General features: G+C 33.0%; 11 protein-coding genes, 2 long non-coding RNA genes and 1 pseudogene across 21 annotated transcripts in view; 6 read left to right on the forward strand and 8 right to left on the reverse strand.

Moving 5' to 3' along the window:
• Positions 1-1,606, reverse strand: part of LOC125593243 (NF-kappa-B-activating protein-like) — a 2,036-nt gene extending 430 nt beyond the window's left edge. Inside the window, exon 1 of one of the 2 annotated variants that reach the window (XM_048769566.1) lies at positions 436-1,606. In XM_048769566.1, the coding sequence (XP_048625523.1) occupies positions 464-1,549 (1,086 nt within the window). In that variant the 5' untranslated portion in view covers positions 1,550-1,606 and the 3' untranslated portion in view covers positions 436-463. Of the gene's footprint in view, positions 1-431 lie in introns of both variants that reach the window. The other variant, XM_048769565.1, reaches the window with a different exon arrangement.
• A 422-nt stretch (positions 1,607-2,028) lies between these two features.
• LOC125593363 (F-box/kelch-repeat protein At2g44700-like) lies at positions 2,029-3,481 on the reverse strand. Its single transcript, XM_048769873.1, has 2 exons — positions 3,449-3,481; positions 2,029-2,433 (listed from the first exon to the last, which is right to left on the reverse strand). Exons 1-2 carry the CDS (start codon positions 3,479-3,481, stop codon positions 2,029-2,031), a joined length of 438 nt encoding a protein of 145 aa, XP_048625830.1.
• Positions 3,482-7,004: 3,523 nt separating this feature from the next.
• Positions 7,005-8,067, reverse strand: LOC125593244. Its single transcript, XR_007329177.1, has 2 exons — positions 7,277-8,067; positions 7,005-7,187 (listed from the first exon to the last, which is right to left on the reverse strand). It is a non-coding gene; the product is annotated as an uncharacterized LOC125593244 (long non-coding RNA).
• Positions 8,068-8,695: 628 nt separating this feature from the next.
• On the reverse strand, positions 8,696-11,849 carry LOC125575254 (dormancy-associated protein homolog 3-like). Of its 5 annotated transcripts, none has more exons than XM_048769570.1 (3): positions 11,608-11,849; positions 11,292-11,432; positions 8,696-9,107 (listed from the first exon to the last, which is right to left on the reverse strand). In XM_048769570.1, the coding sequence occupies exons 1-3, from the start codon at positions 11,720-11,722 to the stop codon at positions 9,007-9,009; spliced, it is 357 nt and encodes a 118-aa protein (XP_048625527.1). In that variant the 5' UTR covers positions 11,723-11,849; the 3' UTR covers positions 8,696-9,006. The 5 variants fall into 5 exon arrangements, with proteins under 5 accessions (XP_048625527.1, XP_048625526.1, XP_048625528.1 ...); XM_048769569.1 differs by having other exon boundaries at positions 8,696-9,116; XM_048769571.1 differs by having other exon boundaries at positions 8,952-9,195.
• A 214-nt stretch (positions 11,850-12,063) lies between these two features.
• On the forward strand, positions 12,064-13,044 carry LOC106426775. The gene is made up of 3 exons (XM_013867506.3): positions 12,064-12,477; positions 12,552-12,693; positions 12,799-13,044. Exons 1-3 carry the CDS (start codon positions 12,218-12,220, stop codon positions 12,880-12,882), a joined length of 486 nt encoding a protein of 161 aa, XP_013722960.2. The 5' UTR covers positions 12,064-12,217; the 3' UTR covers positions 12,883-13,044.
• Positions 13,045-14,561: 1,517 nt separating this feature from the next.
• On the reverse strand, positions 14,562-17,436 carry LOC106426706 (F-box protein SKIP17). Of its 2 annotated transcripts, XM_013867443.3 has the most exons (12): positions 16,943-17,436; positions 16,565-16,740; positions 16,382-16,489; positions 16,083-16,193; positions 15,932-16,020; positions 15,737-15,858; positions 15,591-15,655; positions 15,429-15,501; positions 15,301-15,363; positions 15,160-15,215; positions 15,005-15,070; positions 14,562-14,924 (listed from the first exon to the last, which is right to left on the reverse strand). In XM_013867443.3, exons 1-12 carry the CDS (start codon positions 17,261-17,263, stop codon positions 14,726-14,728), a joined length of 1,449 nt encoding a protein of 482 aa, XP_013722897.2. In that variant the 5' UTR covers positions 17,264-17,436; the 3' UTR covers positions 14,562-14,725. The 2 variants fall into 2 exon arrangements, with proteins under 2 accessions (XP_013722897.2, XP_013722898.2); XM_013867444.3 differs by lacking the exon at positions 15,301-15,363 and having other exon boundaries at positions 16,943-17,434.
• Positions 14,776-15,563, forward strand: LOC111200808. Its single transcript, XR_002654322.2, has 2 exons — positions 14,776-14,908; positions 15,055-15,563. It is a non-coding gene; the product is annotated as an uncharacterized LOC111200808 (long non-coding RNA).
• Positions 17,437-18,119: 683 nt separating the features above from the next.
• LOC125593245 (F-box protein At4g02760-like) lies at positions 18,120-22,162 on the forward strand. 3 transcript variants are annotated; one of them, XM_048769572.1, is made up of 13 exons: positions 18,120-18,346; positions 18,749-19,250; positions 19,346-19,521; positions 19,586-19,678; positions 19,758-19,868; positions 19,966-20,069; positions 20,143-20,255; positions 20,339-20,403; positions 20,480-20,552; positions 20,634-20,696; positions 20,791-20,849; positions 20,909-20,995; positions 21,091-22,162. In XM_048769572.1, the coding sequence occupies exons 2-13, from the start codon at positions 18,900-18,902 to the stop codon at positions 21,179-21,181; spliced, it is 1,386 nt and encodes a 461-aa protein (XP_048625529.1). In that variant the 5' UTR covers positions 18,120-18,346; positions 18,749-18,899; the 3' UTR covers positions 21,182-22,162. The 3 variants fall into 3 exon arrangements, with proteins under 3 accessions (XP_048625529.1, XP_048625531.1, XP_048625530.1); XM_048769573.1 differs by having other exon boundaries at positions 18,133-18,346; positions 18,753-19,250; XM_048769574.1 differs by lacking the exon at positions 21,091-22,162 and having other exon boundaries at positions 20,791-20,933.
• On the reverse strand, positions 22,122-22,951 carry LOC106426757 (photosystem I reaction center subunit II-1, chloroplastic). The gene has a single exon (XM_013867486.2). The coding sequence runs from the start codon at positions 22,838-22,840 to the stop codon at positions 22,211-22,213; it is 630 nt and encodes a 209-aa protein (XP_013722940.2). The 5' UTR covers positions 22,841-22,951; the 3' UTR covers positions 22,122-22,210.
• A 4,249-nt stretch (positions 22,952-27,200) lies between these two features.
• LOC106392263 (ent-copalyl diphosphate synthase, chloroplastic) lies at positions 27,201-35,120 on the reverse strand. The gene is made up of 15 exons (XM_013833072.3): positions 34,786-35,120; positions 33,952-34,023; positions 33,783-33,862; positions 33,197-33,503; positions 32,694-32,877; positions 32,245-32,459; positions 32,005-32,125; positions 31,808-31,920; positions 31,499-31,725; positions 31,209-31,324; positions 30,774-30,872; positions 29,947-30,201; positions 28,500-28,635; positions 27,922-28,098; positions 27,201-27,604 (listed from the first exon to the last, which is right to left on the reverse strand). Exons 1-15 carry the CDS (start codon positions 34,901-34,903, stop codon positions 27,395-27,397), a joined length of 2,430 nt encoding a protein of 809 aa, XP_013688526.1. The 5' UTR covers positions 34,904-35,120; the 3' UTR covers positions 27,201-27,394.
• Positions 35,121-45,529: 10,409 nt separating this feature from the next.
• LOC106395673 (protein FANTASTIC FOUR 1-like) lies at positions 45,530-46,853 on the forward strand. The gene has a single exon (XM_048769575.1). The coding sequence runs from the start codon at positions 45,699-45,701 to the stop codon at positions 46,404-46,406; it is 708 nt and encodes a 235-aa protein (XP_048625532.1). The 5' UTR covers positions 45,530-45,698; the 3' UTR covers positions 46,407-46,853.
• Positions 46,854-48,578: 1,725 nt separating this feature from the next.
• LOC111209892 lies at positions 48,579-50,417 on the forward strand. The gene is made up of 4 exons (XM_022709928.2): positions 48,579-49,084; positions 49,191-49,277; positions 49,672-49,816; positions 50,096-50,417. Exons 1-4 carry the CDS (start codon positions 49,055-49,057, stop codon positions 50,197-50,199), a joined length of 366 nt encoding a protein of 121 aa, XP_022565649.1. The 5' UTR covers positions 48,579-49,054; the 3' UTR covers positions 50,200-50,417.
• Positions 50,418-53,202: 2,785 nt separating this feature from the next.
• On the forward strand, positions 53,203-55,000 carry LOC106392266 (oligoribonuclease). The gene is made up of 8 exons (XM_013833075.3): positions 53,203-53,352; positions 53,430-53,510; positions 53,707-53,783; positions 54,054-54,135; positions 54,222-54,277; positions 54,352-54,438; positions 54,527-54,617; positions 54,711-55,000. The coding sequence occupies exons 1-8, from the start codon at positions 53,265-53,267 to the stop codon at positions 54,830-54,832; spliced, it is 684 nt and encodes a 227-aa protein (XP_013688529.1). The 5' UTR covers positions 53,203-53,264; the 3' UTR covers positions 54,833-55,000.
• On the reverse strand, positions 54,898-56,761 carry LOC106394328 (annotated as a pseudogene).
• Positions 56,762-62,669: the final 5,908 nt, after the last annotated feature.

A 62,669-nucleotide genomic window follows, 5' to 3' on the forward strand; every position in this document is an offset into this window, starting at 1 on the left:
AAGCATATTGCACATGAACAGTTGCAGGTCCCTAAAGTCCGTATCTTTCATCTTTAAACGCACAAGCACAATATTGTGATACCCACGCATAAACAATGAAACCCGTTATCTATAAGCCATATAAAACACGATTCTAATCTATGAAGCTCAATCAAAATGCACAAGAACAGTTGCAGATCCCTAGAGTCCAAATCTTTCATCTTTAACACACAAACATATAAACTATGAAACTCATTATCTATAAGCCATATAAACACACAATCATAATCTATAATCTCTGAAGCTCAAACAAATTGCGTAGGAACAATAGCAGATCCTTAAAGTCAGAATCTTCCATTTTTAAACACACAAAGACGATAATGTGACACGCATAGCATATTAGAACTGTAAAACTCAGTAACGAGCAAGTAGTAAAAGCATAAGATAAGTACCCACACAAGCAGTAGAAGGGAAGCTAAGCAAATCAATCATCAGCACCATCAGTCTTCCCAGCACCAAAAGGGTCATGATTCGGACCCAACTCTTCTCCCATATGGCGTTGCACAAGCCTCGACAAATCAGACATCACCTTAGCCTCGCGCTTAGCCTTCTCCTCATAGTTAAACATCGCCAACGCCCGTTTATCTTCAGCACTGTAAACCTGGTTCTCCTTCCTGATACGAATAGCATTCATCCTCTGATGCCTACTCCCACTCATCACGTACCCAAGATCCTCAAACCTCTGAATCTCATCAGCGTTGAGACCCACTTCTCCTCTACGTGGGATACGTTTCCCTTGCTGAACATACTGAGCTATAGCGTCTCCTTCACCGGGTCGTAAAGCACCACCGTAGCTGATGTGTCCTTCGGCTTTAGGTAACGGCATTGGACCCACCTCACCTTCTTCTTCTTCATCTTCTGGTAAAGCTTTCTTCTTCGATTCAATAATCATCTTCATCTCCTCTTCGTCAAGCTCAGGCTCCTTCCCCGCTTCTTCCAACTTCCCCTTCGAATCAGTGTCCTTCTTGCTCTTTGATTTGCTACGTTCTTCCCCAGAAGACGAAGAAGCGCTAATCTCAGATTCATCATCAGAATCACTATATCTCCTCTTCCTCCTATGTCCTCTCCTCTTCCTACTACTCTTCTGCTTCTTCTTCCTCCTCCTTCTCCTCCTATCTTCCTCATCCGAATCATCATCACTCTCGCTATCACTATATCGTCTACTCCGCTTACTCCTAGAGCTCTTACTCTTCCTCTTAGATCTATCAGACTCAGATTCCGACTTACCAGACTCAGATTTCGGATCTTCCTCGTCCTTCTCCGGAACCTCCTCGTCGGCGGCGTTCTCATCGGACTCCACCTCGTTGGGATCTCTAGGCGGACTCGGCGTGTTCCTCCAAATGCAGTGCTTACCAGATTTCCTCATCTTGAGGCGTTTAAGCCTCCGGTACTCCTCGTGACTCAATCCTTTCAGCTCTTCGTCGGAGTCTGAACCGGATCTCCTCCCTCTACGGTGGTCTCGGTCTAGGTATCCTTGATCTCTCCCGAACCTCCTTGGAAGCGAGTTCATCGTCACTCTCCAACCCTAAAATTTCAATCCGAACGTAACCGTATCTAATTAGGATTTGAGTTCAATATATATGTGTACATTAAGGCCCATCATAAAAGCCCAATTAAAAGAACCTTAGCGGAGTTGTTTCCTTATTGTTGTTGAAATGAAAAAACAAAATTCATTATTATACCCATAAACATTTGTTTTGTTACAAAGCACCCCGTAAGTTTAATTAGAGTCAATACACATAGTAATACTTTTACAAATTTTAAATTTAATTAGTTACACTACGTGAAAAAATTGGAATTTTGTAACTGAACCAATGCTCTTACATGATTATAGTTACTATAGAATACTTTTGTATTAACAAATTTCTGGTCACTTTACTATAGTCTTACCCTTCATACACTAACCATAGAAATATAAGGAAGATTTTGTGAAAATTATAAGTTTTTATAAACTATAGAAATTTTTATCACACACGTACATGTTCTCCACTATTTGTATCTTCTCAACTCAAACCTCTCGCAAGAACCATCTTTAGGATCATAGGAAACGAAGTTGTCATCATGAATCGATAAAGAACAGACCTTTCGGTTCAACGAAGCCGTTGTAGTCGAACACCACATGAACTCCCTCTGCTCCGTCGGAATCGGCGTTGTTTCATAACTTTGGTTCGTTTCTTTCCTTAGGTCCAATGATCTTGCTTGAATCTTGCTATAGCCTTCGATAGCGTATAGCTTAGTCCCCACAAACCCTACGCTCATGTCTGGTTGATACAGCTCCAAACCCGGTCCTCTATGAATATTGTCGGTTTGGAAATCAAAGATCCACACGGCTGAACCGTCTGATCCGGAGATGATGAAAATCTCTGGACCAATAGCGATGACCGCGGAGACGGGCTGGCAATATAATGATTCAAGAGACAGGCATATACTAACTGATTCTCCCTATGGCTATTCTTGCAGAGACTGAACCATTTTCCAAGATGTGTAGGATCGGTTTTGTCAATAAAACAGAGAAAGACTGAATCTTTACTGAGGATACACCGAGTCTTGTGAAGCTATGGTAAACTAACAAGATGCCATAGCTTCTTCGACACACAATAGAGCGCAATCTAGACAAAATGTTCCAGACTGCGTCCTTTGGTAGTGAGAGAAAGAAAGGCGGCATAGATCATATGGAGATCACCTAGAGCAATATCCATTGATCGTTATTTTTTTCAAGTTCAGAAATTGTTCAGTATTTATCTGATAATTCATAAAATTAGTCTATTTCTAATTTTAAACATAAATTTGATATTTTTAAGAATTCGATGACATCTCTAATTTAACAAAATATAGAATATGAAGCGACGACGGAATCCGTATTTTATTGTTGTATTTTAATATTTGAAAATCTAAACTTAATCTAGTGTTATTAGTTCTATGATTTTAAAACTTGTATTTAAATCATGTGTTACTGCCTATTGGTTTCATAATTTATAAATTCTATTCAAATCGAATGTTACCCAATCATACTAATTTACTTATAGAATTGATTTCAAAATAGATTTGTATAGATTATGTGTTAAAAATACAAAAACTCAAATCCCAAAGAAAATTTTCAGATTTGTAAATAGTAATTAATATTTAGATGTTAAATTTTAAATTTTGTATATTTTACTTGGATTTGTAAATATTTTGGGTCAATCATTGTTCATGAGGAAATGTGGCATCTGTTATTTTGGCTAAATGTTGAAGTTTTGGCTCAATCATTGTTCATGAGGTTCATGAGCGAAGGATTTTCTGACCTATTAGTTTATGATTTAAGTCTTATCTATAGATCTTATTGGATGCTGCGTTAAGAGATGTCTTTTGCAATTTGTACAGTCGTCTACAGAAAGCTCAGTTCACCAAGCAGACCATTGGCTTTCACATTCTCATGGAACTTTCCTCTGTAGAACTTCATCTTAGTCTAAGGAGACCGAAAAGATTATATCAGGAGACCAAAAAGATAAGCAATCAATATTACCATAGATTTTAGGAACTGATGTCAAGCATCTGCATCTACATTAATATGTTTATTATCACTAGATCTTTTTTCCGCGCTACGCGCGGATTATGTCTTATTATATTTTATATTTAAAAATGATTTGGATTATTTTTCACTAAAATATTCATAAAATATGCAAAAAAAAGTAATTGACAGTAATTAGCGATGTTTGGTTGTGATTCTTTAGGTTGATGAATTCCACTTTATTTCTAACTATTGTGTATTTTACTGCATAATTATACACCTATGACTTTAGCTTCATTTCAGACAAATATATAAATATTTTTTTATAAATGTATTCTATTTCAAAAATATTTTTACTATATGTTTGATAAATATTTGAATGATAATAGTTTTTGATAACTAATCAAATTCACTCACCTAAATCTTTAAATCTTGAATCAATATCTTTTTTTTTAATGAACTTACTTTTACACTATTATATAAGCAAAAAATAGAGTAAAATTATATCATTTTACTCTTAATTTTATTTTAGAATAAAAATATAAATTGAAGTTGAAAATGCTCTAAAACGAAAAAAAAAACTTACTGCAGGGATATAATGAATACCTATGTTTGAAACTGATCCAATGGTTTTTTTTAGAGCAGTTTGGTGAGTCGTTACAAATATCTGCATTTCTTCTTATGACTCATTGTTATGTTTCTCTACTCTTTTGTATCATATGGTTTTTTAAGTACTATCAAAAACTGGTCTACGCTGCCCATTGTTTAAAAAATATTATTATTATTATTATTATTATTATTCTGGTTAAACAAATGGTTAAACAAAATGAAATTAAATTTTCAATACAAAATTTTAACTGACACAATGTATGTAAAAACAGTTGGTTACATTATTGTAAACCATATTTATAACTGAAGAAATACCTACTTTTCTAAAATACCTTGATGAAGTCTATTAAAATAAGAGAGTTGTTCTTTCTAGGTATTAAAGTGTATGTAACATCCCTTACTTATTCATAAACAACCTTAACAACTTCTGTTTTTTTGCATATGAATTTGGAGATGTGTGTCCTTATACAGTGTATTGCCTTATAACATTTGTTTGTACTGTTTGCTAAGTATATTGTTGTTTTTAGTTGACCTTAGGACATTTTCAACTCTACTACATAATTTATTTCAAAATAAAATTTGGAGTAAGAAATGCTATAACCTTATTCTATTTTTATTTTATAATAGAGGAAACATGGATAACTCGATAAATAGAGTAATTATTTTATTTTTTTTGTCTATTACTTTATTTTCACTCCATTTTTAGAGCATGGTTAGAGAGTAAATTCAATTCCATTATAAAATTACTTTATTTAGGAACAAAAATGAAGTTTTATATTGGAAATGTTCTTAAAGATATATGATGTGGAGTTAGCCTATATTTATTACCACTGATATGTACTACAATATCTGTAAATTCATAAATTCTATTCATTTTCAAAAATTTCTTCTTGTTTATATGCTTTTAAAAATAAGAAATTTAACTTTAACCATTTGTCCATATTATTGTTTGGTTTTATGTTTATTACTATTTTTTGAATGACTAAACTGATAATAGTAATACATTTTTTATCTAAGTAGATTAAGACCATTCCTAATTTATCGATCTATTTGTGTGATTTTATATTGTTCTCAGACGGTTTATGTGGGCAAATAATTTAAATTTTCATAGAGTTACAGAAAATAGAGTGTATATCTTTCTTGTTTATTTTTTTGTACTGCATCCGTTTTTTTATTATTTGGAACTACCCTTTTTTTACCACCATTCTGCATTTTAAATTATATTCTTTTGACTAAATATTTTAAATTATATTACTGGATTGGAAAACGTTTTGGTATTATAGTAAATTGAATTTTTTTTTTCTTCGCCATTTTTTTGAAGAGAAAAATAGTGTTGAATTTTTTTATTTAACAGATCTTAAAACTAAATATTAAAAAAATTTAAAATTATATAATTTTTACTGTATACTTATGTGTTTCACTTAATAATTTAGTTTTTTTAAATAACTTGTAAACTATTTGTGAATGAATTTATTTGGAAAATATTTTGGTATTATAGTAAACTGAATTCTTTTTCTTCACTATTTTGTTTTGAAGAGAAAAATAGTGTTGAATTTTGTGATTTAATAAATCTTAAAATTAAATATTAATTAAATACAAAATTATATAATTGTTAGTGGATACTTTTGAGTTTCACTTAATAATTTGTTTTAAAAAAATAACTTGTAAACTATTTGTGACTGAATTTAATCATCACAAATATACAATCAACTTACTCCGGAATTTATCTTAAAGTTTGTACTTGTATTACATTTTATTTCGTAGTCGCTTGAACATAATTTGCATTATAGTATATAATTTAACTTCGGAAATTTAATAGTACAATAAAACTCTTAATAATATTGGAACTATGATAATTTATTAATTTATAGAGCTATTAATTTAGAGAAATTTTCATTTTTAGACTTATATTTTAAAAATATATTATATTTAAAAGAAGGAATGAATGCTTTCATAATAATATATATTAGGTAAAACTTTATAGATTTGAAGTTCATCAATATTTATGATATTATTTGATACTAAAGTAGACCCTCTATAAATTAATAAAAAATTCCGGTCCCAAGTTCGGCCGGTTCAAAATATGACACAAATCAATAAAATAAGAAGATAATATGTTCTTAGAAAATCCTATGTAAATATATGGTCTCATTAAAATCATAAATTAATAATATATCTATATATACATTTCATATAAGTACAAACCAAATATTATATTATTGATTTTATATTCACAATAAAAATACTTCTATTTTTTCATAACATTTCAATATATTTTGATAATATTTAGTAAAATTATATCGAAAAACCACATATAAGTTATATAAAACATAAAAATATAAACCAAGTAATATAATAAAACAATTTGAAAGTCAATTTTCTAAATTTTTTATTTATGTATATATGGTATAAATAAAAATAGAAAAAAGTCGAAAAGAATCGAAAAAGAAACTTTTTGTAAATTAATATCTCTATAAATTAACATAATTTCAAAGTCCCAACATTATTAATTTATAGAAAATAATGTTCAATTTATAGATGTTCTATTGTACATTGTATGTATGTTGAATACATATGGAAGTATACAAATGAGTTTTTATATGTAATTTGATAAAGCTACACCAAAATATTGAAATGAAAAATAATAATTAGAGAAACAATTCATTTTGAAGATTAATAAATTACATACCACTCTTAGATCAAATTGAATCTACTTTACATGTTTTCCTAAAAAGATCAATCCTTTTTTATAAAAGGGTCCATTAAGCTATAAAAATACCAGTAATCTAGGTATAATTCTGAAACGAAGAAATAAGTCACAACTTGCAAAACACTTGGAAGAGGAATTGGCAAAGAACGCAGGAAAAACTTAAATAGGTCTTTACCAATTTTGAAAATCACTAAGGAAAAGGTTAAAAAGCAAGTACAATCTTACCGACTAACGGCAACTTACGCCAATGAACATAATTCCAAAAACATAGTATAATTACAAAACACAACTTTGGTTTCCTTAGTTCCTAAGCTGAAGCTTACTTCTGTAGCCGGACCCCTACAAACAATAATTGTCAAAACTAAATAAAGATAGAAGAAATAAATATGGATCATGGATAAAAATATTGGAGAAAGATAGTTGCGCACCTTGTCATCAAATATGAAAACGCCTTGGGACTTATTTTGTCCATTCATCATTTAACAAACAATTTAGATAACACTGTTTGATTGCAGAGATAAGTGTTCATATATAACCACTATCTATCAGAAAAGATTATCATTTCAATATAATATTAAATATTTAAATAAATTAATAGTAAAGTATATAATCTAGCTTAATAAGCAATAATGGTAAGCAAATCTGCGCACACAACTATAGAAGTTGCTGGAATAAGGAGAGACACTTACAGCCACAAGTTTAAGAGTCTGATCTTTTTCCAGTTTCATCCTTACCACCTGAGATCTCCGGTTCGGGTCTTCAGCGTCCATCCACGAAACTCAAATTCGAGAACCGGAATGCATTCAGCGAGTAACCCAGCACGTCCATCCAATGCGCCCAAAACAGTTTATCCCCTTCCCCACTCGGAATCATCTCCTCTATCGCCTTACCTAACCCCACATCCTTCGCCACGTGTTCGTCGCAACATCCATCCGCAACCGTCGTCTCTCTCATAAACTCTCTCTGAAGCGTAACCGCCGAAATCCGATCGCACGCCCCGGTGTTCAGCCGAAACGTCAGCAATCTCTTCTCGCCGTCGCGCAGATCGTAGAGACTAACGAAGAAGACGCCGCACTCGCCGTTACTCCAAATGCATTTCTGAAACACCCATTTCGATTCCGATTGACTGGTTCAAAAGCAATGTGTGGATTCCCTAAAGAACTGTAGGAGGAGACACGCTTCAGAAAATCTTCATAGCGGCTTCAGAACAATGGAGCCATGTGGATGTGTGATATATGTTAGGTTACATAAACTGGCACTATCAAATTGAGGGGTTTGAGAAGATTAGGTCATACCTATTCTTCGATCAGAAGCAGGTGAAGGCCGATTAGCATCCCGACTTTAGCGGGATATGGGCTTCTCAAAAGTGAATCAACTTGACAGGCGGCGACTTTGTCGAAGTAAACAGTCAGAGATCGACGATTTGGAGCGTTTTAGGGCCACCATAGCGATGGTTCAAGGATTTGGAGTCTATATATATATATGTATCAAAGAGAAGTTGGAAAATGGATTGACATGTAGAAGTTTGAGCATACTCTAAACGGCAGAAGATGAAGAAGAGGTAACAGATGGCTAGGTAAACTTTATGTCAATTAAATCAGAATCTTTACAGTAGAGAAATCTGAAAAGGTTGTAAACGGTGGCTGTGATTAATTAATTTTGCCCGTATTTTGAATAATAATGATATGTATTTTGGGCTATAATGATGAGCCACGACAACACAGAAAATCAGAAGCCCATAACTAAGTTGGCCTGCGAAAATTTTGTGTTGACTAACAGCAGACTGACGTGGCAAAATGAAACTTCATTATTGGTTGATTTTTAAAGTGACGTGGACACCTTTCCTGTGGATTATATATCCCTTTTATTATAGGATAGATTGCAGCAAATATGTACAGACACGTTGAAGTATTGCGAATAGATGACATATAAAAACAAACAAAAAGAGAGAAAAAAACAGAGAGGCAATCACAAACACGGGAACAACCTCACACACGCATAAACAAAAGAGAACCTCTCTAGCCTACAAAAGTAAGAAAGACGAACTCTGCATGCAACGACCACTTGATGTGTCAAAACGAAAGCGCTTCAGGGGCTACTCTGTTTCTTCTTCTTCTTCTTCTTCTCTAGTTTGAGATTTGGGGTTAGAGATTATAGATCACACGCCGTAAGTAGGAGGAGAGTTCCTTGGTCCATTCTCTGATCCTGGTCCCTTCTCGAAGGTCGAGCGTCTCCTGAACCGAAAGGGTTCCTTTCCTCCTGCGTTTGCTCCGTTAACATCCCAAATAGGTTCCTTTTCGTTAGTAAAATTCACTTGAACCATAACATGAAACATATATCTTTAAATCTATATAATAGAAAAAAAAAACAAATAAAAAAACGTAATGGTGTTATGAAAAAAACACAAATATCATACGTTAGGTATGTATGACAACATTTGACAAGACGGCTCACTTATTCCAACCATATATATCCCCCAATCAAGGACAGTAAAAAAATTAATAATAAAACTAGATTCTGACCCGTCCTGAAAGGACGGGTATATTTTTTGTTTTACATACTTCTTTTAGAAATCTATTTTTTATATTTGTGTTTTTTTTTTGTAATCATATTTATGTTTATTAAAAAATGAAAAAACCCCATTTTAGTTGTTGAAAACCAGTTGCGTTTATTAAAAAAATCGTGACTCATGGCCTAATTGTTCAACGTAACCTACAAAACCTATATTTTATATGAATTTCTATGTAAAATATTGTATAGGTCTACACATGTTTATCTGAAACCAAAGAATCAAAACTAAATCAGCACCAAATTCATAAATAATCAAGAAAATCATATATATCTCTCGACATAACCAATCTTCAAACCCAAATTTTAAAAATAAAAAATTATATACCTACAAATATTTATTATATTTATTTCTAATTAATCAAATATACTAAAAATACTATTTATTAACCGAATTACTCTAATACTTTTTATCCAATATCTTAAAAGTTATGTGAATTACCCGATATTTTTAGTCAAACAACCCGATATTTATACTAAAAATATGGATTATCCGATGTTTTTACATACATTATGCAAAATTATCCAGAAAACTGAATTGAACCAATGTTTTGAAAGCCATACCAGACATCGACTCGTTATGTTTACTTGGTGACTGGTCGAACCAGTTCAATCGGGTTTTCAAAAATTTATATATTTTTGTTATATTATTTATATATATATTATCTGTATGTGTATTTGAAGATATGATCATTTTTTTAAAAAAATACTTAGTTTTTAGTATTATGTAACCCTAAAGAAAAATATATTTTAAATGTAAATAAAAAATAGGAAAACTATTGAGTATATGTTAGAAGTTGTAATGATTCATAAATTTTAATTGGACATAACTTTTTATCAATGTGTTACACTGTTGTTTTAATAGAATAGATTTTTATAAATACATATATAATGGTTTGTAAAACCATACAGCCATAAGATTTTGTGTTGTCTAATGTCAAATAACTTTATATACATGATCTTGATGTTAAAGAAAAAGAAAAACTTATATGCATGATCTCATGATGCTAAAACATATACAAAATTGTTTCTGCCGTATATCTACTTTATTGAAAATTAAAAATGAAAGCTCCTAGCAGTAGAATCATTTAGACATTTTAACGAATCCCGTATATCATTAAATACACTTTGAAAGATAAAAGCTCAAACCTAATTTATCATCCAATGACAAAAATAAAACCTATTTTTTTGCAAAAAAAAGACACAAGCGGTGCCCTTCTTCTCACGAACCGTGGCAGCACCACCACCGGACTTCAGCAAAGCAATCCTGCAATATTCTTCCACAGAGGCACCAACAAATTCTTCTAGATACATGCAAGCACATGTGAAGAAAGCACAACATCTCTTGATTCAATCTTCATAAGAAAAGCTCTATCTCAATTACAAAAAAAAAAAAAAAGCTCTATCTAATACCCGTGAAAGGCTCTCCCGATAGATTGAGGATGATGAGGATATTATTTCCAGATGAAGAGAAAAGCAAGTTGGGAAAAACAAAAGAGCAAGTTCGGTGAAATACATGAACATCATCAAAAAAATTGCTGGGATTTGAACAATAAAAACAGTGGTGGTTACATAAAAAAAAAGATATTTGGATGCAGTTACAAAAAGTGGTTACCGATTAGTAGGTAATTTAAGTGGTGGTTACATAAAAAATATATATATATTACGATGCTTTTATATTAAAATGGTATGTATTGTTGAAATTATAAGTTGGACATAACTTTTATCAATGGGTCACACTGCTGTTTTAATAGAATAGATCATAGGTGAGATTAAATGGACGAAACTACCCCTAGCCGAATTAAGTGGCGTACCACTGTGTCACCTACCAAATAAATAACGGAGACAAAGCGGTAATAATAAAAAAACACTCACCAGAGAAAGGAGAAACCGGTGGGGTTGAACCGGCCGGCGAAACCGGAGCTGAACCGCCTTGGTACCCTGGTGGTTTTATTATCATGATGCTGCGTGTCACTTTCAGAGCCTCTTCCGGTGAATCTCCACCGTCCGATTGATCTAAGACACGACCAATTAATCAAAAACATCAGATCGACGATCAGTCATGTTACTCATGTAATAATATCCGTTAAAGCATCTTTATGTTTTTTTTTTATGTTTCATATCAAAGAATTAAGTGTATTTTTCAAATAATGATCAACGACCGGCTCAAGATAGCAAAAACACGGCGTACCATTGCCGGAGCTAGGCCGGAAACTGAAGGTATGGTGTTTCCGAAGCTTGCCAAGGCCGTTCTCCGGCCGAGGACCAGCGACGGTATCATCCCAGAGATGATCAAGTATGCCCATGGCTCGAGTCAAGTTATGTTTTTGTGGAGAGAGAGATTCGTTTGATAGACGAAGGTGACGATGATTTTAAAGGCGATCGGGGAGATCTGGTCCGTTGATTTTATTCTGACGTGGCGCTCGGATCGTAGCTCACGCAAGGTGGATAAGGAGATTGGAGAGTGGGACCCGAATCGATAAACTCGAGATAGTTCGATCGGAGGGTCAGAAATCAATCTCACATGCCCGCATCTCACGCTTTCATGTTATTTACGATCGTACCCTTACCTTTATCTTGTCTGTGATCAAATACCTTCTCGATTGCCATTTATTTACACTACTACCCCCTTCCTAGGATCTTAGCCGCCAGCTCTATTCAATGATCAAACGATTGGAATAATAAAGTCCTTGGCCCATCAACTAAAAGCCCATTAAGGAATTATTGGATATTATACAAAGCAGCCCCAAATGTTTGATTAGAGTCAATCGAGTCCTCTATCCTTTTATCTTCTTCTTGAGATGAGAAGTCTCTCCATCTCCACCGTTCCTCTGTCGCCGTTTCGGCTTCAGACAAAGACCCGAATCTCAACACTCAGCACCCGAACGAATCTCCACTCATTCAACCTCAACCCGACAAGAACTGTCTCGAAAGTTAGAGGTCTGAGAGAAGAGAATGATTCGAGATTCGTTGATGAAAATGACGCAGTTGATGACATGGAAGGTTACTTAGGCAATCTCTCTCTCGAATACGACTCCGTATGGGACACAAAGCCCTCCTGGTACGTCTGTGATCTGGTTTGTATTTTTGCAATCAAGAAGTGTTCCTGTTCTCGTCTGACATGTGTTCTTCCAGGTGTCAGCCCTGGACGATAATGGTAACGGGTCTATCAATAGTGGCATGTAGCTGGGTGATACTACACTCTGTTTTGGTTTCATCGCTTGCCGTTGGTTTAGTTGGCGCTTGGTGGTACATTTTCCTTTATAGCTACCCAAAGGTATGATTTTTTATTCACCACCCAAAGTCGTTGACTTTCGGACAAGTCTTGGTCTTGTTTTTTTAGAGAGATCTGATGGTTTTGTGTTCTTGTTTGTTTTTTCAGTCGTATTCAGAAATGATTGCTGAAAGAAGAAAAAGAGTAGCTAATGGTTTTGAAGATATATACGGCAAAAACAAGACATCGTAGAACATCCCAACTTGTAACACTCGTTTGTGTTCTTTCTGTTTGTACATCCATAATGTGTCTGTTTATCTTAGTTTCATTCACAGTTGGGTTAACAAAGCTCTTGAATTTCAAAGATTATATAGCTGAACCAAACCATAATGAAAGTTGAACATTTCAAAGCTGCTTTGAGAGGGATAGCGAACATCCATGATTCTTCCAACTATATATAAAAGTCTCATAAGGCTTAATTTGTGGAAAGTTAAAAATAATAATATTGTTGTACATTTCCACTCTATTTTCTGCATTTCCAATCAATATAATAGCGAGAAAAAATCCGTCAAAGCTCATTTACAAAAAAAAAAATTACAGCATGTGTCTACTTTAAATTAAATCTATAATCATTCAAGAAACACAATGAAAATCTTATATATTAAAACAGAAGTCATGACTTCTTTTCATGTGTGATTTTTTTTAATTTGGACAATTCCTAAAAAATATCATATTTTACATAAGTTCATTATTATATTTTTTAACATCATTATCTTTTTATTTGAAATACAAATGAATATATTTAAAATGTTCTAACAAAATCTTTTAAAAATCTTCTTAGAATCTTTTTAAATTTACTTTCAAAAATTAGTTAGTTTTAATTTAAATTATCATAAAATATAATTAGAAATTAAAATTGAATATATTTTTGATTTATAAACGAAAATTTAAATAAAATAAAATTAATTAATTTCACAAATACATTTACTAATAATTTTTAAAGATTTTGTTAGAAATAAATATTTATTTTAATTTTAATTTTTTCAAATTTGTTTTCTAATAAAATAAAAATCATGATTTTTAGATGAGTGATATTTTTATTTGGACCATCATTTAAATTTTATATTAAATGTATATCACTAATTCTAATATACATAATATTTTTAACTACTTTAATCATAATATCTTTTATATTTTTTAATTTTTTTTAAAAAAAAATTAAAATTCTAACAAATCTCTTGAAAAAGATTATAATAAGATCTTAATTTTCATAAATTGAATATAAACATTCAACTAATTTTGTAATTAGTAATGAAATGTTACTAAAAGAATAAAATTATATCCTATTTTATCAATTTTATAATAATATCTATCATTTTATAATAAAAATATTATATTGAACAAAGTATGATAAAATTATTTTAAATTGATAAGTTAACATATTTTATTTTCATAAATATAAAATATTTATGCTAAAAATATAATATGTTGGTAGAACGGGTTAATATTAGTAAACTATATAATACATTTATAAAAATTTAACTTATCTTAAACTTTTTAATATACAGTAATTTATTATATAAAATTAATAAACATTAAAAAATTACTAAAAAAATTTAGCGATTTGAATTACGGATCATGATTATAATAAATTAAATACAAAATTGTCTTCATATATGTTGTTTCATGCATTAAAAAATTTAGTTTAGTAATCAAACGCAAATTCAATAAGACAAATATATAATAAGCAACATATATATGTGATGATTTTAATTTACAGCATGAAAACTATAAAATTATTATTTTTGGCATAATTATACAAAAATTTAAATATGTGAGTAATATTAAAAATATATAATGATTATGTAAAACAATTATCTATATATATAAATGTGAAAATATATACCCGCACGGTTGTGCGGGTGGAAATCTAGTACTAATTAATATCAAATTTAATTAAAGGTTTAGAAACAAAGTTTGAACACTTCATATTATTTTACATAAAATCCCCATGTCTACTTAACAAGATCAGTGCTAAAGCACACTTGGCATCGTTAACATAATGATATGATTGATTAACTAACAGTTCTAATCATCAAAACTCCATATCCTCCTCTTCCGAGTCATCATCTTCACCCGTTCCATCGCTTGTATCGTCCTCATCATCATCATCATCAGACTCTTCATCGTCCGAGTCATCTTCATTCCCTCCATCGTTCTTGGCTTCTATCATTTCTATCTCCCTCAGCTCTTCTTCATCCCCTTCATCGCAGACACGGTAACACTTTCCTGACCTGAATATTTCACAAAAACACATCCTTATTCTCTGATTCATCCACTCAACTTTTTTAAGATTGATCGATGAACAAAGGACCTTAAAGGAAAATCCGCCACAAATGTGACATCTGATCTTTCTTCTTTCAGCTTCTTCAAAGGCAACCTTACAACACACACACAACAACAACAACTTATGAAAATATAAATCAGTGAGCAATTAGTACGGACATGAATGAAGGATCAAGCCGTTACTCTGGTTTGTAAAATCTCACGCCATTAGTAAGTAATTCATTGTTACTTGAAACATCCTATTAAAGTAAACGATTAAGACGAGTAAGCCAATCTACACCACTCATCCAAATAGATTGGCATAAACTGTAAAAAAAAACTTATAATGTGCCGAATGGATTTGAACTTTCCCTTGAGTAACGAGTTACAAAGTTCCATGACTTCTTTCTGAATATACCCAAGTGAGTGTGAGATCAAGGAAGACTAATGAAACAAGCTTTAAAACCATTTACCTCCTGTAGATTGTAGCAGTTCCGCATTATTAGAGTCTTGAGTGAACTCTCTTTGCAGCTATGACCCAAATCCCTACCAACATTATTTTCTTGATATGTAAAAATTTTTTCAATAAGAATTTTTTTTGTTTTTAAGGTAAATTGCGCAGTTTGCATTTACACCTCAAAAAACGACCATTGAGTGTTGGCGATCTGGACAAGTTCAGGTACTTCAGTTTACTAGAACTCTGCAAATAATACATCATTGAGGTTCTTAAGAGCATAGATGGTATCTAGAAGAAACAGCAAAAAAAGAAGGCATTATATACCTCAGCAAGATTCAAGGCCAATCCATCGGTTAGTCGAAAACTTATGAGGGTTAGAGAAGTTAAGTTGTAGGAGTTGGTCACAAACTCTATCAAGGGTGAACCTGTTTTTGCATCTACAGTGCCTGTTACACATTACGTGTAAGCTTGAGTAAAGAAAGAAGCTTTCACTGTGGATTAGTGGAGAAGCTTTTTTACCTGAGGCTTGATAGGCCTCTAAGCACAGGTTCTCTATGAGACGACATTTTTCTCTCAGTGTCTTAAACAGAAGCATAACTGGACAGTTTCTGTCATATGAACCAAAATAATTAGCAGAATTTAAAATAGCAAAGGAATATGGAGAACTTACAATCCAGTAATCCTCAGGTCAGTGAGATTCGAACAAAGTGACAACACCTCGGTAAAGGAAGTGTAGTTAATCGGTCTGATATTGTAAAGCCGTAGGCTTCTCAAGCGACTCCTAGTTGAATGGAAAAGGATGATACCGAATTAGAATACTGATGATAGGAACAACAAAATCATTAGATGTTAATAAGAGGACTCATTCTTGGTTTTGAGTTTATCTCTTTTGTCCTGCTCTAGTTCTTTCCTATCTAACAAAACAAAACCCACCATGGTTAAGACAATAAATTTTCAAAGGGGTAATACCCAAGAAAACCATGATTATAGGAAAGTGGGGAAAGAAAAGATCCGTTAAGCAAAGATGGAGTAGGATCAGATCCATCTGAACGAGCAACACGACCAAGCTTGAGGGATCTGCATACATAAAATGAACCATGAGAAAAGTAGTACATAGACCAAGTTCAGCTTAAAAAAAAAAAAAGATCTCACCTGAGTTCTTTGCCAGCCCGATGGATCATAATGCAGACAACTCCACTATCAGCTTTTCTAGCAGCGGTTGTCAAGTCGATGTGGGTGTAGCATAAACGGTCCATTGCACACTTGTTGAACAGCGTGCAGCATACAGAAGCTTGCATTAGAGACTTTGTATCAAGCATCGAAAACACCTGAAGAATCCAGAAATCAATGGAAAGGTCGTTAGCTCAACTGGAAAAGACTCTGACAATTGTGTCAGAGGTCCCGGGTTCAAATCACCGCTAAGACGAAATTAAATATTAGTGGTATAGTGCCTGGGGTCTCCATTTACAACTTCAACACATTGCCTCCAAGTTCAATAACATAGGAAGAATCAGGATTTGATTTGATTACCTTGATGGTGAGGTCGGGAGGGAGGAACCAGGAACTGGAGTTGTGAGCAGAAGCTCGCTTCCGGAAGCATCGTTTAGTGGAGTCTAGAAGAAGCGACGCGAGCTGGAGAGTGCGGTCGAGGAGAGAGTCCTGAGCAGAGACGTCGCCGGACGCTGAAGCGAGGGCTTTGTCGAGCTCTCGATCGAAGGAGGAGGCAATGGAGAACGGAGAGGAGTTCGGAAACGAAAGGAGCGATGAGAAAATGACGTGGCTGTGGTTGAAGCCGGGAACAGTAGTGGAGACGGAACTAGGCTTTTGGGTGGTGGTCGTCGGAGAATCCATGAAACCCAAGGTTGAAGGAGTACTTCTCCCTCCACAGTTTAGCGATTCTGAGTTTATAATAGATTAACGATTTTGAGGGATTTATTTATGAGAAATGACCTCTAATAGTTAAAAAAAAAAGAAGTTGAAATAAGTTTTATTAAAAAAAATTAGGTTTAGGACCTGAATTTATAACTTACAATAATAATTTAGAAATTTTAATTTTTATTAATGTATTATTTGTTAATGTTACTTTAATTTTAAACTTATTTTGGTCATCAAATATATTTGTATTTTTAGAATATTTTCTCTTAGTTTATTATAAATTTTAATTTAAAAATATTTTAGTTTTTAATTTTGTTTATAGTCACATATTGTTTTTTGGTTTTTGATAATGTTGTTTGGGATAAAATAGTTGTCTTTGAAAAACGTACAGATTAATATTGTATTTATAGTACATATAAAATTATAAATGAAATATTTTATAATTTTAGTTGGTTTTCGTAATTAAATTTATATAATATATTAAATAGTTTTTAGATAATTTGTAATAATGTTAAATAATTTCATTCTAACAACTATGTGATATATGATTTTAGAAAAATTTTAGTTATAAAATTGATTTATTAATGTAATTAATTTAGTCTAGCATTCTATTTTACTATAAAATACTTTTTTTTCTTTCTATAAAATACTTTATTTTATATCAGACTCATTTAATTTAAATGAAGGCAATTTCATATTTACAGAAATACTAATTTACTAATTTCATATCATACTTTTTTTTCTTTGAAAGTTTTAATTGGGCTTCGATGGACGGACAGAGTGCGTTGAAAATCATTATTGAGGTCCAAGTAATTAATTAATCCACAAGATATCAAACAATCGGGTTAAGGAAGGATTCGGATTATCCAATTCGTGGATCAGAATCACACTTGACCGTTACCCGCCTCGAACGACGGCGACGAAAGAGGACAGAGACTCCTCGTCTCTTCGACGGAGATAATTTAACTCAGGATCGATCGCCTCGTTCGTTCCGTTGATCGTATTCTCAAAGTCGACTCGCGTCTACTCTAATTCGCCAACGGTGCCTCTCGGCTGAATGTAAGCGATAGTCCTCAAAAATTGTTCATTGATCTATGCTTGAATCGAACAACAAACTCCATTGCTCGTGGCATTGGGCACCATTTCACTACATTTGCTATGTTTAAGAGCGTTGTTCCTTCTTTTTGGAGGATAAATTTTTGAAGTAGTGTGTCACAGACTGTTGATGATGAGCTGAGCTTGTGTGGTTATTGACACTGCCCATAATATCTTGATGAAGTTGTTATTTGCTGTTATCTTATGGGATATTGAAATGCATTGCTGGCTTCTTGGTTTGTTTTCTTTGTTGTATGGAGTCAGTCGCCTATTTTTGTTGTCTATCAAACTTAGAAAATACTTTTTACCATTTTTTTTGTGTCATCTTTTAATCTTCTGATCTTTATTTTCCTTTGCTTCATTCAGCTAGGAATCAAGTGACAAGTCAACAACTTTCCTGAATAACTACCGTAATGGTCAGCTTAAGTACTCTTAATATGTCACAGAGTTATATTACAAACCTTGGTCAGGTCTAGACTTTGCAAAGCTTTGGATTCTCTGATTCCGTGTCCGTGTTATGGACGCTCCTCCCAATCCCAAGCGACCTTGCCATGACCCTTCTTCGGTCAAAGATCCCAGCTCCCTCCATCTCGCTCCAGGTTTCAACCAAAGCAACGTGGATACGACCATCTCCTCTTTCCTTTCCTTGTCGGACTTGCCTCTGTTCTCCTCCTCGCCACTCTCCATCGCCTGCTCTTTCGATCGAGTGCTTGATAAAGTCATTGATGCCTCCGATCATGATCGTTTCCTCGATCGTACTCTCCAACTCGCGTCGCTTCTTCACAACTCCACCAAGCGTTGCATAAGGAAACGCGCCACCCTCCACAACTCTATATCCTGGCCTCTCCTCCCTGAGCTAACCACCAAGGTTGTTACAACATATCCAGATTCTCTCATCTTATCTTTAATTTTATTATTGTCGAATTTTCATGAGTGATGACGTGTCACATTATATGTTTCCAGGTGTTTTCAATGCTTGATACCAAGTCTCTAATGCAAGCTTCTGTGTGCTGCACAATGTTCAACAAGTGTGCCATGGACCGTGTGTGTTACTCCCACATCGACCTCACAATGGCTGCCAAAAATGTTGATAATGGTGTTGTGTGTATTATGATCCATCGGGCTGGAAAAGAACTCAGGTTGTTATTAATCTTATTTTATGTGTATTATCAATATCTCAGGTCTCTCGTTTATGCTTTGCAGATCCCTCAAGCTTGGTTCTATCTCTTCCAGATCAACGTTTTTGCTTACGAGATCTTGTCTTGCTCCACTGTCTTTTAATCACGGTTTTGCTGGGTATGTATGTGCTTGATTACCCTTTTCTGCTTGAGAATTGCTGCTCAGTTAACTATCTATCTATCTCCATTAAAACTAGGGGTCTCTTGAGAAGCCTACACCTTTACAATCTGACACTCACGCCTGGAAAGTCCTTATGTGCTGTGTTGTCACTCTGTCCAAATCTCACTGATTTGAAGGTTATTGGATTGTAAGTTTCTCTTGGATTACATTCCCTTGCCATCTTTTGATTCATTTTTCTACTTTAATGTCTGTTCATTTTAAATTCACTTTATTGCATTATCTAGTATATCAGGTACTGACAAGGTAAATTCAGTAGAGCATCTAGCGCCAATCACTACGAATTGTCGCTTGATAGAGCATTTGTTCTTAGAGAACTGTGGTGCAGCAGGTAATATGTTTCAGCTTTCCTTTTTCTTTTAAGGTTTTCTCAATGGTGTCCTACTTTGTGATTGGTGGTCTAGGACCCCCATCAAGTTCATCCGTGGTTGAGTTTGTGGATAATTGCCCCAACTTGAGCTCGCTAACACTCTTTCAATTTGGGGTAAACGACGCAATGACCCGAACTATTATTATGGTATTGCTCCTGTAATTTTTTTTTTCAATCATTTGGGTACTACCCATGTATATGCTTCTCTAAAGCCGAACAAACTTTTGCAGGGTTTTCGTCAACTGAAGTACATAAACCTGTCTGGAACTTATGGAATTAGTGGTTCCTTTTTGAGGTTCATGTCGTTTTGGTAATAATATCTTTTAAGTGTGTGTTTTCAAATGTCTTATCGTGTAAGAGTTTGATGGTAGGGATTTGGGACTTAGCTGCAAAGACAGTCCACTCGAGACTCTATCGTTGCGCGACTGCTATTATCTAAAAGAGGTAATATGATAAAAAATACAAGACTTTTTCTTAAATGTCACAGTCCTGACTGACTACTGAACGTTACCTCGGCATTCACAGAGAGAAGTGTTGCTGTTTTTGAATTCAATACTTGCGGGAGACTTCAAATCAATTCGGTACATTGTAAGTTGTCAAAGGAAGTGTTGTGCTTAGTTTGTTCTGTGAATTTGCGTGTGACACAGAGTAACTTTTGGTTTCTCATACTCGTCTCTAATAGGACATATCAAGCAAACACGGTTTAGTGTCTGATGCTGGGATTGCAACTTTTGAACCAAAGTAAGATTTGTTCATATTCTTTTTTATTCCCACATATATGACATTGTTTTGTGTTGTAGATTTCCTATTGAGGAGCTGAAGAAACAAAAACCAGGTGTCACATTTGTCGCAATTTTTCCAGCACCATCATCATCCTCGTCGTCAAGGTTCATGAATTAATTACAACTAGTTATGTGTATTATGCTTTTATCTTTTTCTTTTATCAGAGTACATTAAATGGTTTTGTTATTTAATATCTCAGCTCGGAATTATATTCAGACAGTACATCTTCTTCCGGGAGTTCTTATTACAGCTACGGGGAGGATGAGGAGGAGTACGATGACTCGGGGTAATGTTAACTTTTTTCTTAACTTTTTGTACATAAAAGGCTGTTATTTGACATGATGTTTCACTCATATTGGAGTTTCTTTGCATTTTACTTTTTTTTTTGTAATCATGTCGTTACTAAACCAATCGTATTTTCTGAAGCATTTGGTTGTAATGTTTTTAAACCACATCCAAAGTGAATGTAGTTCAATTTCCTATGGAACATTCAAGTTGGAGTTTCAATGCCTTCATGTGATACGATTTTTGAGATACTTTTTTCTTCACTCTACATCAGTTTTTATATCCAAAAGTGTATTTTCCATTTCTTCCAAGCTTTATGCACCTCACCACCTCCTTTGATCCAAACTAGTACCAAACACCTAGTTGAATATATATGCATCAAACCTTACCAGGACACCAGTATCGAAGTAAAACACTAAATGAGATTCAACTATTCAAAGTAAAGCTACTAAACTTCGTATCAGTCTCCAAATATGATGTAGCTTGAATATCTGAATTATCCAATTTTAAATCTTCTTTTGCTTCAATCCATTCCAAAACTGCTTGAATTCCTTAGTTTGCATCTTCTTGAGGGTGATCACTTTTATTGATTAAAAATCCGTTTCTTGACTTCCTCACAAAATCAAGAAAGGAAGTTAAGTACCTGTTTTGAAAGAGATCGCATGCTCTTGATCAGTATCATGGTACCAATGTTGCCTTCTAGCTCTGCTGTTGGACTGTCAAAAATTGATGGGAATGGGCACATCTCCATATAGCTCTAGCATATGGTCACTTTTTACATGGTTGTTCTTTCTTTAGAGAAACAACAACACATTTTGCCTACAACATAAGTTTTGATACATCTCTAATCTCGTTGTTGATGAAAGAGCTGCATATAAACTTACTAACAATTACCACACCAAAATTCACATAACAACAATAACAACAAAATATAACACGAGAAAATTATTAAGATGAACCCCATTAAAAATTAAAACCAAACATAGTCACATCCACATGAGTTTTGTTTTTTTCACATTTTAAGTTTCCACAACTTACAAATCATAACTTTGTTTCCCAGTGAACTTAACTTCAATGGGACTAACATTTTTCCCAATAGATCTCATGTTCTGACCAACACCTTCCCTTCCCGCATTCGCCTTCTCCGGATAAACCCCATCTTTAGGATGAAGATACTGAACCTCACCGTTAGGGAACACCCTGTAGAACTGGTAGTTAATCTTGTACTTGGACCTAAGCCTCGTCCCCAAGGCCAAGCACTGCTCTTTCCTCGCCAGCTTCAGCAAGTTCGGACCTTCCCTCATGATCGCCGCGCCTCCCGTCGGCATCTCGAAGATCTGCTCCTTCGGCGAGTTCCACGTGATGACGTAGAACTCCTCCACCTGGGCCTTGCGGAGAAGACCACCCGTGCTTCCCGCGAAGATCGGAGACGGCGTGTTCGGGTCCAGCTGCGGCGGCGTGAATCCCACCGGAGCTTCTTCTTTCACGGCGGCGGCCGGGGCGGCGGCGGCGGCGGAGTCTGTTTTCTCGGCGCGGATTGCGGTTTTGGGGAAGGAGAGGGATCTTGGACGGTGGGTTGTTGTGAAAAGGTGGAGTTTTTTTACGCCGGAGGTAGCGGCGGTTGTTACGGCGGAGCTAAAGAGACCCGAGGCTTGAGCTGCCATGTTTTTTTTTTTGTGTTTGTTTGTTTTTTCTCTGTAACGAGCTAATTGCTCTTACAAATGTATTTAATGAGAAACAGGATAATGTTCTGTAATGAGAGGCTAGAGTTGGTTCGATTGAGTGGATAAGGTAACCAATAGGATTCAAGTATTGGATTTTTCTCTTACCCATCTTCTTCTGATCCTATCTGACGTCGTTTTGAGTTCTTTCATTTTTTAACGGATATCAAGCAAATGTTTTGGGCTTCTTAGGCTCATTTAATTGAACACTTTGGGCTTTAGTAAGAAAATTGGTTGGTTTAACCAGAATTTTAATTCATGATGACGTTTCATAGCCATTGGCCCATTGTAATCAATAGAATATGGATTTCAATTGGGCACCCATTCACCCACCAATCTTTCGTAACCATTGTAATGAATATAATATATAGATGATAGTATTCTTTTAACTTAGAATTTTTTTCAACACTGAAAATTCATTATCATATCATTAAGAAACATTTGTGGGATGTTCGTTCACGTATTTAAAAATTTTGGTTCGGTTTCGGTATGTTTTTCTTTGGTTATCGGTTTAATTCGGATAACAAAATTAGGAACCGACTAATATCCAAGATTATTTCGGATCTCATTCGGTTCTGATTCGATTCCGGTTTGGTTATGGTTTTTGGTTGATTCAGATTAAAAGTCAAAAATCTAGGTTTTTGGATTAAGGCGCCCAGATAAAGACTAATACTTTAACATGAAGATGAACAAAATACATATATGTCTGCAGTGTGTCTCAAAACATATTTGATCCCACATGCACTCATACTTCACATGTAGATTTTTGTAAATATGCTTTTTTATCATAGTACATGTCATAAATCCAAATATAAAACATTCTCATGGTGACCCAAAAGAAAAAAAAACATTATTATAAAACGAAAGAAATAAAGTTGATATAGAGAATAAAACTATAACAATTCATAAATGTAAATTTATTTAATGCAATGTCTCTCCATTTATGTCTTAGCTTGGCCCATGCCTTTACTAATTTTGACCATCAATTCCAAATTGCTTTACACTCTTTGCACATTACCTAACTTTTTATAGTTCTGTCCCTTGGGGTCCTAATTTAAACCAAACATATCTATCTCACTCTGTCGAGTAATTCTCTTTGGATATAATTTCTTGTTTATCAGTTTATGATTCGTTAATTTATAGAATTATGGGTCAGCGGTTTAGTTCGAGCCACTATTACTATGGTATTTTTTGTTCTGTTCAATTCAAGAAGACACAATCAGTGGCCTTCTTTTCGTAAAAGTGGCCGATTGTCCGGCAAATCCTTCAAGAAGTTTTTTGTTTTGTTAATTTTGACAACGTCCTTTCAAGAAGTTATGCATGAACATCCCATAGTACTTCAACTCGATTTTTATTTTGATTTTGTTTCAATTTGGTTAAGTTCCTTTTTAATATGATCTTGTTTTGCGTAGACCTTACAAGTTCACTATTAAAGACACTTACGAATCAAACTTTTGGAATAAATCGAATACTAATTCAAAACGGATCTACAGATAAATTATCCATCCCTAATAGGTAAGCAATGATAAAAACCATATACTACATATAGTTAAGATTAAACAAATAAAACAATATGGTATCCTTTCATATTTCATATCCAAGGAGAATCTAAATAGATATGATTATGTCTTGATAAGTTGGATGTTTGATGTCCAAAGAAAAGAGAACAAAACCTAGTCATCAAGATCATGTGTTCTAAAGTGGATATTGTCTCTCTGCCACACCAAAAAAAAAAAAAACTTTTCAAAGGCATGCAAGTCACGACAACCAAAATCACACACATACAAAAAACAAATTAATCTCTAGAAAAGTGGGAGTTTTTTTTTTGACATGACAACTGCATGGGTCTTTGGCTCTTTGTTATGCTAAACCCCAGTATACATCACTTCCTATGTTTTTTTTTTTTTTTTTTTGATCAAACATCACTTCCTATGTTTTTTCTGCAAAATCACACTTACATTACGGGGACACACACACACACACATATCACATATATATATTTATATAATTAATTAAGAGTTACATAAAATAAATATAAATACGACCTTATGATCAACAAATCATTGAGATGCCAAAACTTATGTTTTAAAAATAATTGAACAAAACAAAGAGCATATTATTAAAATTCTATGAAAAATCTTTAACAATAAAAAATATATTATTAAAATTCTTTTGGCCAAATCCTTAGAGCATGTTTATTGATGAAAGTATACTTTGGGTTCTTAGTGAATTTTAAAGTAATTAAGTTAAGTTGTGGTCAATGCGAAAAGAACCAAAACTATGAGGACCGGATGTGCAAAATAGCCAAAAGTGGCCATTGGTGTTTCACAAGTTTCTCGGACGCGACGACGAGCTTGATTCCGATGATGAGCAGCACGACGGAGATGAACTGACGACGCCGGACGAATTTGGTTTCAGGGACTGTGCGGCGGAGGAGAGCTGAGGCGTTCGGGATTGATGATTTGGAGCATCAGAGAGGGGAGAAACGACCATGGTCTCCAATCTCGAGATGCAGAGCAGCTTCATGGCCTGGACAAGAGAAGCGGACTCACGGCATGGAACGAGCAGAGGGTCAGGTGGTGTTGCGGCTTGAGCGAGAGGGGGAGAATTGCCTTTAGAGAAAGGACCTATAGTATTGTGACACGTACCTAGGAATGGCAATTGGGACAACCCGCCCCGCCGTGGCCCGCCCCGCTGCGGTCTCTATCTCTGGCGGATCTTTGCGGGTCAGCCCGCCGTAACCCGCGGTTCCTAAACCTCTACCCAAACCCGCCCCGCTTGCTACATAGGACTTTGCGGTCCGGCCCGCGGGTAGTGAAAATGAAGTCCTCATTAGTTTTCTTCTTCTCATTGACCTTGAGACATCTCATAACTCTTCGCAAATCAAACAGTTCTCAAAAAGACAAAAAAAAGAAGAATGGAAGTGATGAGCTTAACTGCTCCATCTTCGCAAAGAAAATTCACTAGCTGCTTCTTAAGCGCACCAACAAGCCCACGAAGAATCACAGAGTGGTACAGAGAGTACGAGGAGGAGGCAAAAAAGAAACTTCTCCGAACGTTCTTTGATTCCTTTCGATTGGGAAGAGAATCAAGGCAGTCCGAGGAAGATCACTGACAATGAAGAAGACACTGTTGATGATAAACAAGATAGATGAGACATGATATTAACGTACACGCTTTCTTTGGTTTCTCTACTAAAGATTGAAAGTGTAATATTGAATCAATCTGATACCAATGACAATTAATAGTAAAACTTTAAAACAATCAAAGTTTCAAACAAACCATCTCATAAATAATAAAAAAAAAACTGATAACTTCTTGTCACTAAAGTCTACAACCATCATGTTTCAAGTCAACTAGTCAAGTCAAACAAAGCAAACGAACTCTTGAACTCAATACTGTAACTTAGTAGCAGATTGTAAATTTTTAATCTAATTACAGTATAGAATGGCGAGTGATATAAATAACATGCAAAGATTTAACTTTAACTCGTGTCTACCGAGATGAAGAAATCATATACCTGTGTAGATGGTAGATGGTGGTAGATCGAGGAAGAGGTGAAGCTACAGTGGTAGATGGAGGAAGAAGAACGAGGAAGAAGAGAAGCTATGGTAGTAGATCGAGGAAGAAGAGAAGCTCCGGTGGTGCTCTCTACGAAAAGAAGTACGGTTGTAGACCAAAGATGAAGAGAAGGTACCGATGAAGAAGATAAGGCCCGGTGGTGACCTTTGTCAACGGGTGGAAGAGAAGGTCCAAAATTTCTTTCACAGTCGCCATTTCTCATCTTTTTAGTCGGTGAGCAGAACGCAAATCTCTCTGGTGAAGAAGACACGCAGGTCTCGAATGTCCCGCAAACCCGCGTCGACCCGCCCCGCATTGGCCCATACCCGAAATTGACCAACCCGCAAGACCCGCAATATCTCGGGCCTAAGATATGTAAGCCCAAGCCCGCCCCGCAGTGGGACTTTACGGGTTAGGCCCGCGGGCTAACGTACCAATTGCCATCCCTACACGTACCTGCTAAGAACCGTCTCTTCCCTCTCCTAATTAAGATACGCGTCTTGGTTTAATACCTTTTTAAAAAAAAATTAATTGCCAAATAACCTAAGCAACGCATTTAAGATCCCGCGATAAACATGCTCTTCGTGACCTAATGGTTAGGAGTGTCCGCGTTTTCAATATGCACACGGTTCAAACCTAGAGTTGACGAAAGAAAATGAATGACTTAAAGAATCATAGAGAGTCTACACGATATATGTCGATGTTCATATACTGATTTCATCTTGAACAAGACGTTGTTTTCCGGAGCATTCATATCTATAGAAAATGGAGGCTAATAACTACTCCCAAGGTTTGACTTGTACATGGTTTAATTTTAAAAAAAAATTATTCTCCTTCTCCACATATCCATATATACAAGAATCAAGAGATTCATGAATCGACTATCCATTGATTACATAATTAAAATACCGCCGGCATGGATCGATATTGATAAGGTTATAAAACTTTTTGAAACAAGATTTTGTCTATGTGAGTTTGGAGATGATCACCACATGAAGCAGAATAGTAAAAAGCTTTAGCAACATCGAGAAACGTGATGCTGACATCACGGAATGTGTCAACCTCCAACAATACTAACTCAACCATTTGCTCCATCTCATTCTCCATTCTCTTTATTGTCTTCTCTTTCTTATCGTTTCTCATTGTCTGCAGTAAGACATATACATTTTTGTTAGAGGTATGATCTGGTGACTAGACTCGAAGTAGTTGTAACATCGAATGGAACAATCATTATCGATTATTTGCAGGCCTGGTCCACAACACATGCTAAAGAAGTTATGGACTTGGACATCAGATTTAGAGATGAATTATGGAGGATATTTTGAGGTTTATTTTTATATCAACACAAAACATATTAAAATGAATTAGTTTTTCCTTATGACGCGACTTCTGGCATTAGAGAGACCAGTGATGATTATCTGATTAATGTTTTTGTAATTTATATGACCAAAAAAATTACTAACCTTTAGGTATTGGGCAATAAGATTGATTCGGTTGATGATTTCTGAGAGACGAACAAAGCGAGGATGAGTGAAGAAGTTAGTTAGATCATTGTTCTTCATTAGAATTATCATCTTCACCAGGAGCTCTCCATGTCCTTCATTTCCGTCTAATTTCCATTTCTCCAGCCAACCTCCCCACTATAAAAAACATTAATAAACATACTCATACAAGTATATAGAAAGATATACACCTTCTACGTGTTTCGAACTTTTTATTATTTTTAATATTTCAAAAGCACCATGAAATTGCAGCTACACAAGTTTAGCAAAAATATTATCCGAAACCCTAATTTTATAAACAATATTCCCGACAAGAGAAAAAACAAGAAATCAATTCGTTCCAAACTTTTAATATTCAACACATCAGCTAACTGTTTATTATTTACTATAAAAAATAACGCTCTATATTCAAATCTGTTTTCTTATAGTTACCGTTGTGACTTATTTTATATATGTTATCTACGTATTTATTTGTTAAATATTCATAAGCAAAGAAAATATAAACGTTAGAGGAAGAAAAAAATAAGAAAGAAACGTACCGATTGATAGAGAAGACTGATAACGTCACGACCATGAGACATGTAATGATCAAACGATATCTGATTCAAAGTTCTGATTAAGATTCCGACAAGCCCACTCGCCTGAACCGACCTTGGTCGGTCCAATCTTATACTCCTAATTTTCATATCCACCATACATTATTATAGTATAGACAAATTAGTCAATCAACTGATACTACTAGAGCTTTCTTTTCATTTTGACTTTGTTTACGTATGAAAATCAAATATATAAAATTAAAAACACACGTATATAAATCCAGCTTTTACTTTGTACGTATGGGAACTTCCATTTTTCACAGCCTCCAGATTTTTATTATAACGTCACCAAATCTGGTTTTTATTGGAAGAGAGTTGTTCTCTTATCTTAACCAATACAAAAATATACTTTCGGACAGAACTATACAGGCATCGAAACGCCGTATAAAATGAAAGTTTTGTCTGCACATCATCTTTTCGATGAAGCTGACAGTTTTTTTTTATCTCAGGTTTAAAAAAGAAGATATTAGGTCAAATGAATTTATCCTTCATATTTAATTAAATGGAGACAGCTTGGTGTTTTCTGCCAGGAAACAAACAGTGCTTTCACAAAATAAACAAATAGCAGAAACCAACAAACAACCGTTCAATTAGAGCATGATTAAACCCGGAGTTCTTTTGGAGATCTTATCGGAAGTTAAAAAACTATTTTTGAACTTTTAACTAAAAAGCTAAGAACCAGTTCTTAATTAAAAGCTAAAAAACAGTTTCTTAACTTCCGATAAAAACTTCATCCTAAGAATCCCGAGTTAATCATGCTTTTAGGGTTAAACGTAAAACCAATAGGTGGGATCTAAACAATAGATTTATAGATTTAAATGCTAGGAGCTTGCGAGTTAGTAGATGGACAAAATAATTGATGGAAGGGTTGCAAAGGCAAAATCCGTAAAACCAATAGGTGGGACATAAATCAAATTTACATTGCTACAAAACTGGCCTTACCAAACTCTTTATTTTAACTCAAAAAATTACAAGATAATTATTCTAAAATAGCATAAATTTTAGATAAAGACTCATGATAAATTGTTAAAAAATAAGACTCATGATAAATTTAAATTTCTAAGATATCAACAATATTACGTTAATATTGATGTTTTAAATATTTTTAACTAAATTAAAAACTGTTGATTTTCGTTTCTTTATAGAATTTAAAAATATTATGTTAATATTGATATTTTAAGTTATTTTTAACTAAATTAAAAACTTTTGATTTTAGTTTCTTTAGTTGATTAAAAATTCCTTTAAAAAGTATTTTAGTTATTTTGATAATCAAATTATGGTAGCGGTACGTGTGATATTTTACTCTTTGTAACCAAAACTTTGTTTGGTGTTATTTTCCATAATTTTCCCCACTTTAATTTATGTATCAGAAAACATAAGAGTAATTTACCTGTTATTGAAGTGATGATCACTTTGTCGAGCATTGGCAATATAGTTACGAAATTGATCGAAGAAGCTCCTTCTTGAGTCATAGGATTCACCGAAAGAGGAAAAAATGGCTTTAACCAATACACTTGATTTAGCCCAAACCATTCTCTCATGTGACCTCTCTGCCTCAAAGATAGTCGCAGCCGCTAGGTAATAGCACTCTAGAAGCTCGCCTCTACTCACACCCCACTCACTTAACCAATTTTCTTCATACCACCTGCGTACAAATTAACTTTAAAATTAGTTCTTATATAGAGAAAAAAAATATAAACTTAAGATACGGTTTAACTGGAACCAAAGTTTTTCTTTCCAGACACTAAGAAAATAAATAAATACATATATATATATATATATATATATATATATATATACTATTCCAGTTTGAGATAAATAATTGGTTTATTGATAAAAAAAGATAAATAATTGGTTTCATAATTTATTAACCGAATACTTAGTAAAACATAGTGTTTTATTTTTGTTTTTAAAAATACAAAAAGAAGAAAGTAATTATAGCATCGATAAACTTGCTAGTACTAAATAAAAGCTGTGATTTTGTCATGAAAAAGGTTGTGATTTTGCTCATATGAAATAAATAAAAACACCATTTAGCTAATTCTTTTAGAAATTTTATAAGAAAATAATACTTGTTTGTTTTTCGGAAATATCACAAAGTTTTTATTAGATCTCCCTAAACCACTTGCATAAAAGTTTCCTAAAAGTTTAGAAAAAAACTCACAACAATTAAAAGCCATGATTATTGAAAAAAATGAAGAGTGGAGATGATATTACTTTTGGAAAGTGTCCCATTCGAGTTGATGCAGAGCTTGGCAGTTGTTGTAGTCTTGTTTTGCTAATTCCAGATATTCATTATTGTTCACATATGGCATCCTACATCGTCCACCAACATTATTAGTTTACCAATTAACTTTATAATTAAAACACTTGCAATTGCAAAAAAAAGGTGTTACAACTACCCGCAGTCCTTGTTAAACGTAGAAAAAACACTCCACATTCGATTCGGTTCAAGTTAGGTATTTACAATTGATTTGATTCATCCAGATTAAAATCACCTATGTATTTTACCAAACTAAATGACCATAATGGCCTTATCTTAACACATACATGGTCAGCTCATGCATGCATTATAACAGCTAGTGCAATGCATTTGTTTTGCATTCATTGGACAATGCAACTTAAAAAATAAATATGAAGAATAAAAAGTACCTATAAAGGGTCTTGCCAATCCAAACGTCGTTTTCTCCACCATACTGCTCAATATAGAATCTGGTCTCAACTCGAGGCAAGCTTGCATACCATGGAATCTCCAACGCGAACCCAATCTAACATGCAAAATAAAAAACAAAAATAAGCAAAAAAGAGCCAAACACGCTTTGTCGTTTTCCTTCTCCATCAGATGACCCTAAAATGGCATTGAGTGCGTAAGTGCAGATGTAATGTTTTTTGGAACCAATTGTAATTTGTGTGTTTCTGGTCTTATTGTACATGTAACTTACCTCGCCAGGTAAGTCTTTCATTATAATCCACTTATCAAGCAACTCCCCTTTCTCTTGTTTATGTTGTAGATACTTGGACGAAAATTCTTGGGCGTTTTTCAATATCTCTTCCCTTGGAAACGCTAATTGCGATGCCCGGTATAGATTGAACATACCAGTCACCGCCTGGTTTGATTGGCCCGCGAAGCAGAAAAACTCTCCTTCTTTCTCAAAGACCTTGAACACATCTAAAATTGAACTAGATGTTATACTTTTAACTTGGTTAAAATTGTTTAAATATATTACCAAAAAACAAAGTTTATTTTTTACCTGCGGAAACTTTGTATCCATTAAGTCTTAAGAGCCTAAATGCCATGGCTGTGTCGTCGATATCTTGTACATGAGAACATCTAGCCCAACATATGCCTTTGTCTGTCCAATATCTGATATTTATCATCATCATCATTAGAGTAAAACTACTTTGGTATATACAAATGAAGTTAATATTAAAATAACGTTTTTCTAACCTGTGAACATAGTCAAGACACTGTTTAATCTCTTCTTCGAAGTATCTCGATATCCCTAACCGTTGTAGCCGATCCACGATCCATATATGCTCGAAAAGATCCACAGGAAATACATTGGGAACTGAAAATATAATTATAAAAGTTTATTTAGTGAAAAGTAGATGTTATACGTTGCCATATATACACATGAATGCTACTAGACAAAAATATATGAGTAGACATGGTTACTAGATAACAAACCTCCTCCATTGAAACGTTTGACGGCATTGCGCAAATACCCAAGACACTTACTGTCTCGGGTCTGCATGAATGCGAAAGCGGTCGAGGAAGGAGAGAAGAGGAAAGATCCATCTTGACATTGAAGTTTCAATAGTTTTTCCCAGTCTAAATCACGCATGCCCTCCAAACTATGCAACAATGTTGTTGGTATCTTGTGCATTATCTCTTTGGGTATCCTATAAAGATTTCAACGTACGCCCAAATTTAATCCACATCTTAGTCAATATATAAAAAATATATATATATATATATATATATATATATCTTATAATACGTATGCAAATATTATACGGAATAATTCTTTTTGGCTTTAAGTGAAACTACATTGGACCCGTATATAAATACTTTCGAAAATGTTTATATAAAAATAGAATATTTAAAATTGTATATTTTTGGCCCAACACGCAAACCTTGTTAGCTTTAGCTCCTTCTTGGCGTATATATCCTTCAAGACCGGAGAATCGTACGGTACATCTATGTTTATTCCTCGAGCTATCTCAAGTAATGAAGGAAAGGCTACTTCGAATCCAATTGGCATATGCTCATCGTCTTCTTCTTCTAGCTTTCCGATATTTTCTCTAAAAAACATGATTCCTGAACAGGTAACTAGTAATTAATACTTCAAACAATAATAAGGAAAAAGGATACGTTTCTTTTAACCTATATATATATATATATATGTGTGTATATATTAGTTTGAATGGCTATGGGAAAAAGATTTCAAACTTTTTAAAAAGAAGATTGATGTTTTTCATTCGATAAAAAGAAAGAAGATTGATGTTCTAACTCATAACTATAAAACAATGTATACTTTCTTTTCAGCCCACTATAAAAAAGGATTTGCGTTTTTTGCAGAAAGTCGAGATATTTTTTCATGTGTCCTAATTTTTTTTTGCAAATAAAAATAAATTACCTTTGTGGCATTGATGAGGAAAGAGATTCCATGATGTTAGAGCAACGACGCAGGCAAGTGTGTTGATGAGACGGTCATGATAAGAGAAGAGGTGGGCATCACCCCATGAACTATCGGAGAGTTGATTGTTGGCGATCCATTTCACGGCGGAGGGAAACGCCGGAGTTTCATCTCCGGCGTCGATCAAAGCAACCCAAGCTGTGTCATAAGCCGATATCGTAATTTCACCGTCACTTAAATTTCTCAAAATGGACTTCACTCTTTTCACTGCTTCTTCGATTGCAATATCATAACTTCCAACACTAATCTATTATTCAAAATGCACGAAACTATAATCAGCGCATATAATCATAACAACAGTTGAAATTAAATATGTGGCTTTGGTACCTTTAATGTAAACATACAAATGATACAATAACTATTTTTGATGGAATATAAAGTATAGATTCCGGGGGGAAATGTATAAATCAAGGTAAAAAGGAAGAGTGAATATTAATGAGGATATTTTTGGTGAATATTATTGACAAGAAAATAATTATAACAAATAACAGCCTTTTAAAATAGACGATATATATTTAAAAACCACCTGAGGAGCATCATCTCCTTGAAGCTGTTGCCACTGTATTAGAGGTATCTCATGTTGAATTTCCTGAGATTTAGGGTATTCTGCACAGAAACATTGAAATTTTATATGGAAAACAAAATAAAGGGAATAGATGTAAACTACTACTTAAATATTGAAAATTAAATTAGACCTTGAGTTCGAAGTTTTGTACAATATATGGAGCAGCTTCTGGGTTTGTCGCTCCCCAAACTTAGCGGTGATCCTATCAAAAACAGAATTTAAAAATATAACACTGACAAGAGAATGAGTAATTTGCTAACTATAGAGAAATAAATAAATAGCACTAATTTTTTGTCCGTGGTCAAACAAACATAAAATTATTATAAGCCACGATACGAGGTCAATCCATTCGCTAATAATGAGAACTAGATTCTCTAAACGTACTTTCTCTAATAATAAATTCAAACTGCTAGTATCTTATAGTCTCATTTTATTATAAATGTAGGCTTAAAATGTTTCCACGTACTAATTATAGATTGTTGTGGTCAGTCTGATTTTGCATCGAATTAGGAGAAGACATTCCGTTCAGAAAGTAAAAACAAAAACAAGTTCAAAATCAGACATAAATAAGAGAATTATTGGGAAACGAAGAAAAAATAAACGAAGAGTGATTAATGATTATAAAATGTTTGGAAGAACGAGAAAATAAAACAAAAAGAGAGAGAGATAGAGAGACATTGATGATGATGAAATATATCTCACGCGTGGGTACTGAGAGAACATATAAACAGAGTCATCACTCTGTTTTTTCGTTTTGTTCTCTAGGGAAAATCAAAGACGGAAAACAAAATAACAAAAAAAAACAAATTATTTTTTATTGAAAACTCAGTTAAAGAACTGATCATCATCAAACCCACAAGAGAATTTCGTTTACAGACATAGCAAAAGATGTTAATGAAAGACTCTGTTTTCGTGATCGTGTGTGTTCTATAAGACAGATGGAGACAAAGGAGAGATCACGCACCTGAGATCTTAAGGACATAAGAAGAGAGAGAAGAACTAGAAGAAGGAGAAAGTGTTGTTTTAGTACCGAACAAGTTGTTACTTTGAATGGAGTTGAGAGCATAGTATTGTAGAGACATGGCTTAGAAGCCTTTTGCTCCTCCTCTCTGTTTCTATCAAAGACTTAGTGAAGAAGAGAGATTGTGAAACTAGAGAGAGAAAGATGAGAACTGGTGAGAGAGAAAAACATTTAATGGGATTATATAAGGACAGAACCGACTTCCCATCAGAGATTGTATCTGACTGTACTCTTGAGAGAGAAAGAAGAGAGAGATCGGATGCATGGAATGTGTTACCGTGGGATTATCTTCCTTCCATAGCAATGGATTTGAAGGGCATATTTGGCTTTTTCTTCTAATTCTCATTCTCTTGTATCCATCTCAAAATTGCATCTATTAATTTAGGATCCTATTTTTATCTGCGTTAGACCATTAATTAGAAACTAAAATAATTATCCTAAATTTTTTTTTTTTGAAAAAAATTATCCTAAATTTATGCATATACGATTTATTTTAACAGAAACATTATATATATCTAAACAATAACATTCTTAAAAAAAACCAAATATATTTCCATTATGCAATTATTTTATTTATTATATTTAGTCTAGACCAAACTTTATATATATTTCAGTAACTAATTTTGAAATTGAATAATATATCCCAATTCTTTTTGAAATTATCATCAAATTATATACATAAAAATTGATATTAAATATATATATATTTATAACTTATTTTATATTTTAAATGTTTGTTTTTAAAAGAAAAGATATGGTACATGCCGTTATCTTCGAAACCAAGTACACATACGATGGCTTACATGCAATCCTCTGAATCATATCCTATATGATTCACGTCAGATACAGACATACTATTTTCACAAAATAATAGTTTAAGTAACAAATAACTTATGTTGATCCGTTTTGTGACAAGGCATATTGCAATATATATATATATATTTCTAAGTGGTATTTATCTCGTGACAAAGGTAAACTTCACGAGTTTCTCATTTTGCATTCTTGTAATATATATTTTTTCTCATTGTTGTTTTTCATTTTTTGATGGATTACATCATTTTGTAATATTAATTTATATGCAGGATAAAGTGGAAATGATAAGAGCTATACAAGATGATACTACACGTGTAGTTATATTATTGCATTATCCTTGTACTATTTCAATTTGAATCAAGTTATTCGAATATAATGGAATCTTATTAATTTATTCTTCTTTTTTGTTACACGATACGTATAATTTTCATATGGTATTTTCATTATATATAAAATACAGCTATATATAAGAAAACATAATCTTACTAATCATCAAATTAGATTTCAAAAGGTTATTAGTCAAAATTATTCAAATAGATACCATATGCTCAGATACTATAATTGAATCCTTCTTTATCTTTTTTTTTTGTTACACGACACGAATAATTTTTTTTTGGTGTAAGACACGAATAATTTAATAATTTTTAGTTTGCCACATGATATTTTTCATGATAAATGAAAAAACAAATACAGCTATATTATTAGCAGAACAAATCATATCTTATCGTTAAATTAGATTTCTAAGGTTAGTAATTAACATTATTCAAACATAGTTGAATATTTTCTTGCATTTGCTACACAACACGTATAGTTTTCAGTTATGTCAGATAATGTATCTTCATTATAAGGGAAAACACATCTGTATATAACAAATCATAATCTTACTAGTCTTTTTTTTGTCATAAACTTACTAATCATTAAATTAAATTTGAAAAGGTTTCTAAATTACACTTGTTTATCATATATTGGTAAAATGTATATATATATATATATGCAGTTATACGATACTATTTATAATAATTACATATTGATCTACTCACTGAATATGTTTTAAAAAATAATAGTTACAACATCAAAACTAATAATAGTCATTTGGTTTTAACACACATTAATTTAAATAAAATATACACAATCCTCTAAATATTCGGGTCCTCTACAATCCCGGCACCGCCACGGGAGAGCACTTCTTGGAGCAGTTATACCGCATGTTAAGTGTTTTAAATGATCGCTGTAAAGAAGCCTCAGCATACGGTCCTCGACTTTAATTAATGAACATTAAATGGACAAAGCATAAGATAATAACAATATAAAAAGTATACACATTTTGAATATTTATACATAGATTAGATGTTTAAACGGAATTTTCTTTTGGCAACCTCATAATTAAATTGTAAAAATACAATATGTTGGTAACCCAATTTAGGGGTAAGAAATTTATGATAAACAATAAAATTAACTTTTAAGAAATGATATAGATAACTTTTTCGTCTTAATCAAAAACGATAAAATATTATGAAAATAAATTGAAAATAGGCTATCCAATCTTTTTAGAAATATATTAAAAAGACAAACAATATCCATCTGATAAGTTGGAAAAACTGACAATTTAAAATTGTGTCGTTCCTTCATGGCTATTTTGGATTAACCGTCTTTAAATCTGACAAAATCTATTTTAAACATTACACCGTTAAAAACTTAAAATTTGTAAAATAATTTTTTATCTCAATATAATAGTTTATTAGAAAATTTAATTTAAAGATTGCGAATAATTCACATATATGAATTACCAACAAAAATGCATTTTCTATAATTAATTTATTATAAATAAATGATATTTATCAAACATTGCATAAACATAGATATTTAAATTTATAGTTAATATATACAGACTGAAAATTTTATCAGCAAAATAATATTTTGTATAAATTTCTCAAAAATGATGATCAGTTGATCAAATTTCATTAGTTGTAGCATATATAACTATGATGAATAGGTTGACAAGATGTTAATATATATATATATATATATAGTGAAACCTCTATAAATTAATGTTGGGACTACACCAAAACTATAATTTTTTATTAATTTATATAGGTTATTAATTTATCGATATACTAATTCAACAAAAAATTCAATTTGGGACTATAAAATTATACTATTTTATAGAAGTTTTTAGTGTATATTAATTTCTAGATTATTAATTTAAAGAGGTTATATATATATTTAGCAACACAAAGCTTTACAATAAACAGTTTACATACCTCATCGATATACTTTAAATATGTTTTCCATTCGACACTTGGGATTTGCCAATATGACCCAACTTGATTATGAACATCATATTGACAAGATACACTCTTGGCTTCTTAAGTGGTCAAACAGCTCACTTTGTATGGAGGTTGTCTTCAGCTTATTAAATCAGTGGATACCACCGACTTTTGATGTTCAGCTTTTCATTGTCCTAACCGATGTCGTCTTGATCACATTGAGAAAATGTTTTTGGCTTTTTTTTGGGGCGTCAAATGTATCTACCAAGGCTAAGGTGGCATGGTCAGACTTGAGTGTCCTAAGAAAGAAGGGAGTTTCTGGATTCAAAAATTACAGGGTACATAGATTTTATTATCATTAAAGTTGGTATGGATGTTTATTGCTTAAGTCGGATTTATTATGGGTTTTTTTGGGTCAAACACTACTGGAAGATCTTAGATGTGAAAAAAAACTTTTAAAGCTAAGACCACTAGCGGGAAATTTTCTTCAAAGTTGAGATTACAAATGGCTCAAAACCCATACTATTAGCCACTGTTCTAAAATACGTCGTATGCGGCCATATAAGCGCTGGCTATACGTTATACGGAACCTTAACGTACCGAATTTGACAATTCGGTTAATTTATACGTTATAACCTGTTTTTGGAAGTTTTGACTTGATTTTTTTTTTGTCAACGACTTGAATTAAAAAGACTAATGAAGACAATTATTTAACTTTGCGTTGGTGAATCCTTATTTTATAGGAAGGTGTGTACAACCTTTTTTTTTCTCACTAATCTTGTTAACACTGTGGAAGATAAACGTGTGGATGTTATATTTCATTTTCCAAAATATCTTCTTGTAATGTAATTCTTTGTTTTACATCCAGTTTCTACAAAAAAAAAATGATCTTAGTATATATTTAAAATTATACTATTTATTTTAGATTATAAAATATTAAGAAATATACAGATTTATGATATATATTTTAGATTTATCCCTATAATTACTAAATATTATATTTTCCTGTATAAAAATATTTACCGTATATGCTCTGTGTAAACGTCCGTATATACAGTTAAACGTTATACGGTAGTTCACCGCCCGATTAGCGTATACCGTATTTTAGAACACTATTTAGACTTTTGGGCATTGATAGAAAAGCTAAAGTTGCAGAAGCTACTGGTGCAAGTGGATCTAAATTTTTAAAACGTCGTTGGCAGTTAATTCATGAATTTATTGATTTTATCAGGCAGATCTTGGGTCCAAATCTGGGCTATTGGAACCTCTTTGGAGGCAAAGACATGGCAAAAATGATCAAAATTCTCAATGAGAAGTACTTAGGACCCAAAAAAAAATAATGATTCAACATAATGTGGACTGACAAAGCATTGTTTACTTCCCTCAATCGGTCTCACCCAGAGCAGGACTTTGGCTTCCAATTTTTTTTCTAGGCTTTTAACATGAGCATAGGCTTCCAAGTTATGAAAACTTTTTTTATAAAATATTAAAAATGTTTATGGCTTCCAAATTCTCATATCCCGTTCTGATCCCATGCCAAGTTTTCATCACATGGTTAGTTTGTTGTAATAGATTAGACACAGGGGATCCCATCCCATTTCTTCGCATGTCAATTCTCATTCACAATTTAGGCATTGTTGCTAGCAGAACTTTCTTGGCATCTGTTTCAATCCGGACTGGACACAAACTCTCACTCAATCTCAATTGCAACAGTCTTCCAAAGTAAGACGCTCTTCTCACAAAAATGGGTTTCCAAACATGGAGATAGAAATGGATGTTGCCATCATAGTCCATCAAATTCAACTTTATTTATAGCAAGAACTATTCCTAAAAACATTCACAATCTAAAACAAGGAAGTGGGGGAGGGGACGAAGAAGACGATGAAATATCGCATATATATACCTGAAGCGTGATGGCTCATCTCTTTGTTTTAAAACCTGTACTGAAGATTTTTGAGTTTGAGCACTTTTAGCTTCTTTAGTCTCCTTTGGTTCCAATCAAAGCCCAATCAAAGATTTGCAAAACGGTCTCTCCGCGACCGATCATCACCCACTCTTCCCTTCATCAGAACCCTCACCTGGCCACGATATGCTGCAACATCGACGCAGCGTGGCGATCTGATACTGGAGAAGCGGGACTGGCCTGGGTCTTCACTGATCTCCAAGGACATGAGATCAATCGTGAATCTCTGTTCCAGAAACATGTTTCATCAGCTCGTATGGCGGAGGCCTTGGCTATAAGGAATGCCCTCCAACACGCGATCGATCTCAATTTCAACACCATCTGGTTAAAATCAGACTCTCAAGTGCTCATCGGAGCAATAACCGCGGGACGTCATCCGACCGAGCTCTTTGAAGTACTCTCGGACATCGCCGCACTCTCCCGTCTTTCTTCATTTTCATGTCGTTTTTCATTCATCAAAAGGGAGCTAAATGGGCTTGCGGACTTATATGCTAAGGCCTACTTACATCTAGTCAAGAATTGAAAACAAAATACTTATATGCTAAGGCCTGCTTACATCTTTTAATATTATTGATTATGATTATACAATAGATAAAAATATGATATAATTTTTTTATTTTTCATTTTAAAAATGATAACTACATATATTAATGTATAATAACATTTGAAAAACTAATTTCAAAATTAGTGAAAATATTTAAATAAAAGTTTTGAAAATGAAGATCTTGTGAAAATCTTTTAAAACAGATTTGTTTGAATTTTTTAAATAAATTTATTTATATTTAAAATAAAAAGATATCAAAAGATATTATGATTAAAGTAGTTCAAATATTCTATATATTATTAGTTTTAGTAAATTACATTTAATGAAATTTCTAAATGATGGTCCAAATTAAAAAAAAATCACACATGAAAGAAGTCATGACTTAAGATATATTAGTGAAAATATTTAAATAATTTTTTTTGAAAATGAAGATCTTGTGAAAATCTTTTAAAACAGATTTTTTGAATTTTTTAAATAAATTTATGTATATTTAAAATAAAAAGATATCAAAAGATATTATGATTAAAGTAGTTCAAAGATTCTATATATTATTAATTTTAGTAAATTACATTTAATGAAATTTCTAAATGATGGTCCAAATTAAAAAAAAATCACACATGAAAGAAGTCATGACTTCTATTTTAATATATAAGATTTTCAGTTGTCCAAAAAAAAAAAAAGTCTCTTTTGGTTCTATGTTTTTGGATTTCGATAGATAAATTTAATATTTCAACAATTTTTTTCTTCATAATACATGAAATCATGGCATACGACTTTAATTGTACTGCTCTAAAACTCTTGACAGGTTTTACATCTATTAATATGCATAATCTGTATTTTCTGAAAAATCAAACCCCAAATCCGTTGATCTTCTTAACTACTAGACTTAAGAGCTTAATTGTTAATTCGACGTAGGTCTTGATTTATGTTAATTTGATTTTTGTTTTCTTTTGGACTTGGCATATATAGGTAGATTCATATCAAATCAACCCTTTTATATTCTTGGCCTAGTCCAACATATCGGAAGCCTAATTTGTACAAAGCCCAAAGTATGAAAGAAAGCCCGTGACATAGCATTCGTACATAAGAAAGCTAAATGTGTACTACAAGTTTATGTTTTATTGTTTTATCTCTTTAATTTGTAGCTTTTTCTTATAACTCAGGAGTTAGAAGTAGATCCTATACGCAAACAGACTCGGACTGATTTCCTGGGGCTGCGTGATCTATAGATAGATTCGCATACTTGGTTTACAAATAGACCACAAAGGTCCATACCCATGTGAAATGTCCAGAGACAATCGTGCCGTAGTTTTCTATACTAGAGTTCGAACATGAAAGCTGGATTCAGGAAATAGCTCGTCCTTACCATTGCGTCATGATGTTCAAAACAAATTTGTAAATTTATCAGTGATATTTGCATTGTTCCGGCGAACGGACCTAAGCCACTTCGTTAAGACAAAGGTTTTCATCTAATTGTATTTGTCTATTCATACTTTTTTCTTTGCTGATGATTGCCTCCGGTGATAACCAATCTCCAATTTACTTTTTTTATTTTTAAAATACATTTTTATTTTTGGCTGATTTCTATTATATTAATTTATAATAATTTACTCTAATAAATAAATTTAATTATTTATTAAGAATAACAATGATTTATTAGTGTTTATATATATATGTGTGTGTGCATATATCTATCCGATTGTTAAAAGGAACCAAATATAATACGATTTTAAAAATAAAAATCAGAATGAGTAGTATGCTTCTAATTTCTATATATGTACCACTACGTAATAACTTCGTTTTAAGTTAAGGTATATCTATTAAAATATACAAATCAATTAACTCCAACAAATATTTAGTCTTATATATAATGATCATTAAATTAGACGATGAAAAATATATTATGTTGTTAATATATAATTATATATAATTATTGATTAAAGTTGCCAACTTTTAACGTAAAAAATCAGTATGTATATGTCACAAAAAGTATATATACGAATTAAAAGATTTTATAAAAAAATTCATCATAATATATAAATATATAAAAAAAATTAAAATATTATTTAATGGTAAAATAGTCTCACGTGTAATAGTGCATTCAATTAAAATAGTCTAATTGTAAGTAATGACCAAACTACATCGATCTAATGAAATTTCTAGTCATAGTTAAAAAGTAGCGATATATTTTTCATAATACCACGTAAATACAAGATCATTTTTATATGATTCTATTTTAATAAGATAGATAGTCACAACACTTTAATTAATGTTGTTATGAAACAAAGGGATGAGTATAGTCAAAAGTTTGAGAAGAGAATATTCTCAGTTGACATGTTTGTGTAAACATGAAAGAGATTCTACCTCAGAGGATCTGCATCGCTAAAGTCTCTTATTTTTTTTCTGATTTAAAAAATAAAAAAAAATAAAAATAAAAAGCGCACCAATCGCGGGCTGCCACGTGTCGGTGGGGCCTGCGAACAGTGCAAAAAACACACAGCATACATTTCTTATTGTGCACACTTTGTATACGGTTTATTCCAAACTCGTGGGCCTCCCCCCCTTTTAGAGACGCGCGATGCAGATGCTCTTACGTTGTTGCTACTATAAAGATTATAAAGTTGAATAAAGGCTTCACAAAATAACTAAAAAATGTGAAGGATCTTAACTTTTGATTTCCCCTTGCATTATAATTTCAGGCCAGCAGTGGAATGTTGATGATGCAAAAGAATCCTCTTTACTTTCTTCTTCTCTTCTGATTGGTTTGGACAAGCCCCAATCGTAGCAAAAAGCTCGAAAGATATGTAGAGGTTGGCAAATGCGACATTCGAATGGTTTATGGGTCATTGTCGACAGATAAAATGGTACATATTCGTCTTATACCTTTCTACTTTCTTGGCATATTTTACTTAGCTTTTAAAACCATTAATTAACACCAAAACTGTTATTTGTGTATACAATTACAGCCTTTAAAAAGTATACTTCACTTAAATTAGAAACTTCTTTTGTCCGTTAATCAAAATAATTACTTTAAAGTTAATGAGATATACTATGCTAATATATAATTTATCATCAATGCATGTACCAATGTCACTAGGCTCTCATAGCCATATAGGAGGCGTATTTTGTAACCATTGCATCAAGGAAAAGTTGGCTTATTGGTTAAATTCATAGATAACTTAGTAGATATTTGAGAGAGCACATGTTCAAATCTTGTTGGAAAGAGTATTCTCTCCACAAAAGGATTTAAATGACATAGCCATCGTTCTAAGAGAATGTACGGGTCAAGAACCTCTTCATTATCGTCATTAATAAGAACAATATATCACTTTCTTTAGATGTCAGACATTAGTTGCCGTTAGAGAACATACATGTGTTTGATCTTTCATCATACATGTGAGTAGTAAATAATTAAACATAACAAGAAAATCGGAAATCAGAAAACATTTTTCATAAGTCGTTTTTTTTTGTATTCGTATTTGAAATCATTGTTTCGTGATTGCACTACTCATCTCACACATTTGATGTTGCAAACCCTGAAAATTTACATTCTGAAGTTTTAAATTTGTTGGTCGTTCTTCAAGTCTTGCATCAATATACCTTAGTTAGGTTTGTTTGATTCTTGCATGACTCACTCTAATCACCGTTCGAAAGAATAGTTGTGAACTCTGATACTATTAGGTTTGATATTCATGTCTAATCACCGTTCGAAAGAATAGTTGTGAACTCTGATACTATTAGGTTTTATATACCTTCACAATTTTTTGTCCTCGGACCAGAATATTGCAAAGTGGAAAATGTCAATCTGTTGGTTCCATGAAGCTTGTGTCAGTTACAGTTGTATCTCTTGCAAAACAGTCCTAACATGTTATCAATACAACCATATCCAAAAATCAACATTGCTGTTAACGGAAGTTTTAGAAAAGAAAACCACCATCTTATCAGTGGTTTAAAAGCATCAATCTAATCTACGTCCAATGTTAAACTTCAAAGACGTCAGTGCATGAACTACTTCTTTTACAATATGGCATCTACGGAGAATATTGTTGGTCGGCTGTTGTTTCTTTTACTTAAATAGAAAAGCTATTATAATTGTAGAAAATAAGAATATTTTCTTTTCATTATTCATGAGAGTAACACCACTAGATGTTACTAAAAGCTTCTTCTTATGTTTTTTTTTCTATAATAGCTACTGTTCTATTATTCAACTCTTTATTTAACATATCATTGACTACCCCTTTTAAATGTACTTATAGGGTTGTTCAGTTGTTCTTCATATTCTTTGCTCTCCAACATTGGGATAATGTAAATGACTAAATGTATACGTGTAATAAGAGTTAGGTAAAATAATCAGATCTCCTACTTGTAGTTTTGGTATGAGTTAGTAAACTAAAACTTTAAGGTATCCTTAACTAATGTAAAAGGTTGACTACTGCAGAAAAAAAACGAAAAATATATATGTGGTCAAGATATTACTTTCTCTAGCAGAGCAAGATCATATAGATACACGTAGAGCAGTGAACACAATAATATACAAATTTCAATACACCTTATGCTTATTGTTCAAGAAATAACCACAAACAAACATACTTCAATACACCTTACTAATCTTTTGAATGATCAAGTGTTATACAAATATCCAATAAATTAGTACATATAAAAAACGAACTCTTTTATAAAAATACATTTTACTGTATGTACGTGGGCCGATCGGTATTCAAACAAACATACTTATAAGATTTTAGTAGTTGAAAGATTTCATGTTCTAGTTGGTGTAAAGATTTGATTGGACAGAAAAGAATAGGATAGTTTGGAAAAGAATACAAAGAAATCTTGAAATAGGTTTCAGTCAGTCTCCACTCGCACGGTGCTATCTTGCTTATAATATGACGAATATTCGTTTTCCAGCTATATGAAGTAGTCATTATACATATTTAAACACTTGATGATACTTTTGTCATTAGCCACTATTTAATTTTATAATTCGTTGACATAAAAAAGCTCTTTAAAAAGCGAAAATAATTAAATTAGTTTTAGAACGAGTGAAGTGATAAAATACTTTATCATTTGTATATATATCTATATATTTACACATAAAAGTAAACTAAATTGAAATCATTAAAAAAAAAATCCCAAATCTCAAGGTATAGTCCACGTTATAAATACACACTTATTTATCCCTTCTACTCCATTTTATCTTCGTCCCATTCTCTATCTCTCTTACAGTTTTCTGTTTCACTCTGTTTTTGTTTTGTTTTACCCTCACAACATGTCTGTAATACTTGGCCAAGCTTACGACCATCTTCTCAAGAAGCAGATAAGCCAAAACGCTGACGTGGGTGGATGGAGTTTCCTGCAATCTCTCTGTGAAGCCAAAGGCATTGTCCGAAACAGAGAAGACCAAACAAAGAAAACGTCTTACGTCCACCCAACTGATCAGAAGCTGTCCGTAGCTAAACTGAGCCTCGAGATGTGCACAGAGAGTCTCGGTACCGAGAGTGGGAGTGAAACTGGAGACGAGATCTCGTTGCTTGCGCTGGAAGCAACCAATATACCAATGCTTCCTGTTAAGAGAACACCACGAGAAGAAACTTACCCTAAAGTACGTGAAAACAGTTTCCCCCCGCCGTTAAAATCCGTGAAAGGGTTTAACCATAGCCGCATGGTGAAATCTTATACAGAAGATGGTCGTCTTGTAGTTCAAGCAATTAGGGTTTGCTCACCGCCTCGTTGCTTTGTATCTAAACGTTGTGAAGGAAGGCTTCGTCTCTGTTTGTCAGATAATGAATCCGAATTTGAAGCTCATGACGAAGATGAAGACAACGAGAATGGACCAGAAGATGATGCAGAGGAGGAGGACGAGGGTAAAATCGGAAATAACAAATTTAGAAGGCCAAGAAGGAGAAGCAATGAAAATGGATGCGAGCCTAAAACCATGCATGACTGGCAGCAGCAACAATTTTGGGTGATTACATGATGGGAAACTCAAGTCGGCAATTTTTATATACAATACAATAAGAGCCATACAATAATTACATATATATACCTTTGAGTTAGTATGGCTTATGAGTGTTTTCTACGTCCCATTGTTTTACTGGCTACGGCTTCCAAATATTCTACATTGATACTATATATTTTTCATTTAAAAAAAAAATATTCCTCATTTGTTTTAAATTTTAAGTTGTTTTGTATGTCATAACTCATTTGATTATACTTAGTACAAGGTTATGCCAAGATTCAGAGCCATAATATAACACAGTAAGTTAATAATCTTATTCGGACTCATCCGTCCAATCTTATTTGAGAAGAGTTTGTATTCTAGTGGTCCCTTTTTCAAAAACGATTGTCAGAGATCGAATGTTCGTCTCGTCAGTGTGGTGTACTATGTCTTTGTAGAAAGAGTTCCAAAGGTCACCTGTATACGATGGGCAGTAGTCAATATAATATAAATTTCCTTTGCACAAAAATAAAAAAGTTTCCCAAAACAGTTTAGTTTACCAAAAAAAAACGAGAAATGATGATTGATCCTAAATCCATGAAGTGATAGTCAAATCAAAACTATCAAAACTGGTTTAAAATGATCAATGTTTTAGAAATTATTATTTCAAAAATACATTTTTTTACATTTCAATGCATATTTTATTAGGTAATAATGAAAAATTGTAAATTTATAAAAATTTAATTGTATTTATTGATTTTTTTTGTCTAATAGTTGTGCAAAATAGTTAATCATACAAAATAATACATTTATAATCAAAGTTTTAATATGTGTTTCTTAATAAATGTAAAAACTCCTAAATGTACATTATTTTGAAACATAGAAAGTATAAAACTAATGTGATTTATATATGCAACATCTGATACAGTTTTGTGAATAAAATAATAATGAATCCGAAGAAGAAGAAATTTGGGTATGTGACTCGATGATATTATGGATCTTGAGGAGATGCGATTTGTTTAGGCGACGAATAATCTTGTGGAAACTAAGGGGATATTATTGAATTAATGAATTCAATGAAATTTAATGGAATTTAAATTTAAATTTAAAGTGAAATTCATTATTATTGGATTGGGTATTTGTTAGATGTAATTTAAAATGGACTAATTTTATTAAAATATTTATATTATTTTAATTATAAATAACTTTTATTATTATTTAAAAATAAGTAAATATAATTAAATAACTACTCCATCCGTGGTGGGGCGAGTTTGACCTGCTTTCCAATCCTATTCACGTTTCTCTATTATTCACCAAGTAGTACATGACATTCTAGCTTTTTCAAGCTCGAGGTGAACTACATTTACGTTTTCATAAAACCTTGGATGTGTTGCTATGTTGGGATCTTTTTTTTTTTTTTTTTGATAATCCAGGGGTTCCCCGCTTCGCGGGTCATTCCTCTGGGCCCGGTCAGGCAGCGGTCCACTTCACCCGGGAGGGTTTTACCTGGGCTAGATCGAACCCAGTACCGCTTTGGTGTCCAGAAGAGGCAGGGTAGTTTCCGCATGGGGAGGGAATCGAACCCGGATGGTGGTTGCCACCACAGGCCCGTCCTGCCACTTGGACTACCTCGTCCGGACCTATGTTGGGATCTTATTCTTCGTTTTATTTACTAAACAAAAACTTGGTTGTAATTTAAATGTAAAAGTTACAAGTATGGTGATATATACTCACTGAATAATAGTTGCAATATTGTTTTGGATTTAAATACGCTTTTAACAGGTTCTCTGTAGAATTGGTTTATAGCAAGAAAAACAAAGTTACAAAACAAACTATGAAATTCGAATTTGTAGTTTATGTAAAGCCCTTCTTTACTTACAGCCGTTATGGTATTTGTACGGAACAACTTAAACTATATAGCATTAAATATAACAATACGATTAAATATTAGAGAGGCGTTTACCCAAATACAACTCAACCCACTCCCCTGACCTGATCTCCTTGATCTTTCTTAGAAACTATATAATTTTATTGTGTCAACTGAAATTATTAATTTATCTGCAGCTAAACAAAACAATATAAAATACTTCTTAATATTTTAAGGTAAAAAGTTACAGATGGTGATTTTTATTAAGATTGATGTTACCATATAATTACTATGCCTTTCATATGAATGGTGTGTCATAGGTAAAGATAAAAAAATGTAGTAGTCAAAAGTCATATGTAAAGTAGTCAAGTAAGTTCCATTAATGTTAACGTTACAACATGATTACCATGCGGTTTAAGGGAATAATTGACCAAGAAACTTTCTATAATGTAAAACCATATGACTATTTTGTTTTGTTTTGAAAATTTGAAATGAAAGGGTATGTAACTCTCATTCCATCCTCCTAATAATGAAGTCAAGAATCCAAATAGTCAAATCATAATTTTCCTTTTTCTGTTGTCAACAAAAATGTATTTTTCAGTAAAAACAAAAAAACAATAAATGGAGGCATTCAAAATCTTATAATATAATCTGAAGAAATAATAATTAGCATTCCAAACAAACTCATCGTCATCTCTTCTCCCTTACTTTACAAACTCATCGTCACTAATATATATAGTTAAGTTTCAGGTTAGAAGTTGGGCGAAATCAAATCTCTTCTCCCGTCTCTTAGTCTTTTTCTTCTTCATCGAAGATTAAAATGGGAGATACTATGGGTCACAAGCATCAGGTTTATATCATCCTATATCTTAGTTATTTTTTTAATCGATTATGTCATATTAGTTTGATCTCATTTGTATACAGAAAGCGTCATTAACTTCTTTTCTCCGATACAGTTGCAGAAGTCGGTTCCTGTCAAGAACCACAATCACCTCGGCAGCGGTGGATTACGTCGACCTGGTGCACCTCCTCTCAGAGATTTGGTAATTTAAGATTTTTTTCATTATTTTTATAAAGTGTTTTTTCAATCTTTATGGAAAAGTCTAGATTAGAGGGAAATATCGTTAGTTCGTCAAATTATGATGCATAAGGCGATCGCATGCCCCTATAAAATGTGACTTTGTGTATTGTATCCTCCATTTCTAAGATATAAATAGTAGAGTCCAGTACACCACAATGAATTTATAAAACTAAAGTCCTTTAAATTTATTATACCGTTTGGCGTTTACAACATTAGCTTCATGATTTTAAGCTTAAGTTCGGCCTGGCTATGCTCTTTAGATACTTTAGTTGCAAATTTAATTTGTGTTACATTTTTTCTTGTGAGTATTTTAAAAACTCAAAACTAATTGTATTATGTATTTTTGTGTTATGAAGAGCTATAATACAAGGCAAATGCAGCAAAACAGTTGGCAAATGAGTAAAGGAGAGGACCAAATGCCATTTTTCTCGGGTCGTGCATCTTCTGGCACTGGAGTATTTTTACCCGCCATGGCTTGGCATCCGCCAACCAAAAAAACAGGTTATTTTTTTTGAATTATACAGGAATATTCTGGTTATACAGAAATGGTCCGGACTAGTCACGTGTTACCATGTATCGGTTTTCTATTCCTGACAATGCCGAAATGTTAACAGTGGCCGGGACTTGAACTCTGGTGACAGTCTGCTGTTACAGTTTGTCAGTTTGTTTATGACAAAAAATAAATTATGTTCCCTTCTTTTTATTTGTTTGACCTATTTTGAATACATTATGTTAAAAAAAAAACTATTTCAAATATATTTATGTTGTTTTTCAATGTAGAAATTCGTGAAGATGATTCGAAGACGAAGGAGAAGAAGAGCGAAACGGTGGAAACTCCCTTTGATTCGCTGGAGAAACTTCTCCCGGAGGAATGGACTTATTAATGACCTGACCTTGGTGCCGTTGACCAATTTTACTCATTAATGCGAAGAAGTAGAGTCAAATAAAAAGAAAAGGAAAGATTCTCATGTCGTTTATGTTTCGTTACCATTGGGTTTATAGTAGTAATAAAGAATAATAACAACAGTAAAAGTTGCATATCTTCAACAGAGAGGGTGTCCACCTCAGCTAGAAAAATCAACCAATCATAAGCTTTTTTTTATGCCACTTCACATCCCTCTTTCTCGACATTGAATTGCAAATAGGCCTAATATTCAGACAGAACACTTTACATAGAAAGAGATATAAGGAGAGATGGAACAACCCCATTTAAGGTACTTTCAAGAGGATAATAGATTGATGATGCTTAGGTTACTGTAACGTATGAGTGTAGAATTTGATTGGTGACGATGATGTGAGATAATCTGAGAAGAACAAAAAATATTACGCTTCAGACTCTTGAGGTATTTTGGGCTTAATGGGCCGTTTAAATTGTTAAAAAGAAAAACCCAAAATGAAACCAGTTTCGACGATGACATGTAAAATGAAGCCTTCTGATTGGATGATTTTTTAAGAGGACGTGGACAGCTTAGAATTTGAGAGTATTCCCCTTTTAGTATTGTAATATAAAGAATAATAACCAAAAATAAGATCAACCCGTTTGTGACTTTGAATATTCATAATGTGATCATTTTCAATTTGCAACTCTCTTTATCTTTATTACTCCCTCTGTTTCATTATAAGTGTCGTTTTAAGTTTCAGGACACGGATTAAAAAAACAATTAATTTTATACATTTCCTATAAAAAAACACTATTACCTATACACCTAACCATATTTCAACCAGTAGAAAAATAAATTTTGCATAAAATTAATAAATTTTGCATTGAAAATCGAAAACGACACTTATTTTGTAACGAAAAATATTCTCTAAAACGACACTTAAAATGAAACGGAATGAGTATTATTTAGATTATAAAAAATATTATAGCAACGATTTCACCAAAAATGAGAATCTACGTCTAACAATATCACACAAATTACATCATGAAAATCCATATGTAGCCTTATTCATTAGTTATACTCTTTAGGATTCAAATATTGGAAGAAACGAAAGAGACGACCCTCAGTGTTTTTTTTAACACTGTTTCATTTTATTAGGAAAAAAAACCAGCATGAAAGCCTAAAAATACATACCATAATGGTCTAGAGGCACATAGCCCCAACGGAGAAACACATAACTGAGATGCAGGGCCGTCTCAAATTTTTTTGGGACCCTGTTCAGAAATATTAACGATAAATTTAAAGCATAATGAAATAACTTTAGAAATTAGTAATTTATTTATATATGTTTAACGTTTTTTGTAAATTATAAAATCTAAATTAGTGATTTTGTGACCATAATTTATGTATATATTGTTAAAATTTCTTTAATTATTTTATATTTTTATACTCGGACCCTGTTCGACCGCTGTACTTGCACGTGCTATTAGACGGCCCTGCTGAGATACAACAATACGAAGAACAAAAGATTCAAAAGGACGTCAGAAGACACCTAAACAACACCTCCAGCTAGTCATGTATAAAAGCAATTACTCCAAATTAGGCACATGCTTCACTCTCAATGCGTCTTATCAACCAAGACGGTCCCCCACGAGCGATATATGATTGATAGCGGATGATCAGAGGTTACACTCACTGCTATGTCCAGAGCAATGGTATTTTTTCCTTGCACACAATGATGAAAACTCCAATCATTCAACGTATGGAGCGGACGGTAGATGTCATTTGTAAGAGGTAGTAGTGCACTGAACTCCATAGGGTTCAGGAAAGTGTCCCTTGCCAAAGCACATGAAGACTCGAAAATGATCCTCTGCTGGTGGGTATTGATCATGTCCTCAACCACCCGTTGAATGGCTAATAATTCAGCTTCCCTTTCTGAACCAACACAGGAGAAGGATCTCCTACTATGGAGAATGGTCTTGCCTTTATCGTCCGGAAGAATCCACGCTGCCCCACTATTAGACTGGTTGTTAACCCAAGAGACTCCAAAGCCCTACTGCTCTCTTTCGAGATCTCTCTCTCTCCCTCAAAGCTCTAAGATTTCTTCTCTTCCATATTTCCTTCCTCTATCTCGCCATGAAGCTCGTTAGGTATGTAATTGCTTTCCCGGTTTCAACTACTGGTTGAGTCAGATGCAGATGGGCCCGTGAGATTGTTTAGTTCCTGATTCAACCTTTGATCACCCATGAGACTTGGTTAGTGTTTCCTCTGAAGTAATGAATTTTGTTCTAATAATTATTTTTTTAAAAAATTGAACCACTTACAATCAAACATATGGCATAAGAAATTCTTGTCAAGTTCTGAAAATGTATTGTTTGAGATACTATGGTGCCTCTCTTTTTTTTTTTTGGGTAAAATGTAAAAAAAAGGTGTTTCATCTCTTTGTCGGGAACCCAATCATTGTAAATAGTTTCTCCCACCGTGAATTGAACAATTTTGAAAATATTCCTATTTTTTTTTTTATGGCTAAGATACTACATAACTATCTCCCGTTGGAGATGCTTTAACTTTGCCAAATTAACAAACATATATCCCAAAATTAGTAAAACCAGATAACAACCAAGCGCATCAATTTGGATGATTCACAATTATAAACACACGCCCTATTAAAAATAAATTCAGTCAGATAATAAGAAGATGACATTATCGTTAGTTTATTGAGGATTTTATACAATTTTTTCATCTTTTATAACTGCTAATTGGATATATATAAATTTTAGAATTCACACTGGGAAAACCCCACTAATCTCAAAAGAAAATATCAACAAATCTTGAACTCTGATAATCATTCTTGTTAATTTCTTTTTGACGAAATTGAGTTCAAGTGGAAATCTTTTTTTGACATGCAAAGAAATAAACAAAAACTATTGGGAATGCCCCCACATTTCAACTAAACCGAATCGGTTTTGCTAAACCAGGAATAACCAAATCATAATTTTTTATTTGCTTTCCAACACGAGGATGTTTAGGTCTACGCTCTCCCAATTTTTTTTTTATTTTTTTTGTAAATGGAGAAACAGCTCTCCAATGCTTTCTCTCTCCTTGCTCTCGCCGACGACGAAGATGGTCTCCCCTCGTCTTCTTCCTCCTCCGCTGGTAATCTTCCGATGAAGAAAGTTTCAGCCTTTCAGTTTACAATATCGATTCATGTGTCTAATTCTTTTTTTTTTCAGGGAAACAAGGAGAAAGAGTAGTAGAGGAGGATGTCGGAAACTATAAGCAACCACTTGTCTGGATTGACTTGGAAATGACTGGTAATGTGTTTCAATCTTGTTCTTGTCCCTAATTAACCCCCCTTGTTTCTGTCTGCTAATTCTATATTTTAAAGGTTCCTTTTTTTTATTTTAATTAGCTTTCATCTTCCACATATGATCCATTGTTTATCTCCCTTAGTCGATGTTTAATATTTTAGATCATCAATATTTAATATTCTTACTGTATATTATGTAGGTCTTAATGTTGAAGTTGACAGGATATTGGAGATTGCTTGTATAATTACTGATGGACAATTAACCAAATCAGTGGAGGTATATATATTCTTCTTCTATCTATTTCTTACCTTCTTGAAATAGCCTAAGTCTTTCCCTTTGAATAAATTGTTTAAACTATCATGGTATAGAATGTGGATTTATACAGTAATCAGTTGTGTAATATGATAATTACTGTTTTTTTAATCATAAGTTATTTACATATCTCATTTTTCTCAGATGGCTCTTACACCACATAATTTGTGTTGACTCACTATATAACAGCATGATGTGGATTTGTTATTGAAAACGTTTGTCTACTGAGTTTAGGGTCCAGATTTAGTTGTACATCAAACGAAAGACTGCATGGATAAAATGGGTGATTGGTGTCAAACTCATCATGGAGACAGTGGTAAGCTTCTCTCCCTTTCTCCCTCTCTCAAGATATTTGTCCCATTCTACATTTTATCTGTTTCTCATTGGTTCTGTCTGATTTAGGCTTGACAAAGAAAGTGCTCTCTAGTACTATAAGTGAAAGGCAAGCTGAACAAGAGGTAATTTTAGATAATCTTTAGCAAAACATTGTTGACATTTATTGTTAATTAGTTTATTCTGGTTTTGTTTACAGGTCATCAAATTTGTGAAAAAGCATGTTGGTAATGAAAATCCACAATTAGCTGGGAACTCTGTCTACGTGGATTTCCTTTTCTTAAAGGTAGCTCGAAACTTTTAATTGTAATCTGAACAAGTTGCATCTTGATGATGATTGTAACCAAATTTATATAATGTGTGTGTGTTTACAGAAGTACATGCCAGATTTGGCTGCCCTTTTCCCTCATGTACTTGTCGATGTCAGTAGTGTCAAGTCTTTATGCACCCGATGGTTTCCCAGAGGTAAAATCAAATATTTAAAAGAAAAAATTATTCGAAAACATAAAAGTCGCCTTGTGTATGACAATGATACTTGTTTTGTTTGTTGAGCATTAGAAAAAAACAGAGCTCCTGCAAAGAAAAACAATCACAGAGCCATGGATGATATAAGAGAAAGCATCAAGGAGCTTAAGTACTACAAAGAAACCATATTTAAAGCAAACAAAGGTAAGATGTGAGGTGAGGTGAGATTCGAGTGAAAGGGGATATTGAGATTGTCGTTTAGGAGTCATTCGCTTGAATGTTTTTGTATTATGAAACCTAGTTACATGATGATTTTTAGTTATTGAGACAGGTACTAAAATCTTATTATCTTAATCTAAACTAAACTATGGAGGTTAGTTACATTATGGAGTGTCCCCTTTTGACTTTTTGATACAAGTTGAACCATATGAAGACTTTGGCGCTACTTAGAATATCCGTCAGTCACACAATAAAATAAGTACATTAGAGAGATCAACTCATAATGAAAGTGAACTTGAACAAGGAAGAATATAAAAACTAAAACGAATAACTCCATGACGTACTTTACTACACTTCATATCGCTGTGCCTCTCCAATGAAATGCGCAATTATTTGAGCAAATGTATGTACTTGATGTTCCAAGCAACTTGAGAAATGATAGGGTACATGCAACGAGACTTACACCGGCTGCAAAATGGGCGAGTTACACTATCATTGAGCACCACCTCAAACGATCTGGTCCAACACGTTGCTACGCTTCTTGGCATGAACCCTGAAGAGTCTCCGAGCACACACTTTATATGCAAACAGGCCAGGTGATTTTTACACGTGTAGAACCAGTTGTTTGGATTGGTTTCTCTCTCACAAATGTCAACCAATATTTACCACTTGCCTCTTCTTCTTCGCCATAGCATAGTGAGAGAGGATGATCCTCTACTCTGTGATTTACCACTTGTGGTAGAGTGGCGCATGTGAAACCCAATACAAATCCACAATCACCTCCAATGCACTTGAGGATAAAATATTCCCGTCCGTTGCAACCATTGCATAGTTCCTCTTTTTCTATTAGAGAGTAATATAAGGGATGGTGGGGATGACTTGGATGGGTAAATGGCTCAGAAATTGAACCGCACATGACATCCAACTTCTTCTTCCCATGCTTGTACATGAAACCATTGGACTTTCGCTTGCAGGCATAACAATCGAAGACCTCTAGCTCCTTGTTTGTAACTAAAGTGAGTCGTTCATTGTGTAGCACATGCCATTTCCTTGTAGGACATTCAGCACATTTCTGATGGAGTGAAAAATCACACTCCGTACAGCCATAGAAGGACTGAAGACCAATGGGATGGGTGCATGCGCTGCATCGTTTGTTATCCTCATACAGGACACCATTCTCATTGAATCTTAGGTAATGCTCTTTGTGGCTGAAATGTTGTATTGTGTTTTCATCTATCACCACATATGGCTCTGTGTCTTCTTCTTCTTCAGGTACTCCTTCAAGTTCTTTCCCGTTCCACACATCTTTTCTGGTGGCACATTTAGAATGAACCACATAGCCAGGACACCTCTTACAAGAAAAGCCGCCCCAAGTCCAATCAACCTTCTTATGACAAACTCCACACACAGAATTCATAGCCCCATCACCAAGGACAGAAGTATGAGAAACACGGTGATCATGGCGATTGATGTTAATGACACGTGGAAGGGCAAGACAGTCTTGATGGACCATGAAACCACAATCAAAACATGCGTAAGGGCTTCGATCTCCCTTGAGGCCACAAGCATTACAAGTAAAAGAATCAAGTCGTGGAAGAAGGGTGAGTTGGTGATCATGGTTTTGGAATGTGAAATTCACATACAATTTCAAGATTGTAAACTCTGAGATCCCAAACTCAGAGTTGTATGGTGTTGCTTCAGGCATTATCAATTTAGCTAGCTCTTTTGAACTTGTTTTCTTTGTTTGGATCCCTCGTGAGAAAAACAGTGTGGCTGATGGCTTAGCAAAACAGGGGCTGTCTGTTGAACTAGCCATCAATAGGCCTGAGACGGATCGGATATCCAGGCAATTTTAAGGTATCCGGATCCAGATCCTTATCCGGTGGATCCATAATTTTACTATCCTTATCCGGATCTGGGGTTCTCGTATATCCTTCTAAAAATTGTAATATCCGGCGGATATCCGGATCCGGATTTGGATCCTTAAAATAAATAAAAAATAATATTAATATATAAAAATATTAAAAATAATTTAAAAATAAAAAAGATATATAATGTTTTTAATTATTTCTATGTATAATATTACAAAATTTACATAAAATTTATATATACTATTATAAAAATAAAAATATATTAAATAAATTAATTTTTATATATAGATATTACTATTTTTGAAATAGTTATTAATAAAACTTACGGATCCGGATATCCGGACTAAAAAATTAAGGTATCCGGATCCGGATCCGGTTTTGACGGATCCAACATTTTACTATCCGGATCCGGATTCGGCCTCTCCGGATATCCGGATTTTCGGATCGGATCCGGATCGAATCTCGGATCGAATCCGGATCTCGGATCGAATCCGGATCTCGGATCGAAACCGGATCTCGGATAAAAGTCTCAGGCCTAGCCATCAATGCTCCACCAAACTTTGGTTAGCATCAATTGTCATATTTTTTGAATTATTTTCAAAATCTATGTGGTAATATACTGAAACTTATAGTCTTTAGTGTTGTTTTAAAATTTCTAACCACATTCTATATTTTTATTAATTTATTCTAAACTATCTTTCATGGTACATATGCATTGTTATATTTTTTTTTATCAACCAATTTAGTAAAACTTCATATGCTCCCTAAATCAGTTAACAAACAACAATAAAATCGCTATTCTAGAGAAACGAAGACAAATAAAGGTTCCAAGCCTCGTTGGCCATTATCATATGTTAGTTCATAATACAACTATACATTAAAAAATATTGTTGTATTTTTTCAATTTTTCTCAAAATCTATGTGTTAACCCCTATAAAATATTTAGTTTTTCGGTAAATGGTTAATATACTAAGCCTATAATCTTTAGTGTTGTTTTGAAATTTCTAACCACATTATACATTTTTATTAATGTATTGTAAACTCTCTTTCACGGTACATGGGTATCGTTTTATGTTTTTATTAATTAATTTAGTAAAACTTCTAGGCTCCCTAAATCAGTGGACAAACCACAATAAAATCGTTATTCTAGAGAAATGGAGATAACAAAGGTTCAAAACCTCTTTGCCCATCATCATATGTTAGTTCAGGATAAAACTATGCATTAAAACAACATTTTCATATTTTTTGATTTTTTCTCAAAATTTATGTGTTAACCCCTACAAAATATTCAGTTTTTCGGTAACTGGATAATATACTGAAGCTTATAATCTTAAGTGTTATTTGAAAATTTCTAACCACATTCTACATTTGTATAAATGTATTCTAAACTATATTTCATGGAACATGGGCATCGTTCTATTTTTTATCAATTAATTTAGTAAAACTTCATATGCTCCCCAAATTAGTGGATAAACCACAATAAAATAACTATTCTAGAGAAACAGAGAAAACAAAGGTTCCAAACCTCTCTGACCATCATCATATTTTAGTTCATGATACTACGCATTAAAACAATATTGTCATTTTTTTATTTTTTCTCAAAATTTATGCGTTAACCCCTACAAAATATTCAGTTTTTCGGTAAATGGTTAATATACTGAAGCTTATAATCTTCAGTGTTTTTTTTTAATTTTTTTTAACCACATTCTGCATTTGTATTAATGTATTTTAAACTCTCTTTTATGGTAAATGTGCATCTTTCTATTTTTAATCAATTAATTTAGTAAAACTTCATGTGCTTCCTAAATTAGTTGACAAACCACAGTAAAATCGTTATTCTAGAGATACGGAGACAACAAAGGTTTCAAACCTTTCTGAGCATCATCATATGTTATTTCATAATACAACTATACATTAAAACAATATTGTCATATTTTTTGAATTTTTTTCAAAATCTATGTGCTAACCCCTACAAAATATTCATTTTTTCGGTAAATGGTTAATATACTGAAACCTATAATCTATAGTGTTGTTTTAAAATTTATAACCACACTCTACATTTGTATTAATGTATTCTACACTCTCTTTCATGATACATGAGCATTGTTCTATTTTTTTAATCAATTAATTTAGTAAAACTTCATTTTTTTTTTGTCGTCAATTTAGTAAAACTTCATATTCTCCCTATATCAGTGGACAAACCGCAATAAAATTGCTATTCTAGAGAAACAGAGATAACAAAGGTTTCAAACCTCTCATACCATCATCATATGTTAGTTCATGATACAAATATGCATTAAAAAAATATTGTTTTATATTTTAATTTTTCTCAAAATCAATGTGTTATTCCCTACAAAATATTCAGTTTTTCGGTAAATGGTTAATATACTGAAGCCTATAATATTTAGTGTTATTTTAAATCTCTAACCATATTCTACATTTGTATTAATGTATTCTAAACTCTCTTTCACGGTACATGGACATCGTTCTATTTTTTTATCAATTAATTTGGTAAAACTTCATATGCTCCCTAAATTAGTTGACAAACCACAATAAAATCGTTATTTTAGGGAAACAGAGACAACAAAGGTTCCAAACCTCTCTGACCATCATCATATGTTAGTTCATGATAAAACGACGCATTAAAAAAATATTGTCATTTTTTTTTATTTTTTCTCAAAATCTATGTGTCCCTACAAAATATTTAATTTTTGGGTAAATGGTTAATATACTAAAGCTTATAATCTTTAGTGTCGTTTTACAATTTTTAACCACATTTTAAAAAATTTGTGTTAATGTATTCTAAACTCTCACTTATGGTACATGGACATCGTTCTATTTTTTATCAATTATTTTAGTAAAACTTCATATGCTCTCTAAATTAGTTCAAAAACCACAATAAAATCGTTATTCTTGATAAATAGAGACTAAAAAAGTTTCAAACCTCTCTGACCATCATCATATGTTATTTCATGATACAACTATGCATTAAAACAATATTGAAATATTTTTTGAATTTTTCTCAAAATCTATGTGTTAACCAACCCCCTACAAAATATTCGGTTTTTCGGTAAATGGTTAATATACTGAAGCATATAATCTTTAGTGTTGTTTTAGAATTTGTAACAACATTATACATTTGTATTAATGTATTCCAAACTCTCTTTCACGATACATTGGCATCGTTCAATTTTTTATCAATTAATTTAGTAAAACTTAATATGCTCCCTAAATTAGTTGGCAAACCACAATAAAATCGTTATTCTAGACAAACGGAGACAACAAAAGGTTCCAAACCTCTATGACCATCATCATATATTATTTCATGATACAACTATGCATTAAAAGATTTTTGTTATATTTTTTCAATTTTTCTCAAAATCTGTGTGTTAACCCCTACAAAATATTCAGTTTTTCGGTAAAAGGTTAATATACTGAAGCCTGTAATCTTTAGTGTTGCTTTAACATTTATAACGACATTATACATTTGTATTAATATATTTTAAACTCTCTTTCACGGTACATTTGCATCATTCTATCTTTCATCAATTAATTTAGTAAAATTTCATATGCTCCCTAAATTAGTTGGCAAACCACAATAAAATTGTTATTCTAGACAAACGGAGACAACAAAAGTTCCAAACCTCTCTGACCATCATCATATGTTCTTTCATGATACAACTATGCATTAAAAAAAATTCATATTTTTTGAATTTTTTTCAAAATCTATGTATACAAAAACCTATAATCTTTAGTGTTGTTTTAAAATTTATAACCACACTCTACATTTGTATTAATGTATTCTAAACTCTCCTACATGGTACAAGAGCATCGTTATTTTTTTTTATCAATTAATTTAGTAATACTTTAAATGCTCCCTACAAAATATTCAGTTTTTCAATAAATGGTTAATATACAGAAGCCTATAATCTTTAGCGTTGTTTTAAAATTTATAACCACATTCTACATTTGTATTAATGTATTATAAACTCTCTTTCATGGTACAAGAGCATCGTTCTATTTTTTTTATCAATTAATTTAGTAAAACTTTATGTGCTCCATAAATTAGTTGGCAAACCACAATAAAATCGTTATTCTAGAGAAACAGAGACAAAAAGGTTCCAAACCTCTCTCACCATCATCATATGTTAGTTTATGATACAAATATGCATTAAAAATATTGTTATATATATTTTGAATTTTTCTCAAAATCTACGTGTTAACCCCTAGAAAATATTCAATTTTTCGGTAAATGGTTAATATACTGAAGCCTATAATCTTTAGTGTTATTTAAAAATCTATAACCACATTATAAATTTGTATTAATTTATTCTAAACTCTCTTTCATGGTACATGTGCAGCGTTCTACTTATTATTAATTAATTTAGTAAAACTTCATATGCTCTCTAAATCAGTTGACAAACCATAATAAAATCACAATTCTAAAGAAACAAAGACATCAAAGGTTCCAAACCTCTATGACCATCATCAAATTTTATTTCATGATACAACAATGGATTAAAATAATATGGTCATATTTTTTGAACTTCTCTCAAAATCTATGTGTTAACTCCAACAATATTCAGTTTTTTTGGTAAATGGTTAATATACTGAAGCCTATATTCTTTAGTGTTATTTTAAAATTTCTAACCACATGCTACATTTGTATTAATGTATTTTAAACTCTCTTTCAAGGTACATGAGCATCGTTCTATTTTTTTATCAATTAATTTAGTAAAATTTCACATGCTCCCAATATCAGTGACCAACTATTTTGAAAATGGATTCTAAGGTCAAGACAATCCTGCGTTCTTCAAATGATCTTTCACCTCCTCATTTTACTTTGGAAATTATCTAACAAAGAGCTGGCTTGGTCAACCCCTACAATCAGATATGAGTACATAACAGGTGAATGTGGAACATCGCTCCCTCTCTGCAGAAATAAAAAGAGGCACAAATACAATATCAATGCTTTGGTTACTAGTGGATAAAAAACTGCAATTAGTACAGTGACCACGGTACTATATAGATCAGGAGTTACCAAATTAAGCACCCATGCAATATCCATCAAGCATGGATATCCATATGGCAGAGCGCAGAATCCATAATAGCATTTCTCAGAGATAACAATTTCGATTGCCACGTCTACACCAGATACTTCAAGTCATGTACCCTAGGTGTTTGCTGGAGGCTTTGGCCTCGAGTCTTCCATATTTCATCACAAGGTTTACATTGTAGAGGAAACCAATTCATGGTTCTTCTTGCTAAGCCTCTTCAGTCCCAGCTGGCATCGCAGCAGAAAAAAGGAACTTGCTCCCTTCATGAATCACAAAAGTATTGTAAGACAATTACAAACAATAACCCCAAATTTTCTTAAAAAAATCATTTGTATTAATGTTTTTCTAAATTCATGGTTGGTACTTTATCACACGCTCTATGTCAATTAATAAGCAAAACAAAAGGACGCAAGTGAAAAGAAAAGCCCTTAAGAAGATTCGAAGTAGCTTCTTACAGGATCAATACCAAACTCTCCACCAGAAGCCAAAACATCAGCTACCCATTCACTTGCAGTAGGGACTCCCGGATTACCAGCACGCATGAGAGTCCAACTAGAGTTTAATTGCTTCTCCGCCTTAAACAAAGAAAAACATTATCTTTCAAATGTCTGTAGAAGACGGCAATCAAGAGATTTTCAAATGGATTATGATTAAAAAACCTGAAGAAAATAGCGGGCCATCTGTCACAGAGCAGCCTTATCCTTAGTGACAACAGCAGTACCAGCACTTCCAGTAAACCCTGATATAAAAGCCCTCCTCGCATTGCATTCTGCGATAAACTCGCTCTAGCACCAATACGAAGACCAAACCACAGTCAAGCCGTTTTTAAATGAAAACCACACCCACGAATTTTGGGATCCAACTTAGAAGCAGAACAAATTTTTGATCTCTAAAGATCTAAACTT

The sequence above is a fragment of the Brassica napus genome, chromosome C9 (genome assembly GCF_020379485.1).
Source record: "Brassica napus cultivar Da-Ae chromosome C9, Da-Ae, whole genome shotgun sequence".
NCBI lineage: Eukaryota > Viridiplantae > Streptophyta > Magnoliopsida > Brassicales > Brassicaceae > Brassica > Brassica napus.

What these genes read in the sequence shown, in the direction of transcription:
- LOC125575254 (XM_048769567.1), bottom strand. Translation starts at nt 11,722, where the DNA reads ATGGGCATACTTGATCATCTCTGGGATGATACCGTCGCTGGTCCTCGG. An exon ending in CCGGCCTAGCTCCGGCAATG is followed by an intron (nt 11,433 to 11,607) that starts GTACGCCGTGTT and finishes GTCGTGTCTTAG; the next exon opens with ATCAATCGGACGGTGGAGAT. An exon ending in ACCGGTTTCTCCTTTCTCTG is followed by an intron (nt 10,721 to 11,291) that starts GTGAGTGTTTTT and finishes GCATGTATCTAG; the next exon opens with AAGAATTTGTTGGTGCCTCT.
- LOC106426775 (XM_013867506.3), top strand. Translation starts at nt 12,218, where the DNA reads ATGAGAAGTCTCTCCATCTCCACCGTTCCTCTGTCGCCGTTTCGGCTT. An exon ending in TGGGACACAAAGCCCTCCTG is followed by an intron (nt 12,478 to 12,551) that starts GTACGTCTGTGA and finishes GTGTTCTTCCAG; the next exon opens with GTGTCAGCCCTGGACGATAA. An exon ending in TCCTTTATAGCTACCCAAAG is followed by an intron (nt 12,694 to 12,798) that starts GTATGATTTTTT and finishes TTGTTTTTTCAG; the next exon opens with TCGTATTCAGAAATGATTGC.
- LOC125593245 (XM_048769572.1), top strand. Translation starts at nt 18,900, where the DNA reads ATGGACGCTCCTCCCAATCCCAAGCGACCTTGCCATGACCCTTCTTCG. An exon ending in TCAAATCAATTCGGTACATT is followed by an intron (nt 20,697 to 20,790) that starts GTAAGTTGTCAA and finishes CGTCTCTAATAG; the next exon opens with GACATATCAAGCAAACACGG. An exon ending in ATTGCAACTTTTGAACCAAA is followed by an intron (nt 20,850 to 20,908) that starts GTAAGATTTGTT and finishes TTTGTGTTGTAG; the next exon opens with ATTTCCTATTGAGGAGCTGA.
- LOC106392263 (XM_013833072.3), bottom strand. Translation starts at nt 34,903, where the DNA reads ATGTCTCTACAATACTATGCTCTCAACTCCATTCAAAGTAACAACTTG. An exon ending in TGTCTTGACTATGTTCACAG is followed by an intron (nt 31,921 to 32,004) that starts GTTAGAAAAACG and finishes GATAAATATCAG; the next exon opens with ATATTGGACAGACAAAGGCA. An exon ending in ATTGGCAAGACCCTTTATAG is followed by an intron (nt 30,873 to 31,208) that starts GTACTTTTTATT and finishes TGGACGATGTAG; the next exon opens with GATGCCATATGTGAACAATA.
- LOC125593363 (XM_048769873.1), bottom strand. Translation starts at nt 3,481, where the DNA reads ATGAAGTTCTACAGAGGAAAGTTCCATGAGAAT. An exon ending in GAGGAAAGTTCCATGAGAAT is followed by an intron (nt 2,434 to 3,448) that starts GTGAAAGCCAAT and finishes TTATATTGCCAG; the next exon opens with CCCGTCTCCGCGGTCATCGC.
- LOC106395673 (XM_048769575.1), top strand. Translation starts at nt 45,699, where the DNA reads ATGTCTGTAATACTTGGCCAAGCTTACGACCATCTTCTCAAGAAGCAG.
- LOC111209892 (XM_022709928.2), top strand. Translation starts at nt 49,055, where the DNA reads ATGGGAGATACTATGGGTCACAAGCATCAG. An exon ending in CACCTCCTCTCAGAGATTTG is followed by an intron (nt 49,278 to 49,671) that starts GTAATTTAAGAT and finishes TGTGTTATGAAG; the next exon opens with AGCTATAATACAAGGCAAAT. An exon ending in TCCGCCAACCAAAAAAACAG is followed by an intron (nt 49,817 to 50,095) that starts GTTATTTTTTTT and finishes TTTTCAATGTAG; the next exon opens with AAATTCGTGAAGATGATTCG.
- LOC106426757 (XM_013867486.2), bottom strand. Translation starts at nt 22,840, where the DNA reads ATGGCAGCTCAAGCCTCGGGTCTCTTTAGCTCCGCCGTAACAACCGCC.
- LOC106392266 (XM_013833075.3), top strand. Translation starts at nt 53,265, where the DNA reads ATGGAGAAACAGCTCTCCAATGCTTTCTCTCTCCTTGCTCTCGCCGAC. An exon ending in AATTAACCAAATCAGTGGAG is followed by an intron (nt 53,784 to 54,053) that starts GTATATATATTC and finishes TACTGAGTTTAG; the next exon opens with GGTCCAGATTTAGTTGTACA. An exon ending in AAAGGCAAGCTGAACAAGAG is followed by an intron (nt 54,278 to 54,351) that starts GTAATTTTAGAT and finishes TTTTGTTTACAG; the next exon opens with GTCATCAAATTTGTGAAAAA.
- LOC106426706 (XM_013867443.3), bottom strand. Translation starts at nt 17,263, where the DNA reads ATGGATTCTCCGACGACCACCACCCAAAAGCCTAGTTCCGTCTCCACT. An exon ending in CTCCCGACCTCACCATCAAG is followed by an intron (nt 16,741 to 16,942) that starts GTAATCAAATCA and finishes TGGATTCTTCAG; the next exon opens with GTGTTTTCGATGCTTGATAC. An exon ending in TATAATCATGGTTTTCTTGG is followed by an intron (nt 16,194 to 16,381) that starts GTATTACCCCTT and finishes CCATTCAACTAG; the next exon opens with GAGTCGCTTGAGAAGCCTAC.